The sequence below is a fragment of the Cornus florida genome, unplaced genomic scaffold (assembly GCF_030987335.1).
Source record: "Cornus florida cultivar Cherokee Brave unplaced genomic scaffold, ASM3098733v1 CherokeeBrave_3.0.0_Hap2_Chr08, whole genome shotgun sequence".
In the NCBI taxonomy this organism is placed as follows: domain Eukaryota; kingdom Viridiplantae; phylum Streptophyta; class Magnoliopsida; order Cornales; family Cornaceae; genus Cornus; species Cornus florida.
Window position 1 is genome coordinate 86602810 of NW_026775578.1, and position 72089 is coordinate 86674898.

General features: G+C 37.5%; 2 protein-coding genes and 1 long non-coding RNA gene across 5 annotated transcripts; 2 read left to right on the plus strand and 1 right to left on the minus strand.

Moving 5' to 3' along the window:
- Positions 1-33476: 33476 nt before the first annotated feature.
- Positions 33477-34034, plus strand: LOC132270566 (uncharacterized). The gene has a single exon (XM_059771746.1). The coding sequence runs from the start codon at positions 33477-33479 to the stop codon at positions 34032-34034; it is 558 nt and encodes a 185-aa protein (XP_059627729.1).
- A 13777-nt stretch (positions 34035-47811) lies between these two features.
- Positions 47812-50986, minus strand: LOC132268257 (uncharacterized). Of its 3 annotated transcripts, none has more exons than XM_059769081.1 (3): positions 50828-50986; positions 48685-48894; positions 47812-48598 (listed from the first exon to the last, which is right to left on the minus strand). In XM_059769081.1, exons 2-3 carry the CDS (start codon positions 48849-48851, stop codon positions 47986-47988), a joined length of 780 nt encoding a protein of 259 aa, XP_059625064.1. In that variant the 5' UTR covers positions 48852-48894; positions 50828-50986; the 3' UTR covers positions 47812-47985. The 3 variants fall into 3 exon arrangements, with proteins under 3 accessions (XP_059625064.1, XP_059625063.1, XP_059625062.1); XM_059769080.1 differs by having other exon boundaries at positions 48685-49956; XM_059769079.1 differs by having other exon boundaries at positions 48685-50251.
- A 17733-nt stretch (positions 50987-68719) lies between these two features.
- LOC132268709 (uncharacterized) lies at positions 68720-70702 on the plus strand. The gene is made up of 3 exons (XR_009469347.1): positions 68720-68791; positions 68880-68952; positions 70420-70702. It is a non-coding gene; the product is annotated as an uncharacterized LOC132268709 (long non-coding RNA).
- The last annotated feature ends 1387 nt before the right edge of the window (positions 70703-72089 follow it).

Genomic DNA, 72089 nt, shown 5'->3' on the forward strand with positions numbered 1-72089 from the left:
CTATTTTATCTAGCCTATTATAATTGTAGGAAAGACTTCTTTATACTGATTCACATCTGTAATGGTGTGTGTTGTGAGCTTTGAGAGCTTAATAGGTCAAGCATGGTTGCTTAGGACAGGGGGAGTGCTTGTATGCACTGTGGTGTACTAGTGTGTGTATTGGTTGTGAAAACTAGTGTCTATTCTTGTGCTTGGGTGTGTGCAGGGAGTGAGACAACTGAGTGTGTAACAAGATACATTCAACTAGTAGTGGATTTCATATTGGCATTGGCCAAGAACCATGGTTTTCCCTAATTAAGAGGGTTTCCTTGTAAATCTGGTTTTGATTGATCTTTGAATGCTTATTTATCTGTTTAAAGAAAGTTTAATTAAGCAAAGGTTTTAACCAATTCAGCCCCTTCTTGGTTGAACAGTACCCTCCCCCGCTCTGCAACCCTTTAAAAACCCCACCCCCATCCCCACCTAAAACCACAAAAACGGGGGGACTTTCCACCCTATCCCTGCCCCTGTTTAACCTCTTTACCCTAACGGGTACCCGCCCCACCCTGTTTAAGGCCAAAAATTCACATCCATTTAATTTTTTTGTTTGTCAACTAAAGTTATATAATTATTCAAAAGATTTATAAAAAAAAAATGGATAATAAATTGTTTAACATAAAATTCAACATGAAAAACATTCTAAATGGTCGCAGAATCTACTTGTTCCAGATTTTCAGATTTTGTTGCAAAACAAACTGTCTCAATTAATATATTAATGAAATAATATACTAATGAAATAAGGGTACTAATGCGAACTATATATAGTATTGAAATAAGGGTATTTAAGTAATTTAGCTATCTAAACGGAGTGGGGCAACCTCCCCCCGCCCTCGCACCGAACCCGCACCGGTTTTCCTTACATCAAATCATCCCCGTCCAAATAAGCTAAACGGTCACCTAAAACTGCCAAAAATGGGGCGGGTACTGTGATACCCCTCGGATCCGAGACATGGGTTGATCAGGCCCATGCCCAAACCCGAGGGAATTCAAACAATTAAAGTATTTTAAAACGAACACAGAATATAAAGATTTAAGAATTTAAATAACAAAACTGAAAAGAACTTTGAAATATAAATCCTCCAAATAATACTGAATAAAAATATTCCAATTCTCCAAAACCTCTAAGAGTACAACTTGGGAATCCATCTAGTGGACCCCTAAATAAAAATCCCAATTGAATTGAATAACAGAAAATAAAACTAAACTAGAACATCGAAAGATATCCTACGTAAGTAGATGAAAAAGAGATTGTCCTCGACAAGCACGATCAAGCTCTAAGGCTGGAACCGTCCTATACCTGAAAAGAATAAAAGAGTGGGTCAGGCTCACAAATAAGTTCTAATCTAACTACAATCCATACAGTGACCCGATACGCAGATACACCCTAGATACCTCATAGTAGTTATCTAGTCCATAGGTATATATATATCCTCACTAAGGGACATTCACTGGACCACAATAGGGGTCTCAACCTGGACAGAAGGCAATATGCAAAAACGCACCCAAAGGTGGGCATGAGTACCTAGACCTAATAGGGTACACCTCAACCTACCATAGCCAGCTACGCATCCACTGCATATACGCACCCTAACCAACGAGCCTGAGACTTAAGCTCATCTCATGGTACCATAACCATATATCTGAAGTCCTTCCCAAAACCAGAGTATGTCATTCAATTATTCATTGAGGTGACATACAAAATATAGTTCGGTTAGTCACTTAACTTATTCAGTTGATATGACTTAACTACAACCAACTAATCCAGGAAGTCATTCAACTTAGTCAGTTGATTTGACTTAAACACAAATAGGATTCCATTCCTTTCATCCAGTAGGTTAGGTCTTAGCGTTTTGATCTAAACCGTCCCTAGTATGCCACCGTCCCATACCGATGCATACAATCCTCCATATCCATGTAAATTACAACACATAAATAATAGTTTATGAATTTACAGTCCAAAATCATAATCCAAATAATTGTAGAAAAGTGTTTAGTATTTCAGCGACTATAATCCAAGCGTTAATCCATGCAATTGCAGAAAATGTTAAATATTTCAACAATTGACATCCGGAGCATGCATAGATCAAAACAAATAAATAAATGACCCTATCATGCATTTAAAATAAGTTTTATAAACATACTAAATCCCATTAAATTGCTAAAATTTAATTAAGCAATTTATTTCTCTTCCATCCGTTAACAGCATAGAAAGTTTATTAATTTTATACTGTTTGTTCCATTGACTTAGAGATCAACTTTAATCAAGTTAAGGTCTTAATAACACCCATAATCAATTTCTTAATCCCTCTGTGAAGACCCAGAACCATCAGAATAGTTTCCATGCTCAAACAGTACCAACAGTGCATAAAAAAATATATCTGAAAGTGTAAATTGGAGAGAGCCTGCTCCATGAACTTGGGAGCAGGCTCTTTTGCACATGGAGCCGGCTCCATGCATCTTGGAGCCGGCTCTAAGAGTGTGGGAGCCGACTCCCACTTCCACGGAGCCAGCTCTCACCTCCTCTAAGAGCTTTCAGTCCTGTTTCGCTCCGTTTCAGTCCATCTACTTCGTCTCCGGCCATTCCAACCTTACTATTCTTCCTCCAAATTGAATTTAAAGGTCTTAAATCTCATCTAGTATTAATTTAAACCTTGGTTTAAAGCAGTAAGGCTTAATACAAGATTAAAACAGTAGTGACTTTTTACACTAAAACAGAGACGATGAAACCATACATGATAGAATTATTTCAGATAAGTTACACAGATAACAGATAATCAAATTTAACATATAATAGTCATGCATGGTTCAATTAATGTCCAATTAATCTCCTAGAGATCATCTAGGTGCACAGAACACAAGCCAACGGGAAAGAGGAAGAAAAGAACTTGCCTTTGACTTCAATAACGAAATCTCGGCGTCGTCTCTAAGTTTCCAGCAATACTGAACACCGTTAAGCCTCCTACTGATAAGCGCTGAAAAGTGCGTATTTAAACCCCTTAAGCTTAGGCATTCTAGTACCTTTATCTATCTTACTTTACCGTTTTAGATTGATTTCGTATTATTTCCATTTTCAGGCACTTATCCCAAAAATAAGCTAACTCAGCCAAATAAGAGCTTAATTGAAGCAATTCTGGGATGAATCAAAGAAAGGAGCCAAGTGGAAGTAAAAGAAAAAAGAGGTGGAAATCAACATCTTCGATCGATCTCAGATCAAAGTTCGATCGATCCAACATGATCGATCTCAGCACTCAAGATGGATCAGAGCCATGATGACATTTTCGAGATCTCAAAAGTTCGATTGATCCAACATCATTCTTTGATCAATCGAATTGCCTTGTCCTCATCCAAATGATTGATCTTATCTAGTTGTACCACCCTACCAACCACTTTTGTCCTTTTCCCAAAAATATCTTCAAAATATCTCAGATTTGTCTTTATCCAAAAAGCGCCGCCATTGAGGATCGATCCAACTTCAGTTCGATAGATCTCAGCCATATTTGATCGATCCAAATCTAAGGTTCGATTGATCAAACTTCCTCTAGTGCGAAAAAGTTAAATCTCCAGCTCACCAAAAGTTGTCCTTTATCCAATCATTGGAGAATATTTTGTGCACGACCCTAGCTCATTTTGGGTGTCATTTGACCTACCTATATAAGGATAAGGTTTACTTTTTACACAAATACCATATCACATCATATCATCTCTTGGAGAGCAAGCTTAGAGGAAGAGGAGGCTAGAGACACCATTGGAGACTCTTCATCAACCAAGGAGCAAATCTCTACCATGGAGTTAGCCCTTGAGGGTTAGAGAAGCACTACCATGAGTGGCTAGACATCCTCTTGGGGCTAGAGTTAGCCCCAAGTATGCTTTCTACATCTTGATTTTGTGTATTATTGAGGGATTATTGTTGTAATACATGTTTTGGCACTCTTATATATATAGATTTTGTTTATTCAAAGATTTATGTGGTTTAATGCTTCCAATTGATCATTTCATTCTATCCATATGTCTATGTATGCTAGAATAGATGTTCATGTGTTTGTCTCTATTTCTTGTGTTATTGATGCATGTCTATGTGTATTGATGCTATAGATCTAGAGATTGTCAAAACATTGTGCTTAATGGAATGCTCTTATAATTTTCTAGATGGTTCATGCTCATTTCTTGATGGATTGTGCCTTTCCCTTAGCTTAATTAGTTTAATTTCATATCTTTAGCTTAATTATAGTGTAGTGGTCGCATAGTTGTTAGATGGGAGGACAATCCATACTTGTTGTTTGATGTTCCATACTTTTGAATGCAAGAAGCATATGTCTCTAACCTTGTGGTGTGTTTGGCTTATGAGCTTAATGAAAGGATCAATGACTTGCTAGATATATTGTGCTTTTCACATGCTATTTAGACAATATATACTTAATTGTTAGATATATTGTGCTTTTCACATGTTGATTAGACAATGTATACTTAATTGGTCACCCTTGCTAGTTGAATTAGCCAAACACACATACACAGACCAATATTGCAACACACATTTCCCTCATCAGTCACTTATTAAAGTGTAGAAAAATATTGTTTGGTGGTGACCTCTATACCCCAAGATCTCTCTCTCTTTTTCGTACTCTTTATTGCATTCAATTATTTAGTTTAATTTGTTCTCTAGTTTAATCAACCAACCAACCATTTGTTTGATCACTCGACCTACTAACCCTAATAGTGATTCCACAAGCTAGTACGACTCCAATCCCTTGGGACGATCCCTACTCACCCTAACTATATTTTTAGTGAAGGTAGTAGTGGCTTCTATGAATGTAAAACTTGGCCCTCGCCTTAATGCACACTCTTAAGCTTGTGGCGTGGCGACACACCAACACTTACTACTCTAGCTCTCCCTTCTCCCAGGTCCGACCCTTAAGCCACAGTCGAAACCCTCACCGAACGTGCTCTGTTTTCTCAAAACCTCTCTCTCTTTCTCTCTGTAACCTTTATACGTGAATAGGGGTTGTGTATTCTCAAAACCCTAAGTCGACATACTGTTCTATATATATAGACTTGACTAAAACCCTATTCCCTATATGATTAGAGATTGAACCCTAATTACATCCGAGTCAGCCCATAGAACACAACCCAAGTTGATCCATGTCGGCTAAACAAACTGACTTCTTAGAGAACCCTAGTTAAGTAACGTATTTTTAAAAACTCATTTAACTTATTTTACGTAATTAAACAATTACAATAACTCAATTAATACTTAATTAAACCAGTTACCAATAATTAAAAGAGAACAATAAAGGCTAGTAAAGAAACAATTAAATCAAATAATTAAACAAAACAACTACTGCAATTAAAAATAGAACAAATCTGGCAATTTAACATAAGTAATTAACCATAACGTAGCACAACCAAGCAAACAGCCAACAAAATACATAAGAATGCAAAAATTACCATAAAATCGTAAAATAAACTACCGAGACTATCTTTTTAAAATTAGGGGTATTACATTCTTCCCCCCTAACAAAAGGAATTTCGTCCTCGGAATTCGCTCTTACCTTCTTCCAATATTTCAGATATTGCGAGCGAATGACATCCTCCTGTTCCTGTGCTACCCCTCGGATCCGAGACACGGGTTGATTAGGCCCAAGCCCAAACCCGAGGGAATATTAGACAATTAATATATAATCGAACACAGAATATAAAACAAATAAGAAATGAATAATATTAAGCTGAAAGAATTCTAAATTAAAATCCTTAAATTAATAAAACTTAAATCTAGTGATCCAAAACTTTTGTTAAATAAACAACTCGGGAATCCAACTAGTGGACCCCTTAATAAAATGCCAAACTGAAACTGAAATTACTAAATTAAAGTCTAAAGCTACACATAGAAAGCAATCCTACGTAATCAGAGGAATGAGTGTCTGTATCTCCTCTGCACGTCCAAGCTCTAACCCTGGAACTGACAAACATCTAAAAAATAAGAGAGTGGGTCAGGCCCACATGCAAGTCCTATCCTACTACGATCCATATAGAAACCCGATACGCAAATACATCCTAGATATCTCAACAATATCTAGAGTAGTCCATATATAAGTATATCCATACTACTGGACTCTCACTAGACTATGAAGAGGGTCTCAACCTGAATAAAAGGCATCACGCAAAACGCACCTGAGTGGGCATGAGTACCTACGCCTAACTGGGTATACCTCAACCCTCACAGCCAACTACGCATCCTACTGCATATACGCACCCTAACCGACAATCATAAGATTCAAGATCATATCGTGGTACCATAATCATATATTTAAATTCCTATCACATCCATCCATAAGAAATCCACTTAGCCATTCAGCTTGTGCAACTTCTTTGACTTAACCTAGATAACAAATGCTCCAGTTGGTCATTCAGCTTTTGTAGCTTCTTTGACTAAAATATAAGTAGGATTTATTTTATAATCCATTCCCTTATTCCGTATAGGTGGGATTTAGTTTTTTTAACTAATCCGTCCCTAGTATGCCACCGTCTCATACTGATGCATGCAACACACAAGTCCATATAACTGACAAAGCCATATTAATAACTCATCAATCATATTCCAAAATATGCCTCAATATAAATTAAAACGTATCCAACAATATTAGGCATTCATTACTAAGCCTAACAATCAAGTTTGAACTATATAAATTGCTAAAGTATATCTAACCATTTACATTCTCCAAATTATCCAGAAATTAATACAGTTAATAGCAAACAAATATTAATTTATTCCAACCAAGCATAGTTAAATTCAGGTGATCCACTATACTTAAAACTTTGTCTAACTATGATTAACAGTATTAAATCATACATAAGTAACCTCCTAGTTCCAGTAAATAAATTCATTAATGAAACAGTGCACAATCCATGGCTTTTCCCTTTGGTTCATCTTACCCTATTCCTTAGTCCAATTATGAATTAATGTTTCCCCATTGTTTTACGGGTCTATGAACATCATATACATCACTTAAAATAGTTTAAACGAAGTACAAAATCTCTGTACAGTCCAAACACAGCCTAAAAACCAACAATATGTAAAACTGGGCGCTTAAAACCAAAAATCCAGGTCGCGGTCCAACTGAGCAGGCTAAGTTCCAACTTAGTCGACTCAGTTGCCAACTTAGTCGGCTGAGTTGTTGCTGAAGTCGTCTTCTTTGTCTGTTCAGCCTCTGTAAACCCTAAAACTTCAGTTTTAGATTTTGAAACTCTAATCCACCATCTCTTAGTTTTCCGTCAACGTCCTAGACTGCCGTTCCACTCCTCCGGTGCTCTTGGTTCAACCCAGAAGCAAACCCGTTCCTTTTTCCTTAAACCTCTCTGTTGATCTCTTAAGGTTCCCTCTCTGTTTCTCTCTAATTTACTCTCTCTTTATCTCTGCCTCAATACGTGAATAGGGTTTGTTTGTAACCCTTATACAGACGTATAATAACTTATTTATAGGCTTTACTTGAAAACCTAAATCAAAACCTAAACCAACTATAAGTCGGCTAAATCCCACAACGTGATAAAACATAAAAACCTAATAATTATTTTATATAGTTAAAACCATTAATAAACTAATTTAACCATATAATGCACATAAAGAAAATAAATAATACCATTGCACCATTAAGCAAATTAAAACAATTAATTTAATTAAAGAAAATAAAAATACAATTAAATAAAATAAATCAACAAGTAATTCAAATAAAAAGGCAAACAAGCGAATAATCAATTAAAATTCAAATAAACAAATATCAAATAATAAATGCAAATAAATCATTAAACCAAACAATTAAACAAATAAAAATGCAATAAAATAATTAATTAAAATACTAGGACTATCCTTTTGAAATTAGGGGTATTACATTCTTCCCCCCTAACAGAAGGAATTCTGTCCTTGGAATTCGCTCTTACCTTTTTCCAATATTTCAGGAAACTGTGAGCGAGTGACATCCTCCCATTCCCAAGTGGACTCAGCCTCATTGTGATGACTCCACTGAATACGTACCAAAGGGATAACCTTATTACGAAGGATTTGATCCCGACAGTCGACAATACGATACGGTTGCTCCAAATATGTTGCGTTCGGCTGCTCCAAATATGTTGCGTCTGGCTGCAACTCTATTTCCCCAACATCGATATGCTGATACTAATCCTCATCTCGCAGAAATTTTCGCAACATGGAAACATGGAACACATTGTATACGTGATCTAAATTATCCGACAATGCCAACCTATAAGCTACAGCTCTAACTCGATCCGTAATCATGAAAGGACCGACAAACCGTGGTGACGACTTCCTTTTCTTCCCAAAGTGCATTACTCCATTCATAGGAGACACTTTGAGTAGAACCTGATCCCCAACCCTAAACTGCAATGCAAGAGTGCGACGATCCGCATAACTCTTCTGCCTACTCTGGGCAGTGCGCATATGATCCCTAATAAGAACAATCTTCTCAGAAGTATCCTTAATAAACTCAGGACCCAAAAATCTACTCTCTCCAACCTCTATCCAACAAACAGGCGATCGACACGGTCGACCATACAATGCCTCAAATGATGCCATTCCAATAGTCTTTTGGAAACTATTGTTATATACAAACTCCACCAGTGACAAATAATCCTCCCAGTGGCCCTTGAAATCAAGAACACACGACCGAAGCATATCCTCCAGAATCTGATTAACCCTCTCGGTCTGACCATCTGTTTGAGGATGATAAGCAGTGCTAAGATGCAACTCTGTACCCAAAGCTTGCTCAAAGCTCTTCCAAAATACTGACACAAAGCTTGAATCCCTGCCCGATATGATAGATAACGGAATACCATGTAACTTTACAATCTCCGTAATGTAAAGTCTCGCCAACTGCTCCGATGTGAAGTCAGTGCGAATAGGCAACAAATGAGTTGATTTAGTCAATCGATCCACGATGACCCAAATGGAATTGTGATCTTTATAGGAATTTGGCAATCCCTCCACAAAATCCATAGAAATGATCTCCCATTTCCACTCTGGTATCGGTAGTGGCTGTAGTGCTCCTGCTGGCCTTTGGTGATCAATCTTGACCATCTAACAAGTACTACACTGAGAGACAAATAAAGTAATGTCCCTCTTTATACTTGCCCACCAAAACAGCCGATTCATATCCTGATACATTTTGTCCCCTCCTAGATGAACAGAAAACTCAGAGTGATGAGTCTCAGTCATCACATCCTTCCCTAAATTGTCAGCAAAAGGTACCACCAACCATCCCTTGTACCTCAAACCTCCATCAGCCCCAACATAGTATAATGGGACCTCTCTAAAAGTTATCTCTGCAACTTTGTCAATGCACTGCTGATCCGTGAGTTGTACCTGCAAAACCTTGTGAATGATAGAGGGTGTAACTACCATACAAGCCATGAAAGTATCCGACAACTCATCCACCGTCTTCAAAGCGTTCCACTCAGTGGTGAACAAAGTAGAAAGACTACCAACGGGTCGGCGACTGAGCGCATCTGCCACCACATTCGCTTTCCCTGGATGGTACTGTATAGAAAAGTGATAGTCCTTTACAAACTCCAACCATCTGTGCTATCTCATATTCAGCTCCCATGGAGTGAACAAATACTGCAGACTCTTGTAATCACTAAACAATCTGAAGGACTCACCCAACAGATAATGCCTCCAAATTCGTAAGGCAAAGACCACTACTGCCAATTCCAAATTATGTGTTGGATAATTAAGCTCGTGAGGCTTAACCTTACGAGATTCATACGAAATCGGTCGCTCCTCCTGCATCAAAACACATCCAAGACCCTACAAAGAAGCATCTGTATAGACAAAATACTCTATCCCATTCTGTGGGTAGACAAAACTTGTGCAGAAGTCAACTTAGTCTTTAGCTCATCAAAAGCTCACTGACAGTGTTCATCCCACACAAATCGTACACCCTTTTTAGTTAAATGAGTGAGTGGTCCTGCTATCTTCGAGAACCCCTGGATAAACCTACGATAATATCTCGCTAATCTGAGGAAACTCCGAATCTCGGTAGGTGAAGTAGGCTGCCCCCACTCAACTACCACTGAAACCTTGGCTGGATCCACCGCTATTCCCCTTTCTGACACCACGTGACCTAGAAACTTCACTTCCCGCTGCCAAAATTCACACTTCTTGAACTTGGCATATAACTGGTGATCACAAAGCGTCTGTAAGACTATCTGAAGATGTCTAGCATGATCATCTTCTGACCTAGAATAGATCAAGATATCATCAATGACAAACTGATCCAAATAAGCCCTGAAGACTCTGTTCATTAAATCCATGAAGACCGCCGGTGCATTAGTCAACCCGAACGGCATGACATGAAACTCATAAGACCTATATCTCGTGAGAAATGCTGTCCTCGGAACATCCTGCTCCCTAACCCAAAGTTAATGATATCTAGAACGTAGGTCAATCTTAGAGAAGTATGCAACTCCCTTTAATTGATCAAAAAGATCATCAATCCTAGGTAGAGGGTACTTGTTACGAACTGTAACCTTGTTCAACTCCCGGTAATCTATACACAGGTGAAGTGAACCATCATTCTTCTTCACAAACAGAACTGGTGCTCCCTAGGGGGAAGTACTCCTACGAATGAAATCCTGGCTGAGTTATTGCTGAATCTGATCCCGCAGCTCTCTCATCTCCACTGGTGCCATCCTGTACGGTGCCCTAGCAATAGGCATGGTGCCTGGAGCTAAGTCTATTACAAATTCGATCTCTTGACTAGGCGGCAACCCTGGAATCTCCTGAAATACATCTGAAAAATCCTGTACAATTGGTATGCGATCCAATGATATAGTAACCTTCTTCTCCGTTTCCTCCTCCATATGAAAAAAATAAGTGCTACTGCCCCCATTAGAACGTGGCATAGCGACGACGTACATATCCTGACCAGGTATGGTGAACAAAATAGAACTATTGAAACAATTAACTTGGGCACGGTAGTGAGATAACCAAACCATCCCAAGTATCACATCATAAGTGTGCATGTCCAGGACCAATAGTTAGGCTAGAAATCTGGGTCTGCTAATATCTAGTGTCACAGGCCCATCACTCTCATGTAAAATGGCTGTATCGCCCAACGGTGTAGAAATACCCTGAGGTCTATTGCATACCCTCGTCATCGTCCCAGATAAAGTAACAAAAGACCGAGATACAAACGAGTGTGTAGCACCCGTATCAAATAAAACACGACCAAGTAAACCATGAATAAGAAACTTACCCTCAACAGCCTGAGGTGCCTGAACATCCTGTGGCATGGGGTTGTACACCCTGCCATAATGCAACTGCTGTAGTGCCTGTCCCTGAGTCTACGACGGTGCTAGTAAAGCCGGATACGTCTGTCCCTGAATCTGTGGAATCTGTGGAGCGGGTAAAGGTACTACTGCCCTCTGCCCCTGCAGCACATGTTGTCCTTGTCCGTGTCCTGCTTTAAGACACTGCTTTGAGGTATGACCATACTCCCCACAAGTGTAGCAACTACCCTGAAAAAGTACCAAATAGCCTCCTCCATCAGTTAGCCTGTGGTTGACCCTGTCCTTGCTGTGGTCCCCCATTCTGCTGCCTATGAATAGGTGCCCCATTCTTGTGAGCATCTGAACCACCCTTGTGCTTCTTCCAAGGCTGTTGTCCCTGGAACTTGCCCTTGTCATTCTGTCGGTGTCCATCTCCATTCCCTTTTTCAACTGACTGATTAGCAGAGTTTCTGTCACCCCGCTTCTCACCCTGAGCTTGTCTAAAGTCCAAGGTCAACTGATACTGCTGCAAAGCTGCGTCCACCACTTGAGCATAGGTAGTGTAAGCTGGACTACCTGTAATAGCTCACTTAATAGACCACATGAGTCCCTTCACGAAACTATTGTGCTTCATCTCCTCTGTATCCACCTCCTCTGGAGCAAAAAGAGACAAGCGTGTGAACTGCTGCTCATACTTTGCCACTATCATGTTTTCCTGATCCAGATTAAGGAACTCTGTCTCCATAGCTGCCCTGACTGCATAAGGAAAGTACTTCTCATCAAAGCGAGTACTAAACTGATCATAAGTCAAGGTCATCCTTTCTTCTGCGGTGGTAACTGACTCCCACCACTGTAGTGCATCTCCAACTAGCTTGAAGGTGGCAAGCATCAACTTCTAAACCTCCGTGCACTGAACCAAACGAAGATATCGCTCGATATCCTGTTTCCACTAGTGAGTTGCTTTCGCATCGTTAGAGCCTGAGAACTCTGGTGGACTCCCCTTTGTGAAAGAACTCCTAGCCTTCTCCCCAGAATCCGTCTGAACAACCGGTGCTGGTATCGGTGTCTGCTGAACCTGTGGTTGATTCCGCAGTACAGTTGTTACCCCTGCTTCTATAGCCCGAGCAATGAGGTCATTGAGATGAGGAGGATACTCTAGATCTCTGATGTAATGACCCGGTCATTTTCATTCCTTTCCTTTTTCTCGGATTTTTACGGATATTTTTTTTTTCCGTTGATCTTTTCCTTTCTGAGTTCAGTTTCTCGTCACTTAGTGTCATCTTGAGTACTCGGGAATGGTTTTTGAGACTCTTTTCGGTGGATTGACGATTTCCTTTGAGGACCGAGTCATTTTCACATTTTCACTTTTGTGACACTATTCACTTTCGTCTTTTTCTCGGTTGTCACTTTGTTAGCATAACCTCACTTTTCGTGTTCGGATTTGATTCCGGTTTTGCATGCATCTATGATATTTAAATTCCATACTATGTGTATTTTCACTTTTGTAGAAAAGCATGCTAAGTGCTTACTTTTCTTGTAAAGGGTATAGATGCATGACCATTTTGTAATTTTCTAAACTTTAGGGGGTTTTGTGTAATTACTGTGAAGTAATTATTTTTCGTCTTAGGGACCATTTTGAATTTTAATTTGGAAGATATTTTCAAAAAGGATTTTTTTGCAATTTTCGGAAAGTATGACAAGTGTCACACTCTCATTGGTCCACTTGTTGTGATGTGTGTGGAAACACTTTGAGGCCTTGGATGAGGACATGTGGAGGGTGGAGATTTAACCACTTGTTGGCCTAGGATTGGTGCACTTGTTGGTTTGGATGGTTGACAAGTGTAGGCTTGAGATTTAGCCTAGGATGGAGCCTTGGATTTGTGACAAGTGTAGGCTCACAATTTGATCTTGCATTAGTGTGTGTGTGAGAGGTAGGGTAAGAGCACATAGTGAGTGGAGGATCTCTATCCCCTCCACTCACATTTCATCTTTATCATTTTTCATTTCCTCCCTCTCATGTAAAGAAAACCTAGCCTCCATGGATGGAGCCTAAAGCCTTAAGCTTTGACCTTGATTTTTGAGAGCCTTCCATTGATTTCCAAGCTTGAACTTGGGAATACATTTTGTTCCCCTCATCTTCCTCTTCATAACCCTAGAAGGGTTTGCCATTTTGGGTTGATTTTGCCTTGGATTCTAGAGAGACACTTCTCTAATGAGGTAGGGAATGTTATAGGGTTATATGTTTGTTGTCTTGCATATTTTTTATGCTTATACAACTTGTATGCATGTAGTTTATTAATTTGAGAAATTATGATTAATGGTAGTTTGCTTATAACTCATTTTAGACTTGGTAAATGGCATGGCCATGAGTTGATCTTTGATATATGTTAATTTGGGTTGATTTAGATGAGTTTTCAAATCTAGAGATTAAATTGATTTAATTTGGTTTAAATTCTAGTAAATTGTGTTTTGCTTGTAATCCATCTTAGACTAGATATATGGTATGACCATGACTTAGTGCTTGATATAAATTAATTTGAGATCATTTTTGACAACTTTTGAAATCTAGAGATTTAATTGATTTAAATTAATTAAATTCTATTTGATGATATCTTGCTTGTCTTGCACTTTTGATTTGATATATATAAAGACCATGATATGTTGCTTAACATATATTAATTTGAGGTTATTTGAAATCTAGAGAATTTAATCACCTTGTTTAATTAAATTCCATCTAATGGCTCCATGGATCTATTGGTATTTTAGAGGTTGTTTCTATATTCAAATCATGGATTTGAACTTGTTATGTATTCACTTGGTTGTGTTTTGAGCATTGGACAACTTTGTTGTTATAATTATATTCATGAGAACATGTTTTCTTTATAGAATATATTGATGCCATGTGTAGTGAATTGCACACTTTGTAATTGACATTATGTATGTCATTTTAGAATTGAAACTCTAAGGCATGGATTGTGTGGTTTTAACCTACTTGTGCATGGAAGGTGTTTTCATGCATTATATAAGTTATGTATAAGTTGTGAACTTATTTGGTTTAATTTTGGAATCTTGGAACATTGTTGAGTTGAGATGGCTAGGGTTTGGCTCTAGTACGGGGATGTGAGTCCTCTAAGTCATTGAGATAGTGTGCACTTAGGGTGGTCTTCCCTGCGGGTTAGTGCCTGGAATAACCATTGAGGTCTCGGTAGAATTCCGAGCGTAGATGTCCAAGTCTTCCATTATTTGTTTTCGCATTCAATTCCAAGTTAACAATCATGTTTATATTGTAACTTGTGGTTTTAGTTATTGGCGATTTTGATGTTGTTAAGTACATCCATGAATATGATTTTAATGAATCATTTTGATGTTGTTAAGTACATCTATACTAAATTGATATATTTAGTTGATTTCACACTTTTAGATTTCTAGTTGATAACCTAGAGAACCTATGTCTTGATGTGTGGTATTAGATACTCTAATTATGCTAAATTGTTATATTTAGTTGATATTGCATTTTAGACTTCAAGTTGATTACCTTGAGAATCTATATGTTGTTGCTTTGTGTAAGCATGCTCCTATGTTGTTGCTTTGTGTAAGCATGACCCTATGTTGCTAAAATTGCATGAATGAGGTGATTGATGCTTGAAATGATCCTAGGTAGCTAGGATGCTCCTTGGGTCTCACCTTTGACATAGACGTTAGGTGGAATGAACCACAATAATTAAATCATGCAAACTTGTAAAACGTAGGTCGATGCATGCTCATTTCCTACGAGTAGCTTTATGTTACTCACCCCTACGATACTGGGGCATATTTCAGGTACAAGAATCAAGGTTGCGATTCTCGTCATGCTTGGATGATTGGTGGACTTGAAGATTTCCATTTCTTGTAAAGGTTGGCTTGAAAAACCACTTGTAGCCTTATATGTCAAAATATGTATATTTCAATTTAAACATGTAGTGTGTACATGAGTGCACTCCTTACAATGTATTTGACATATATAAGATGAGGCCGGAGGCCAATGACATGTATTTGTATTCTATATAGTTTTGACTTCATGAAATATCATGAGAATATTGAAAAAAATGCTAAGTTTTGTCTCACTATGTTTGCATCGGGTGTGGGAGTTCCATTTTGATTCTTCCGTAGGATCTCATTAATCATGCATGAAGTTTGGCCAAGGGCCAAATGGTAATTTCCAACCATTTGCTAATTTTGGTTTTCAAAATTTCCATTTCAAATTCATTTTCCCCTTTTTGGCCGTCAGGGAGTCAGATTTTGCATCGGTTGTTTCCGGGAGCCGCGGATCATTCCCGTGTGCTCAAAATCACTTATTACGTTTGCGTGCATATTCGTTTCAGCCTAGAAGTGCATTTGGGGTCAAAAGTATGTTTGGTGCAAACTTACACTTTTTGCCGTTTTGAGCCTAAATTGAGCATAAAGGCATTTTGGGGTTTTCACATGAAAAACAAAATTTTCTTTTAGCATGGTTGGCTAGAAAACATGATTTTGAGGATAGTTTCTTCTTTGTGTTTTTCTCAAAAAAGCCCAAAAAGTCCCCAAAATTGCATTTCAAGTCAGCATTTTAGGCGCAGCCTACAGGAGTTCGAGCACTCTAAATAGGGAGTTTGAGCGCTCGAACTTTGGGCAGATTTCTTAGGGCAATTTTTGAGCGCTCGAAGTCCTTGTTTGAGCGCTCGAAGTACTGTTCACAGGTGTGTGTGTCTTGGTTCAGCACTGCACCTCCGACTTCAAATCATCATAACTTCTTCGTTTTAACTCCGAATTGGTCCGTTCTTGAGTCTAAATTGATCGCGTCAAAATAAGCTTTCCAATGGTACTAATTAGAGATTTAGATTCTTCTTGTACCTTAAGTTATTCAAGTTTTAGTAAGGTAGTGTCTGTTTTTGGTTCGAACTGGGATAGGGTATCCCTTCCTTCGACTTTAGAACTTAATATCTTTGCCGTCCGGACCCCGAATCAAGTGATTCTTGAGTCTATCTTTCTTAATTTTTCGTTGTCTTTCCAATGGTGTGCACAGTGGAACCCATTTCAGTGTAGAATGACCATTTTACCCCTAGGTTCATTCTTTTCCGTTTTTGAAACGTTGTTTCCACATTTTCTTCCTTCGGGTTTCGTGACCTCATCGAGGGTCACATTGGTGTCTTAGAGGAGTGTTGTATCTGTAAAGACCATTGTTCTATCTTTTGCTTCCGCATTTTGGATCCATTTTGGGTCATCACAGGACACACTGGGTTGAAAAATCCTGGGTCGTCACATTTGACTTGATCCTGAGCCTGCTGAACCCTTTCCTATTCTTCATGAATCTGACCTTCATTATCCTGACACCCTGGCACTTGCTGCTCTTCCTCCATTTGCTGACGCCGTAGGCGATCTTGTTGCCTTCGTGTCGCTCTCCTCTGTCGACTGTTCATGTTTTGTCCTCTTCCAGCGTTAACCATAGTGTTAACATAGAAAGACAGACATTAGTACAAGTTTAAACGAACTGTAAAAGAATACAACGAATCCTAAACTTAAGCTTTAATCAAGAGAAAACGCTACGCGGATGTCTTATACGATGGAATCCTAGGGACACTTGAACCTGGAGTGCTCTGATACCAACTGTGATACCCCTTGGATCCGAGACACGGGTTGATCAGGCCCAAGCCTAAAGCCGAGGGAATATCAAACAATTAATATATAATCGAACACAGAATACAAAACAAATAAGAAATGAATAATATTAAGCCGAAAGAATTCTAAATTAAAATCCTTAAATTAATAAAACTTAAATCCAGTGATCCAAAACTTTTGTTAAATAAACAACTCTGGAATCCAACTAGTGGACCCTTAATAAAATCCCAAACTGAAACTGAAATTACTGAATTAAAGTCTAAAGCTACACATAGAAAGCAATCCTACGTAATCAGAGGAATGAGTGTCTGTATCTGCTCTACATGTCCAAGCTCTAACCCTGGAACTGACGAACACCTGAAAAATAAGAGAGTGGGTCAGGCCCACATGTAAGTCCTATCCTACTACGATCCATACATAAACCCGATACGCAAATATATCCTAGATAGCTCAACAATGTCTAGAATAGTCCATATATAAGTATATCCACACTACTAGACTCTCACTAGACTATGAAAAGGGTCTCAACCTGAATAGAAGGCATCACGCAAAACGCACCTGAGTGGGCATGAGTACTTAAGCCTAACAGGGTATACCTCAACCCTCACAGCCAACTACGCATCCTACTGCATATACGCACCCTAACCGACGATCATAAGACTCAAGCTCCTATCGTGGTACTATAATCATATATTTAAAGTCCTATCACATCCATCCATAAGAAATACAGTTAGCCATTCAGCTTGTGCAACTTCTTTGACTTAACCTAGATCACAAATACTCCAGTTAGTCATTCAGCTTTTGCAGCTTCTTTGACTCAAATATAAGTAGGATTTATTTTATAATCCATTCCCTTATTTCGTATAGGTAGGATTTAGTGTTTTTAACTAATTCGTCCTTAGTATGCCACCATCCCATACCGGTGCATACAACACACAAGTCCGTAAAACTGATAAAGCCATATTAATAACTCATCAATCATATTCTAAAATATGCCTCATATAAATTAACACAAATTGAACAATATTAGGCATTCATTACTGAGCCTAACAATCAAGTTCCAACTATATAAATTGCTAAAGTATATTTAAGCATTTACATCCTCCAAATTATCCAGAAATTAATACAGTTAATAGCAAACAAATATTAATTTATTCCAACCAAGCATAGTTAAATTCATGTGATCCACTATACTTAAAACTTTGTCTAAATATGATTAACAGTATTAAATCATACGTAAGTAACCTCCAAGTTCCAGTAAATAAATTCATTAATGAAACAGTGCACAATCCATGGCTTTTCCCTTAGGTTCATCTTGCCCTATTCTTTAGTCCAAGTATGAATTAATGTTTCCTTATTGTTTTACAGGTCTATAAACATCATATACATCACTTAAAATTGTTTAAACAAAGTACAAAATCTCTATACAGTCCAAATATAGCCTAAAAACCAACAATACGCAAAACTGGGTGCTTAAAATCAAAAATCCAAGTCGCGGTCCAACTGAGCAGGCTCAGTTGCTAACTTAGTCGGCTCAGTTGCCAACTAAGCAGGCTAAGTTCCAACTTAGTCGGCTGAGTTGCCAACTTAGTCGGCTGAGTTGTTGCTGAAGTCGTCTTTTTTATCTGTTCAGCCTCTGTAAACCCTAAAACTTCATTGTTAAGGCCTCTAAGCTTCAACCTATGTCCTATACGTCCATACTAATTTTTTTTAAGTGTTTTAACATGCAGAGTTTACACTTAAATATCAATTATGCATCAACACTTCCATAATCATTCAAAACAAGAATATGAAATTAAAGTCACACACCCTCTGTTTTAGCCCAACTAAGCATGCATAATTATTCCGTTTTAGCATTAATTAAACCCCTGGAGTCTAGCTAGGCATGCACAGAACACAAATTTAAGGGAAAGGGTAGAACAAAGACTTGCCTTCAGTTTCAAATTTTGAAACTCTAATCCACCGTTTCTGAGTTTTCCGTCAACGTCCTAGACTGCCGTTCCACTCCTCCAGTGTTCTTGGTTCAACCCAGAAGCAAACCCGTTCCTTTTTCCTTAAACCTCTCTGTTAATCTCTTAAGGTTCACTCTCTGTTTCTCTCTAATTTGCTCTCTGTTTCTCTCTGCCTCAATACGTGAATAGGGTTTGTCTATAACCCTTATACAGACGTATAATAACATATTTATAGGCTTTACTTGAAAACCTAAATCAAAACCTAAACCAACTATAAGTCGGCTAAATCCCACAACGTGATAAAACATAAAAACCTAAGAATTATTTTATGTAGTTAAAACCATTAATAAAACTAATTTAACCAAACAATGCACATAAATAAAATAAATAATACCATTACACCATTAAGCAAATTAAAACAATTAATTTAATTAAAGAAAATAAAATTAAAATTAAATAAAATAAATCAACAAGTAATTCAAATAAAAAGGCAAACAAGCAAATAATCAATTAAATTTCAAATCAACAAATTTAATTGGTTAATTTAAACCAATTAAATTAACAATTAAACAAATAAAAATGCAATAAAATAATTAATTAAAATACCAGGACTATCCTTTTGAAATTAGGGGTATTACAGTTCCAAAGTAAACTCAGCCTCATTGTGATGACTCCACTGAACACGCACCAAAGGGATAACCTTATTTTGAAGGACTTGATCCCGACGGTCGACAATACAACACGGTGGCTCCAAATAAGTTACATCCGGCTGTAACTCAATCTCCCCAACATCGATATGCTGATACCGATCTTGATCTCGTAAAAATTTTTGCAACATGGAAACATGAAACATATTGTGTACACGATCCAAATTATCCGGAAGTGCCAACCAATAAGTGACAGCTCTAACGCGATCGATAATCATAAATGGACCGACAAATCGTGGAGACAACTTCCCTTTCTTCCCAAAGCACATGACTCCCTTCAGAGGAGACACTTTGAGGAGAACCTGATCCCCAACCTGAAACTCCAAAGCACGTGTGCGATGATCGGCATAACTCTTCTGCCGACTCTGCGCAGTGCGTATGCAATTCCTAATAAGAGCAATCTTCTCAGAAGTATCCTTAACGAACTCAGGACCCAAGAATCTACTCTCCCCAACCTCTATCCAACAAACAGGCGATCGACACGATCGGTAGTATAATGCCTCAAATGGTGCCATCCTAATAGTCTTCTGGAAACTGTTGTTATATGTAAACTCCACAAGCGGTAAATAATCCTCCCAGTGGCCCTTGAAATCAAGAATACACGACCGAAGCATATCCTCCATGATCTGATTAACCCTCTCAATCTGTCCATCAGTTTGAGGATGATAAGCAGTGCTAAGATGCAACTCTGTACCCAAAGCCTGCTGAAAACTCTTCCAGAATCCTGACACAAAGCTTGAATCCCTGTCCAATATAATAAACAATGGAATGCCATACTGCTTTACAATCTTTATAATGTAAAGTCTTACCAACTGCTCCGAAGTGAAGTCAGTGCGAATAGGCAAGAAATGAGCTGATTTCGTCAATCTGGTCATAATAACCCAAATGGAATTGTGATCTATGAAGGAATTAGGCAACCCTTCCACAAATCCATAGAAATGCTCTCCCATTTCCACTCCGGTATCGGCAGTGGCTGTAGAGCTCCTGGCGGCCGTTGATGATCAATCTTGACCATCTGACAAGTACAACATCGAGAGACAAAAATAGCAAAGTCTTTCTTCATACCTGCCCACCAAAACTGCCGCTTTATATCCCGATACATCTTGTTTCCTCCTGGATGAACAGAAAACTCAGAGTGGTGAGTCTCAGTCATCACATCCTTCCTCAAATCATCATCAGAAGGTACCACTAAACGTCCCTTGTACCTCAAACCTCCATCAGTCCCAACATAGTAAAATGGGACCTCACCGGAAGCTAACTCTGTAACTTTATCAATGCACTGCTGATTCGTGAGTTGTGCCTTCAAAACCTTGTGAATCATAGAAAGCGTAACTACCATGTAAGCCATAAATGCATCCGATAACTCATCCACCTTCTTCAAAGCATTCCACTCAGTGGTGAAAAAGCAGAAAGACTACCAACAGGTCGGCGACTGAGTGCATCTGCCACTACATTTGCTCTCCCTGGATGGTACTGTATAGAAAAATGATAGTCTTTCACAAACTCTAACCATCGGCACAGTCTCATATTCAGCTCCCGCTTAGTGAACAAATACTGCAGACTCTTGTGATCACTAAATAGTCTGAAGGACTCACCCAACGGATAATGCCTCCAAATGCGCAAGGTAAAGACCACAGCTGCCAACTCCAAATCATATGTTGGATAATTAAGCTTGTGAGGCTTAAGCTTACGAGATCCATATGAAATCGGTCGCTCTTCCTGTATCAAAACACATCCAAGACCTTGCAAAGAAGCATCTGTGTAGACAAGATACTCAACCCAGCTCTGTGGAGTAGACAGAACCGGTGCAGAAGTCAACTTAATCTTTAGCTCATCAAAAGCTCACTGACAGTTTTCATCCCACATAAATCGTACACCCTTTTTGGTCAAATGAGTGAGTGGTCCTACTGTCTTGGAGAACCCCTGAATGAACCTACAATAATATCCGACCAATCCAAGAAACCTCTGAATCTCGGTAGGTAAAGTAGGCTTTCCCCACTCAACCACTACTGAAACCTTGGCTTGATCTACCGCTATTCCCCTTTTTGACACCACGTGACCCAGAAACTTCACTTCTCGCTGCCAAAATTCACATTTCTCGAATTTGGCATATAACTGGTGTTCATGAAGCATCTGTAACATAATCTGAAGATCTCTAGCATGATCATCCTCAGACCTAGAATAGATCAAGATATCATCAATGAAAACAATGACAAACTGATCTAAATAAGCCCCGAAGATTCTGTTCATTAAATCCATAAAGACTGCTGGTGCATTAGTCAACCCGAACGGCATCACGGGAAACTCATAAGATCCATATCTAGTGAGAAACGCTGTCCTTGGAATATCCTGCTCCCTAACCTGAAGTTGATGATATCCAGAACATAGATCAATCTTAGAGAAGTATGTAGCTCCCTTCAACTGATCAAAAAGATCATCGATCCTGGGCAAAGGGTACTTATTACGAATAGTAACCTTGTTCGACTCCTTGCAATCTATACACAGGGGAAGCGAACCATCCTTCTTTTTCACAAATAGAACCGGTGTTCCCTAGGGTGAAGTACTCCTGCGAATAAAACCTTGGCTGAGTAATTGCTGAATCTGATCCCTCAGCTCTCGTATCTCCACTGGTGCCATCCTATACGGTGCCCTAGCAATAGGCGTAGTGTCTGGAGCTAAGTCATTCACAAAGTCGATCTCGCGACTAGGCGGCAACCCTGGAATCTTCTGAAAAATATCCGAAAAGTCCTGTACAATTGGTATGTGATCCAATGATAGAGTAACCTCCTCCTCCATTTCCTCCTCTACATGGAACAAATAAGTGCTAATGCCCCCATTAGAATGTGGCATAGCGACGACGTACATATCCTGACCAGGTATGGTGAACACAATAGACCTATCAAAACAATTAACTTAGGCATGGTAGTGAGATAACCAATCCATCCCAAGTATCACATTATAAGTGTGCATGTCCAGGACCAATAAATTGGCTGAAAATCTGAGTCTACCAATATCTAGTGTCACTGGCCCATCACTCTCATGTAAAATGGCTGTATCGCCTAACAGTGTAAAAATACCCTGAGGTCTACTGCATACCCGTGTCGTTATCCCAGATAAAGTAACAAAAGATCTAGCTACAAATGAGTGTATAGCACCCGTATCAAATAAAACACGTCCATATAAACCATGAATAGGAAACTTACCCTCAACAGCCTGAGGTGCCTACATATCCTATGGCATGGGGTTATACACCCTACCATGATATAGCTGTTGTGGTACCTATTCCTGAGGCTGTGGCAGTGCCAATAAAACTGGATATGTCTGCCCCTGAATCCGTGGAACCTGTGGAGCTGGTAGAGGCACTAGCGCCCTCTGCCCCTACTGCGTATGCTGTCTCTGTCCCTGTCTTTGTCTTGCTTTAGGACACTGTTTAGAGGTATGACCATACTCTCTACAAGTGTAGCAACTACCCTGGAAAGTACCAAATGGCCTCCTCTGTCGGTTAGTCTGTGGCTGACCCTGTCCTGTCTGTGGTCCCCCATTTTGCTGTCGCTGAATAGGTGCCCTATCCCTATGAGCATCCGAACCACCCTTATGCTTCTTCCAAGGCTGTTGTCCCTGGAATTTGCCTTTGTTATTCTATCGGTGTTCGTTGCCATTCCCTTTCTCAGCTGACTGATTACCAGAGTTTCTGTCACCCCGCTTCTCACCTTTGGCCTGTCTGAAGTCCACGGTCAACTAATACTGCTGTAGAGCGGCGTCTACCACCTGAGCGTAGGTAATATAGGCTAGACTACCTGTAATAGCTATCCTGATAGACCACATCAGTCCCTTAACGAAACTATTACGCTTCTTCTCCTCTCTATCCACCTCCTCCGGTGCAAAAAGAGATAAGCGCGTGAACTGCTGCTCATACTCTGCCACTGTTATGTTCCCTTGCTGTAGATTAAGAAACTCTGTCTTCATAGCTGCCCTGACTGCATAAGAAAAGTACTTCTCATCAAAGCGAGTACAGAACTGATCATAAGTCAATGTCATCCTTTCTTCTGTGGTGGTAACTGACTTCCACCACTGTAGTGCATCCCCAACCAGCTTGAAGGTAGCAAGCATCTGCTTCTGAACCTCCGTGCACTGAACCAGACGAAGATATCGCTCAATATCCTTCTTCCACTGATGAGCTGCTCTCACATCGGTGGAGCCTGTGAACTCAGGTGGGCTCCTCTTTATGAAAGAACTCCTAGCCTTCTCCCAAGTATCAGTCTGAACAACCGGTGCTGGTAACGGTGCTGGTTGTACCTGAGGCTGATTCCGAAGTGCAGCTGTTACCCCTGCTTCTGTAGCCCGAGTAATGAGGTCGTTGACGTGAGGAGGATACTCTGGATCTCCTCCCTGATCCTGAGTCTGCTGCCAGACATTTGCTGCTCTTCCTCCATTTGCGGATGCCGCAGGCGTTCTTGCTGCCTACGTGCCGCTCTCCTCTGTCAACTGTTCATGTTCTGTCTTCCCCTAGTGTTAACCATGCTGTTAACATAGAAAGACAGACATCAGTATGAGTTTAAACAAACCGTAAAGGAATACAATGAATCCTAAACTTAAGCTCTAATCAAGAGAAAAAGCTATACGGAAGTCTTAATACGAAACATCCTAGTGACACTTGAACCTAGAGTTTTCTGATACCAATTGTGATACCCCTCAGATCCGAGACACAGGTTGATCAGGCCCAGGCCCAAACCCGAGGGAATATCAAACAATTAAAGTATTTTAAAATGAACACAGAATATAAAAAATTTAGAATTTAAATAACAAAACTGAAAAGAACTTTAAAATATAAATCCTCCAAATAATACTAAATAAAAATATTCCAATTCTACAAAACCTCCAAGAGTAGAACTTGGGAATCCATCTAGTGGACCCCTTAAATAAAAATCCTAACTGAACTGAATAACCGAAAAGAAAACTAAACTAGAACATCGAGAGAAGTCCTACGTAAGCAGATGAAAAAGAGACTGTCCTCGACAAGCATGATCAAGTTCTAAGGCTGGAACTGTCCAGTACCTGAAAAGAATAAAAGAGTGGGTCAGGCCCACGAACAAGTTCTAATCTAACTGCAATCCATACAGTGACCCGACACGCAGATACACCCTAGATACCTCACAATAGCTATCTAGTCCACAGGTATATATATCCACACTAAGGGACATTCATTGGACCACAATAGGGATCTCAACCTAAATAGAAGGCAACATGCGAAAACGTACCCAAAGGTGGGCATGAGTACCTAGACCTAACATGGTACACCTCAACCTACCATAGCCAGCTACGCATCCACTGCATATACACACCCTAACCAATGAGCCTGAGACTCAAGCTCATCTCGTGGTACCATAACCATATATCTAAAGTCTATCCCAAAACCAGAGTATGTCATTCAATTATTTATTGAGGTGACATACAAAACATAGTCCGGTTAGTCACTCAACTTATTCTGTTGATATGACTTAACTACAACCAACTAATCTAGGAAGTCATTCAACTTAGTAAGTTGATCTGACTTAAACACAAATAGGAATTAATATTTTACAATCCATTCCTTTCATCTAGTAGGTTAGGTCTTAGCGTTTTGAGTTAAACCGTCCCTAGTATGCCACCAACCCATACCGGTGCATACAATCCTCCATATCCATGTAAATTACAACACATAAATAATAGTTTAGCAATTTACAGTCCAAAATCATAATCCAAATAATTACAGAAAAATGTTTAATATTTCAGCAACTATAATCCAAGCGTTAATCCATGCAATTGTAGAAAAGGTTAAATATTTCAACAATTGACATCCAGAGCATGCATAGATCAAAACAAATAAATAAATGACCCTATCATGCATTTAAAATAAGTTTTATAAACATACTAAATCCCATTAAATTGCTAAAATTTAATTAAGCAATTTATTTCTTTTCCATCCGTCAACAGCATAGAAAGTTCATTAATTTTATACTGTTTGTCCCATTGACTAAGAGATCAACTTTAATCAACTTAAGGTCTTAATAACACCCAAAATCAATTTCTTAATCCCTCTGTGAAGACCCAAAATCATCTGAAAAGTTCCCATGCTCAAACAGTACCAATAGTGCGTAAAAAAAGAATATCAGAAAGTGTAAATTGGAGAGAGCCTGGTCCATGAACTTGGGAGCAGGCTCTTTTGCACATTGAGCCGGCTCCATGCAACTTAGAGCCGGCTCTAAGAGTGTGGGAGCCGGCTCTAAGAGTGTGGGAGCTGGCTCCCACTTCCATAGGGTCGGCTCTCACCTCCTCTGAGAGCTTTCAGTCCTGTTTCGCTCCGTTTCAGTCCATCTGCTCCATCTTCAGCCATTCCAACCTTATTGTTCTTCCTCAAAATTGAACTTAAAGATCTTAAATCTCATCTAGTATTAATTCAAACCTTGGTTTATAGTAGTAAGGCTCAATACAAGATTAAAACGGTAGTGACTTTTTATGCTCTAATAGAGCCAAGGAAACCATACATGATAGAATTATTTCAAATAAATTACACAGATAACAGATAATCAAATTTAACAAATAATAGTCATGCATGGTTCAATTAATATCCAATTAATCTCCTAGAGATCATCTAGGTGCACAGGATACAAACCAACGGGAAAGAGGAAGAAAAGAACTTGCTTTTGATTTCAGTAACGAAATCTCTGCGTCGTCTCTAAGTTTCTGGCAATACTGAATACCGTCAAGCCTCCTACTACTCTGGCTCTCCCTTTTCCTAGGTCTGACCCTTAAGCCACAGTCGAAACCTTCACCAAACGTGCTCTGTTTTCTCAAAACCTCGATCTCTTTCTCTCTGCAACCTTGGTACGTGAATAGGGGTTGTGTATTCTCAAAACCCTAAGTCGACATATTGTTCTATATATATAGACTTGACTAAAACCCTATTCCCTGTATGATTAGAGATGGAACCCTAATTACATCCGAGTCGGACCATAGAACACAACCTAAGTTGATCCATGTCGGCTACACAAACTGACTTCTTAGAGAACCCTAGTTAAGTAACGTATTTTTAAAAAATCATTTAACTTATTTTACATAATTAAACAATTACAATAACTCAATTAATACTTAATTAAACTAGTTACCAATAATTAAAAGAGAACAACAAAGGCTAGTAAAGAAACAATTAATTCAAATAATTAAACAAAACTACTACTGCAATTTAAAATAGAACAAATATAGCAATTTAACATAAGTAATTAACTATAACGTAACACAACCAAGCAAACAACCAGCAAAACACATAAGAATGCAAAAATTACCATAAAACTGTAAAATAAACTATCGAGACTATCCTTTTAAAATTAGGGGTATTATATTCTTCCCCCCTAACAAAAAGAATTCCCTCCTCGGAATTCTCTCTTACCTTCTTCCAATATTTCAGAAAACTATGAGCGAATGATATCCTCCTGTTCCCAAGTAGACTCACCCTCATTGTGATGACTCAACTAAAAACACGCACCAAAGGGATAACCTTATTTTGAAGGACTTGATCCCGACGGTCGACAATGCAACACGGTGGCTCCAAATAAGTTACATCCGGCTGCAACTCAATCTCCCCAACATCGATATGCTGATACCGATCCTCATCTCGTAAAAATTTTTGCAACATGGAAACATGAAACACGTTGTGTACGCGATCCAAATTATTCGGAAGTGTCAACCGATAAGCGACAGCTCCAACACGATCCGTAATCATGAATGGACCAAAAAATCATGGAGACAACTTCCCTTTCTTCCCAAAGTGCATGACTCCCTTCAGATGAGACACTTTAAGGAGAACCTGATCCCCAACCTGAAACTCCCAAGCACGTGTGCAATGATCGGCATAACTCTTCTGCCGACTCTTCGCAGTGCACATGCGATCCCTTATAAGAGCAATCTTCTCAGAAGTATCCTTAATGAACTCTGGACCCAAGAATCTACTCTCCCCAACCTCCATCCAACAAACAGGCGATCGACACGGTCGGCTGTATAATGCCTCAAATGGTGCCATCCTAATAGTCTTCTGGAAACTGTTGTTATATGCAAACTCCATAAGCGGTAAATAATCCTCCCAGTGGCCCTTAAAATCAAGAACACATGACCGAAGCATATCCTCCATGATCCGATTAACCCTCTCAGTCTGTCCATCAGTTTGAGGATGATAAGCAGTGCTAAGATGCAACTCTGTACCTAAAGCCTGCTGAAAACTCTTCCAGAATCCTGACACAAAGCTCGAATCCCTGTCCGATATAATTAATAGTGGAATGCCATGCTACTTTACAATCTCTGTAATTAAAAGTCTTACCAACTGCTCCGAAGTGAAGTCAGTGCGAATAGGCAAGAAATGAGCTGATTTCGTCAATCTGGTCATAATAACCCAAATGGAATTGTGATCCTTGAAGGAATTAGGCAACCCTTCCACAAAATCCATAGAAATACTCTCCCATTTCCACTCTGGTATCAGCAGTGGCTGTAGAGCTCCTAGCAGCCGTTGATGATCAATCTTGACCATCTGACAAGTACTACATCGAGAGACAAAAATAGCAATGTATTTCTTCATACCTGCCCACCAAAACTTCCGCTTCATATCCTGATCCTTCTTGTCTCCTCCTGGATGAACAGAAAACTCAGAGTGGTGAGTCTCAGTCATCACATCCTTCCTCAAATCATCATCAGAAGGTACCACCAAACGTCCTTTGTACCTCAAACCTCCATCAATCCTAATATAGTAAAATGAGAGCTCACCGGAAACTAACTCTGCAACTTTGTCAATACACTGTTGATTCGTGAGTTGTGCCTTCAAAACCTTGTGAATCATATAAAGCGTAATTACCATGCAAGCCACGAAAGCATCCAACAACTCATCCACCTTCTTCGAAGCATTCCACTCAGTGCTGAATAAAGCAGAAAGACTACCAACAAGTCAGTGATTGAGTGTATCTGCCACTACATTCGCTTTCCTAGGATGGTACTGTATAGAAAAATGATAGTCTTTCACAAACTCTAACCATCAGCGCTGTCTCATATTCAGCTCCCGTTGAGTGAACAAATACTGCAGACTCTTGTGATCGTTAAATAATTTGAAGGACTCACCCAACAGATAATACCTCCAAATGCGCAAGGCAAAGACCACAATTGCCAACTCCAAATCATGTGTTGGATAATTAAGCTCGTGAGGCTTAAGCTTACGAGATCCATATGAAATCGGTCACTCCTCCTGCATCAAAACACACCTAAGACCTTGCAAAGAAGCATTTATGTAGACAAGATATTCAACCCCGCTCTGTGGAGAAGACAGAACCCGTGCAGAAGTCAACTTAATCTTTAGGTCATCAAAAGCTCGCTGATAGTGTTCATCCCATACAGACCGTACACCCTTTTTGGTCAGATGAGTGAGTGGTCCCGCTACCTTGGAGAACCCCTGGATGAACCTACGATAATATCCGGCCAATCGGAGTTTTCTCGAATTAACAGGGTACACCTCAACCTACCATAGCCAGCTACGCATCCACTGCATATACGCACCCTAATCAATGAGCTTGAGACTCAAGCTCATCTCGTGGTACCATAACCATATATCTAAAGTCCATCCCAAAACCAGAGTATGTCATTCAATTATTCATTGAGGTGACATACAAAACACAGTCCGGTTAGTCACTCAACTTATTCAGTTAATATGACTTAACTACAACCAACTAATCCAGGAAATCATTCAACTTAGTCAGTTGATTTGACTTAAACACAAATAGGATTCAATATTTCACAATCCATTCCTTTCATCCAGTAGGTTAGGTCTTAGCGTTTTGAGCTAAACCGTCCCTAGTATGCCACCGTCCCCTATCGGTGCATACAATCCTCCATATCTATGTAAATTACAACACATAAATAATAGTTTAGCAATTTACAGTCCAAAATCATAATCCAAATAATTGCAGAAAAGTGTTTAATATTTTAGCAACTACAATCCAAGCGTTAATCCATGCAATTGTAGAAAAGGTTAAATATTTCAACAATTGACATCCAGAGCATGCATGGATCAAAACAAATAAATAAATGACCCTATCATGCATTTAAAATAATTTTTATAAACATACTAAATCCTATTAAATTGCTGAAATTTAATTAAGCAATTTGTTTCTCTTCTATCTGTTAACAGCATAGAAAGTTTATTAATTTTATACTGTTTGTCCCATTGACTTAGAGATCAAATTTAATCAACTTAAGGTCTTAATAACACCCAAAATCAATTTCTTAATCCCTCTGTGAAGACCCAGAACCATTAGAATAGTTCCCATGCTCAAACTGTACCAACAGTGCGTAAAAAAAATATATATCAGAAAGTGTAAATTGGAGAGAGCCTGCTCCACGAACTTGGGAGCAGGCTCTTTTGCACATGGAGCCAGCTCCATGCATCCTGGAGCTGGCTCTCAGAGTGTGGGAGCCGGCTCCCACTTCCATGGAGCCGGCTCTCACCTCATCTGAGAGCTTTCAGTCCCGTTTGGCTCCGTTTCAGTCAATCTGCTCCGTCTCTGACCATTCCAACCTTACTATTCTTCCTCTAAATTGAACTTAAGGGTCTTAAATCTCATCTAGTATTAATTCAAACCTTGGTTTATAGCAGTAAGGCTCAATACAAGATTAAAACAGTAGCGACTTTTTACGCTAAAACAGGGATGATGAAACCATACATAATAGAATTATTTCAGATAAATTACACAGATAACAGATAATCAAATTTAACATATAATAGTCATGCATGGTTCAATTAATGTCCAAATAATCTCCTAGAGATCATTTAGGTGCACAGAACACAAGCCAACAGGAAAGAGGAAGAAAAGAACTTGCCTTTGATTTCAGTAACGAAATCTCGGCGTCGTCTCTAAGTTTTTGGCAATACTGAACACCGTCAAGCCTCCTACTACTCCGGCTCTCCCTTCTCCTAGGTCTGACCCTTAAGCCGCAGTCGAAACCCTCACCAAACGTGCTCTATTTTCTCAAAACCTCTCTCTCTTTCTCTCTGCAACCTTGGTACGTGAATAGGGGTTGTGTATTCTCAAAACCCTAAGTCGACATACTGTTCTATATATATAGACTTGACTAAAACCCTATTCCCTGTATGATTAGAGATGGAACCCTAATTACATCCGAGTCGGACCGTAGAACACAACTTAAGTTGATCCATGTTGGCTACACAAACTGACTTCTTAGAGAACCCTAGTTAAGTAATGTATTTTTAAAAACTCGTTTAACTAATTTACATAATTAAACAATTACAATAACTCAATTAATACTTAATTAAACCAGTTAGCAATAATTAAAAGAGAACAATAAAGGCTAGTAAAGAAACGATTAAATCAAATAATTAAACAAAACAACTGCTGCAATTTAAAATAGAACAAATACGGCAATTTAACATAATTAATTAACCATAATGTAACACAACCAAGCAAACAACCAAAAAAACACATAAGAATGCAAAAATTACCATAAAACCGTAAAATAAACTACCGAGACTATCCTTTTAAAATTAGGGCTATTATAGGTACCCGCGGGGGCAGGGCAAATTGGCATCCCTAGTAAAGATGGCAATAAGGGCGAGTTTGGGTGGGTGTACCCTCCCTGGCTCCGCAACCATTTAAAAACCTCACACCCGTCCCCGCCCAAAATCGCAAAACTGGGGGACTTTCCACCCCATCCCTGCCTCTGTTTAACATCTTTACCCCAGCGGGTACCCGCCCTGCCCCGTTTAAGACCAGAAATTCTTCTCAATTTAATTTTTTTTTTTTTATCAACTACAATTATATAATTATTGAAAAGATTTATAAAAAAAAATGGACAATAAATAGTTTAATATAAAATTCAACATTAAAAACATTCTAAATGGTCACACAAGCTACTTATTCCAGATTTTCAGATTTTGTTACAAAACAAACTGTCTCAATATATATATGTGGAGGGAAAAAATCCCCTCCAATGAAATTACTCCACGTCATCTCAGATGCAAATCTGTCTTCCAAAGGCCCATCACACTCAAGCCCAAATTGAGTGTATTCTCAGCCTAGGGTCTCAGTTATCAGCCCTTTAGACCTTTATCCAGGCCGGATCAAGAGGATATCAACCCATTCGCTAATATCTAGCATACGGCCCATTATTCAAAGCCCAGCTAGTTATGAAGAAATCCTGCCAATAGGAGGATTTACCATGGAAGGAAATTTTACACAGGGCAAGTTCTGTACATAGAAAATTCTTCAATGGAAAGAACTCTAATTGTAAAGAAAGTCATACATGGAAAGGATTGGAGGACAAGCAATGCTAGTCTTACTATAATTCTATTATCTTTTGTGTATAAATAGAGGCCAAGACCTCCAATAAAAGGATCCCAAAATCATCCAAGCAATTCAATTCTTCAATAGGCATTGTTCTTGTTTATTCTTATTGTTTGTTGAGTGTGTTGTATTATTTTCTCTCGATCGTAATTGGTTGAGCGAAATTTTGCACTTACACTTTGGCGCCGTCTGTGGGAAACGTTTCCAAAGATATTCCCACTCTTGTTTCACAGGTGAGTCCTGCAACTACCATCCAGAATGTCGAACGGAGGATCTTCAACAGATCAACAGACGGAGTTGATGCAAAAGATGCGTGAAGAGTTTCTACACCAGTTTGACGTACTTCGTCAGGAAAATGAAGCAAGTGTGGCTCAGATCGCCTTGCTTCAATAGCAGAATAACACTCTGCAAACGGTGATGGCTCAGTTGGCACCACTGCCACCGGTGGGTGACACAGCAACACCCTCTAATCAGAATATTCCTCCGATTACCAGGCTTCCCCCTAATGGGGCTCCACCTAATGGGGCACGACCTAATGAGGCTCAGCCGAATGAGGTTCAGCAACAACGGAGGGCAAGATCCGAGGTTGCGGCTTCAGACAACATCCCTCATCGCATGCAGGATGAGCAAGTCGAATCCAGCCATAACCTCACGGTGTGGTCTAATGGAATCCCAGATGGTGCAGGTGTTCAGGATGCCTTTGATGAGTAAAGACTCCTAAAAATTTAGACACCTGCTGAGATGGCTAGAGAATACAAAATTCCTTGGTTTAAACTCCTTTCACTGACGATGTGTATCTGGTTGAGAGGCCCAAGAAATTTACCATGCCTTCTTTCACCTAATTTGATGGAACGGGGGATCCTTCTCGGCACCTAGATCATTACGCTCAAAAGATGGCTTTGGACGATCGTAATGACCCTTGGATGTGCAGAGTTTTTCCTACTAGCTTGATAGGAGCAGCACTAGAGTGGTTCAGGAATAGACTGCATAAGTCCATCCCGGATTACGTAACTCTGTGCACCATGTTCCTGGCATAGTATTGCGGAAATAAGAAGCAAAAGAAGAGCATTGCCAGCCTTTTCACCGTAAGGCAAAAGAAGGGGGAAACATTGGAGGATTTCTTATCAAGATTCAACATGGAAGCCTCAGAAATAGCAGATTGTCATCCCGCAACTGCTATAGAGACATTTAAACTTACGATGATTCAGGGGATAAAGTTCCACACTTCCTTGGTCAAATATTCTCCTCCCGACATGCAGACTCTCAATGCCAGGGCCCAGATCTACATTCGGCTCGAGGAAAATATAGCCCACCGAGCGCAGCACGCCACCCTCATGACGGTGGAGAACAAGCCTCGAGAAAGAATTCCAACTTCAAAGATTCAGAAAAGCTAACGTTCTTCAACGCCGATCACCCAGGCACCTGAGAAGAGGCAAAGGGTAGAGGAAGGATTTACACCTCTTCGAACTACCTTGGCTCGGCTCTTCCAAGAGAATAAGATGAAGTTCACAACTCCGCAGCCAATAAAGCAACCCCTGGAGCAAAGGGACAAAAGCAAGCATTGCGCTTATCATCGAGATTATGGGTATTCAACCAATGATTGCAGATCCCTTAGGCTACAGGTGGAGAATATGATCGCCAGAGGTGAGTTGGCGGATTACCTCATGAAAAAGGAGTATGCAAAGCCCCGCGAGGTCTATCCCTACAAGGTGGAAGGTACGCAAGTAAAATTCATTCATACAATACATGGCAGGTCTGAAGATGATCAAGAGTCCGAGGGGGTATACAGATTCAGATTGAGGGCAGCCCACAAGCTCAGGAAGATATCCTCAGTCAATGCTATCGCTTCGGGTAGCATCAATATTGGATTCGGATATGGCAACCTATCCAGAGTTCAACTCCCCCACGAGGATCCATTGGTCATTAGTCTTTTAGTGGCCAATTGTATGATCAAGAGGGTTTTGATAGATCTAGGAAGTAGCGCCAACATTATCACAAAGATGGTCTTTGAGCAGCTAGAGATCCCGTCATCATCAATTCGACCTACCTCTCGTTGATGGGATTCGATGGCATAAGAGTAGATCCCTTGGGAGTAATAGACTTATCCGTAACTGCGGCGAAAAGGACTCTGAAGGAGAACTTTGTTTTAACAGAGATTCATTCTTCTTATAATCTTATTATGGGAAGAGGCTGGATACACCGGATGAGATGAGTTCCGTCCACCCTTCACCAGGTGATGCGGTGCTTATCTCCGGATGGAAAAGAAGTGATTAATCTATGGGGTGATCAAGTCACTGCGAAGGAATGCTATATGTTGACACAGGCTGAAGCAAAAAAGGTGTCTACTCAGCAACAACCAGGTGTGGCTTCCAAAAATATACCCAAATAGCAATTACAGAGCCCTCTGCCCAGGTATCTCAAGGTAGAGGAGGAAGAGGAAATTGCGAAGCCCACCGAGGAAACCCTTGAAGCCGTGGAAGTTATCCTCAGCAACCCTCAGAAGGTCACTTATTTAGGCTCTTCCTCCACGTCTGAAGAAAAGGAGGCGTTAATTAATGTTATTCGGAGCAATGCAGATGCTTTTGTATGGGGTCACTCGGACATGGTAAGGATTGATCCTTTAGTTTCCTGCCATAGTCTGAAGGTGAATCCGGAGTTTAAACTGGTTAAACAGAAGCACTGAAGGTTTGCCCCCGAACGCAATCGCATTATAGCTGAAGAAGTAAACAAGTTGTTACAAGTAGGTTTCATTCGAGAAGTGCAATATCCACAGTGGCTGTCAAACGTGGTGGTCGTACAGAAGAAGAATGGAAAGTGGAGGGTTTGTGTAGAGTATACCAACCTTAACAAAGCCTGCCCTAAAGATAGCTTCCCTCTACCCAAGATAAATCAGATGGTTAATGCTACCACCAGCTACGAGAGGCTGACATTCCTTGATGCATTCTCGGGATACAATCAAATTCCTGTGAACCCTGAAGATGAAGAAAAAATGGCTTTCATTACAGAAAAGGGGACTTGTTGTTACAGGGTCATGCCCTTTGGACTGAAGAACGCTGGAGCTACTTATCAACGTCTTGTCAATAAGATCTTTGATAATCTGTTGGGAAAGATAGTTGAAGCATATATAGCTGACATGGTGGTCAAAAGTGTGAAGAAGGAGGACCATCCGAAGCATCTCCAGGAAGTTTTTAATACCTTGAAGAAGTACAACATGAAGTTAAATCCATCCAAGTGCTCTTTTGCGGTATCATCGGGTCAATTCCTCGGCCACATAGTAAATAGAAGAGGGATAGAGGTAAGTCCAGCTCAGGCTAAGGCCCTCATCCAGAATCAGGAACCAAAAAATCGCAGGGAGGTACAAGTTCTTACCGGTCGGACCGCAGCCCTCAGCCGGTTTATATCCCGATTGTCAGATAAGTGCAAACCATTCTTCGATGCTATAAGATCTAAGAATAAAGATATATGGGGACCTCAGCAGCAAGAGGCCCTCAATCAGTTGAAAGGTTACATGGCCGAACCACCAATTCTATCCGCTCCAAAACCCAGGGAGGTTCTTATTATGTATTTGACGATTTCTAGTATAGCGACAAGTGTAGCATTGATTAGAAATGAAGGAAAGAGGCAACATCCAGTCTTCTACACAAGTAAGAAAATGACAGATGCGGAGACGCGATATAGCAAAGCAGAGAAAATCATCTTAGCTTTGGTCTATGCCAAGAGGAAGCTTCGGCATTATTTTGAATCTCACAGCATTGTGGTACTCACCAACTATCCTATACGGGGTATACTCTCTAAGCCCGATCTATCTGGGAGAATTACCAAATGGGCAATCGAGCTCAGTTCCTTCGACATAACTTATGAGCCGAAGGTGTCGCACAAGGGACAAGCCGTAGCAGACTTTCTTCTCGAATATAAAGACACTCCCGAAGAGCCGGAACCCCCTGAACCACAGTGGGAGCTTCGGGTCGATGGTTCCTTGAGTCAAACAAGTGTAGGGGTAGGGGTTGTTATGTCAACACCCAAAGGCACCAAGTTACAACAGTCTATTTGCTTAAAATTCCCTGCTACGAACAATAAGGCCAAGTACGAGGCGTTACTTGCTGGTCTTCGATTGCCCAACAGCCTCAATGTATGTTGTTTAAAGGTTTTTAGTGACTCACAGCTTGTTATAAATCAAGTGACAGGTCAGTACCATCCCAAAGAGCAAAGAATGAAAGTATATAAAGAAGCTATAGAGAATGTTACACGGGGATTCGATCAAATCGAATTCTGTCAGGTACCTCGTGTTGAGAATGCCGAAGCAGATCAATTAGCCACAATAGCGTCATCCTCAAATGAAGATCCGACTCGGATTATGCCGATTGACGTCTTGGACGAGCCCAGCATTAACCCTCAGCAAGAAGTAATGGTGATTCCAATTATTCCTCGAGAACTATGCTGGATTGATCCACTAGAAGCCTACCTCAAGCATGGAATTCTTCCAAACCAGAAGCCCGAAGCACGGAAGCTCCGACTCACCGCAGCTAAATATGCCATCATTAACAACCAGTTATACCGGAAGTCATTTTAAGGTCCTTACCTGAAATGTTTAAGCCCTACTGAGGCTCTTGTGGTGTTGAAACAAATCCATGATGGAGATTGCGGTAACCATTCTGGGGGTAGATCCCTTGTACATAAAGTTCTAACTTAAGGCTACTTCTGGCCAAACTTGGCCCGGAATGCAGAAGAGTATACTCGGAGATGTGACAAATGTCAACGCCATGGTCCCATGAAGCATTAACCTGCTGAGGATTTGCATCCAATGGCAAATCCATGGCCATTAGCACAATGGAGGATTGATATGGTGGGCCCTTTACCCAAGACCGTGGAACAAAAGGAGTACGTGCTATTGGCTACAGATTATTTTACTAAATGGGTAAAAGTCGAGGCCTACTCAAGTGTGACCCATGAGCAGGTAAAAAGTTTCCTTTGGAACAACAGCATTTGCCGATTTGGGGTCCCAAAAGTTATTATGATGGATAATGGTAAGAACCTCGACAATAAAAGTACAAGAAAATTCTTCGCTGAGCATGGAATTGTACAAAAGCTAGCTGCAGTCAGTCATCCACAAGGGAATGGACAGGTTGAAATAACTAATCGAACCATTTTCAGTTGTTTAAAGAAGAAGCTGGAGAAACTCAAAACAAAATGGTATGAGAATCTCCCTCAGGTGCTTTGGGCGTACCGAACCACACCACGGCGGCCCACGGGAGAGAATCCCCTTGTTATGGCTTATGGATCCGAAGCTGTGATCCCAACCGAAGCGGCAATTCCAACCCTTTGGACATCCTTGTTGCTTAAAAGAAACAATAGTCAGCAGCTCGAACATAGTCTCAATCTCCTGGATGAAAAAAGGGATGCTGCAGTAATTAGGCTTGCTTCATATCAGCAGCAGCTGCGCAACAATTATAAAAAACGTGTCAGATTCAGGAGCTTTGCGGTAGGCGATTGGGTTCTGAAGCAAGAGACAGCTCATGTAAAGAAACTGGAACCTAATTGGACCAGACCTTACAGGGTTACCGAAGTAGTGAGGAAGGGAGCATATCGTTTGGCCGAAGTTGATGGACGTCCCATTGCGCGTCCTTGGAATGCAATACACCTTAAAAGGTATTTCCATTAGATAAGTTGGTCAATTTTATTAAGAATTCTTCACAAATAAGGCTGCGTATACCCACAGTCAGCCAAGTTTTTCTTTATTTTGCTTCTATTCCATTTGTTTCTTTCCATAAAAATGGGGGCCATACCACCATTCTATGATTATGCAATTTTGCATTGCGTTATGCATTAGCAACATTCTATGATTATGCAATTTTGCGTCGCGTTATGCATTAGCAATTTTTATGCAAACAAATTTTCGTACTACACTGTGATTATGCAATTTTATGCTTTTATGCAAAGCAATGTTGGAAGCAAGTTATTAAAAAGCATGTGTTTTGACCTATGGTTAAAACTCTCTATCCCACATCGACAAAAAAGTGTGAGTTACATTCTGTTATATATGGGAATATTTAAATATTTGATTGCGGTGTAAGGAGGGCCTACTGGTATTAAAAGCTGTCAAGCTCAATACTAGAGGCATTCCTTACACTGACCTTTTTGACAAAATTTAGTTTATGTCCCACGTCGGATAAAAATAGAAAAGAAATGTGGTTAATATATGCGCAGTCCATTACATTTGGTTACTAAGAAGGGAGTATTAATGGAGGAAAGTCTCCAAAGTAAACAAATAGGAAACTTCATAGCCATTGTTACTCGCTTTCTTGGCCTCCTATCATTTTTGAGTCCTCGGCGTCATGATAAGTTGTTTGAAAAAGAGAAAAAGAGAAGAATATATATATATATATATATATATATATATATATATATATATATGCAAACTTCTCCTCAGGCCCAACGCCGAGGAGAAACCAACCTGCCTCGGACCCAAAGTGTCCAGCTCAGCAAACCTCCCCTCAGGCTCAGCGCCGGGGAGTAATTCATTCGCCTCGGACCCTAAGTGTCCAGCTCAACAAACCTCCCCTCAGGCTCAGCGCCGGGGAGTAATTTATTCACCTCGGACTCAAAGGATCCGGCTCAGAAAACCTCCCCTCAAGCTCAGCGCCGGAGAGTAATTCATTCGCCTCGGACCCTAAGTGTCCGGCTCAGCAAACCTCCCTTCAGTCTTAGCGCTGGGGAGTAATTTATTGGCCTCGGACCCTAAGTGTCCGGCTCAGCAAACCTCTCCTCAAGCTCAGCGCCGGGGAGTAATTTATTCACCTCGGACTCTAAGTGTCCCGCTCAGCAAACCTCCCCTCAGGCTCAGCGCCGGGGAGTAATTTATTCGCCTCGGACTCTAAGTGTCCGGCTCAGCAAACCTCCCCTCAGGCTCAGCGCCGGGGAGTAATTTCTTCGCCTCAGACTCTAAGTGTCCGGCTTAGCAAACCTCCCCTCAGGCTCAGCGCCGGGGAGTAATTTATTCGCCTCAGACTCTAAGGATCTAGCTCAGAAAACCTCCCTTCAGGCTCAGCGCCGGGGAGTAATTCATTCGCCTCGGACCCAAAGTGTCCGGCTCAACAAACCTTACTCTCACGCTTATATTTACTGATTCTAAGTTCGGTAATATAAGCCACGAGATTGTCCCACATCGAAAAACTACAAGGAGAAACAAGTATAAATATACTTGCTTCACATAAATTCATTTCAAGAAGGGTTCCCTTGACGGTTAAATCACTAGAGGAAAAAACAATCCTCTATTATCAGATAAACCGTTAGAGGAGATCTCCTCTTCATATCTTATTTATTTTGCTTCAGACAAAAACAGATAAGGAACCCTCAGGCAGGGTACTTTTCTTAAAAAAAAAAAAAAAAAAAAAAAAAAAAATCTCATCCAATAGAGTTTATGCAATATCAAAAGCATATAAGCATACTCAATCGAAGCAGAATAAAAGTGACACAGCTTAAGAAATAAGGTTATATCATTCATGTTTATCATTCGCCTCAGTTGTTTCAATACAAAAAAAAAAAAAAAAAAAAAGTAAAAGTTACTCGATCCTACTTCCTCTTCGGATCAAACTTGGCAGATTCGAAGGCATTTACCACAGCTGGACTTGCAGGTGGAGGATTTGATGGGCCAGTTGCAGGAGTGGAGACACTTGGAGCTGAAGGGACCTCAAGGTGAGCTTTCACCATCTCAGCAAAAAGAACTTTAGCTTCTTGAGCCTTCGGACCCTCATCATAAGGGAAAGACACTTCCATATGAGCATCAAAAGCCTCGGGATCTGTTGTTTTTTCCCCTGAACCTTGATTGAAGCCGGACCTGAAGGCCTTGGTGCTAGATAAGCGCACCAAACTGGAGTAACGACCTTGCATCTGCCTCCCGGCAATGATGCAGGTGCTAAGGGCATCATTCAAACGCTGGACTTCAGCCTCTAGCGATTCCACTTTTGTATCAGAAGCAGCCAGACGCTTCTTATAAACATCCCGAGCCTCATATGCAATTTGTGCATTGGCAATGGCATGGGATGCCTTCTTCTCAGAATTGCTGAGATCTTTCTCCAGCTTCTTAATAGAAAGAGACTGAGCCTCAGCAGTGGCACAAAGGGCCATAGTGTGATACAAGCCTTGCATCATCAGATAATAAAAATAGTAAGATAAACAAAATAGAGAAGAAAGTTAAAAGAGCATAAGGGAGAGCAAACCTCTATGGCTCAAACGGGGGTAGATGGAAGCAACTGTTCCAATCCCATTCTGCCAATAATTTCTTCATCTTTGGGAAGCCACATCCCCTGAGTAACTGTCAGTGCAGCGGATGGGTCGGTAATCATGGAATCACCAGAGTGAAGCACCGATTTATCAGCTCTTGAGAAAGAGGGCGTCCAAGGTGCCCCGATCTCAGCTAAAACATATGCTCTGACCTCTTCCTCAGGGTTAGTTTCTTCAGCCTTTTTGCCTTTGCTCTTAGAAGGAATCTTATTCTTACCAGAGGAAGGTGGGTTGGACTTAGTCTTCTTTAAAGGAGGCTCGTCAACCTCAGTCTCGTGCTCATTTGATCTAATAATTATCAGAGGCCGATCCTTAGCAGCTTTCTTCTTTAGGGCTTCAGCCCTCTGTTTTTCTTCCTCAGTCATTGGGAAGGTATCAAAAGAAGGAAGTGAAAGGTCCATGAGGTCTGCAGCTACAGCTCTGGAAGCAATTTCCTTAAGGCTTGCCGAGGTAAGCAGATCCTCAACAGAGGGGGGATCGCACCAAACTTGCTTTTCAAGGAAGGTGAGTCTTTTCTTGGCAGCAGAAGAAGGAAATGTCACTGAAATAAGACCAAGAAATTCATAAATACACCGAAAGAGTAAGACTCAACATGGGAAACAACCAGAACAATTTTTATGAAGAGAGGGGGCATATTCTATACCTAATTTCCCAAACTTGCGTGGGATTAGGAGCTTGCTCGATTGAGATACAACCCATTTCCCTTTAACGATTATCATCCTCTCTTTCCACTTCTTTTTAGAGGAAGGGAGGTTTGTACATATCCTCTGGTGCAAAGGAGAAGTAAAATAAAAGCGGCCAGGTTCGGTTTCGTGCTTAGAAATAGCATAAGTAATCAGCAAATCAGCAAGAGTCAAATCAAGACTCTCCAGCCTTCGGCAAACTAGGAGTGCCGAGATTATTCGGAAGAAGTTAGGGTTTACTTGTAGGGGTGAAATCCCTAATTTATTAAAAACTAGATGATAAAAAGGGTGAAGGGGGAACCGAAGGGCGTTGAGATACCCAACAGAAAGGAGCAACTCGTCATCGTCGACGCCTTCGCCGGCACAAAAATCGGAGCCCTTGGGGTATTCTACAATTTCTACATCCTCGGGAATCTCAAAATCCTCCATTGTGGATTCAATGGAAAACTTAATATGACGAACAGATAAGATTGCATTTTTCTCTTCCTTAGTAAAAATGCTATCCGACCTTGAGGTGGACGACTCAGCCGGAAGTGAGGAAACATCCGGCTGATTGGCCGAGTCATTTGCAGATCTAGGGAAGCCAGAAACCCTAGGAGGAGGAACCCTAATGAGGTTGGGGGAAGACGATGGTGTGGATTCTGAATCCACGATTTCTACATATTCAGGAGAAGTCGAAGTATTCATAATGTAAGATTGAAGGAAGAAGTTCAAGGACTAACCTGGAGATATGAGAATGTGAAGAACGCAATGAACGAAACAAACGCAGAAGCAAGTCTTGAAGAAGTCCTTGAGTCGGAATAACGATAGACACAAATGGAAACACCTCATGCGAAAGTGTCAACTATACAACTTCAATTCCCTTTTAATTAGGAGCCGTAGTCTAATTAAAGAGGAATTAGGGGCAAAGTATGGAGGGAAAAAACCCCTCCAATGAAATTACTCCACGTCATCTCAGATGCAAATCTGTCTTCCAAAGGCCCGTCACACTCAAGCCCAAATTGAGTGTATTCTCAGCCCAGGGTCTCAGTTATCAGCCCTTTAGACCTTTATCCAGGCCGGATCAAGAGGATATCAACCCATTCGCTAATATCAAGCATACGGCCCATTATTCAAAGCCCAACTAGTTATGAAGAAATCCTGCCAATAGGAGGATTTACCATGGAAGGAAATTTTACACAAGGCAAGTTCTGTGCATAGAAAATTCTTCAATGGAAAGTACTCTAAATGTAAAGAAAGTCATACATAGAAAGGATTGGAGGACAAGTAATGCGAGTCCTACCATAATTTTACTATCTTTTGTGTATAAATAGAGGCCAAGACCTCTAATAAAAGGATCCCAAAATCATCCATGCAATTCAATTCTTCAATAGGCATTGTTCTTGTTTATTCTTATTATTTGTTGAGTGTGTTGTATTATTTTTTCTTGATCGTAATTGGTTGAGCGAAATTTTGCACTTACAATATATTAGTGATAATTTCACTGACACCCCCTCAGATTTGGCCAAATATCACTCTCAAACATTTTTCGAAAAAAACTATCACTCACATTATAAACGTTTGCTCCGTTTTTCACTCACACTCCAAAAATTAGTTAACAGGCGTGTTAGACCACTTTTTACATGTAAAAAGTTATTCTTATCCTTTAACTCATGTAAAAAGTTATTCTTATCCTTTAACTTTGGTTTGACATACTAAATTGTTTCTTTAATGATTCAAATGACATGTTTATCCTCATTTGACTTTAATTTAACTAACTAAATTATTTCTTTAAGTACTCAAATGACATGTTTGCCCTTACTTGTCCATTGAAGCACTCTGAATCTCTTAGACACAGAGGATTCTTTTGTTTTGTTTTGGTTTTTTTTTTTTTTTTTTCCAAAATCCATCATTGTGTAAACCTGCGCTCAATGCTGTTCCTTTGTATGTACCCTCGCCTTATACAGGAGTAGCAAGTAAATGTATGTTTTCTAGATTTTCTTTGGAAGAAAATTCAGTTAGATTTGTCATCAAGAAACCTAAATTCTCAATGCACTTCCATAGTTATCTTCTTTCAAGCAGATTGGGTTTATATATGTTACATATTCACTAAAAAAAAAAAAGGCTAAATTTATCATTAAAATAGTATGTTCACCTCTTTCTAAATAATACTCCGGTATAAATTTAAAATATTATAATGATGGATTTTTTTCAAAATCTAACATTAACTTCAAAACAATGGGTGTACGCCTGGACTAGAATAAGACAGTGGGTGTAGCCCCTAAGGCTGAGCTGACCATATGTTTGTATTTGCAAGGACTTGCCAATTGGTTTTCTTCATCACATCCATGTCATATAACTATTCATCCTTCAAGACTAAACCATTCCTTCAGGCTTTTTGGCTGCCTTAGAAGAGTCATCCAAAGTCGTATTTCTAAGAGGGCAACCTCTTATATGGTTCCAACGCTTCATCTAGTGATGCTTTGTCTCACATGGGAAGGCTTTCTCCTCGGTTTCCTTCAATTTCGGATGGGTTTAGTCTTCTTTGGTTAACGCCCCTACTCCTTCTTAGCAAACGTAGCCTTTGCGGCGTATGTCATTAGTCATCCCCGCCCCTCTTCTTATCTGGACGTATTTCCAAAACTATAGATCGAAGTCGAATAAGTTCATGAAATTGGCTCGGTAAAGCCTACCCTCTTGTAGAAGAGTTTATTGCAAGAATTTCAATGAAATAGTGTGTGTAGTGAAACAGTGTGTGTATTGACTTCAAAACAGAAGTGTCCAAATAGTGTGTATTAGCAGGAGTGTGGTGGGTTGGTAAGAGTTTAATTGGGGGTATAATAGTCATTTAGGTTATATGATATTTTGAAATAAATGTGATTAGAAAATTAGGGGTAAAGTTATCTTTTACCATGTTTTTAATAGATACAGTAACGAAAAAGCGAAAATGGACTTAAGTGATAGTTATTTTTAAAAGATATTTGAGGTTGATATTTGGCCAAACCTAAAGGGGTGTTAGTGAAATTAACCATATATATTAATGAAATATATATACTAATGAAATAAGGGTACTAATGCGAACTATATATACTAATGAAATAATGGTATTTAAGTAATTTAGCTATCTAAACATGGCGGGGCGACCTCTCCTTGCCTCCGCACGGGTTTTTATTACATCAAATCATTCCCGCCCAAATAAGCTAAATAATTGTCCAAAACCGTAAAAAAACGGGGCGGGGTAGGGCAGGTACCTGCGAGGGGCGGACCAAATTGCCATTCCTAAGCATAGGTTAAAAATAAAAAAAATATTTTGATTCTTTAACTAACTCATAACAAATAAAAATTTATTCATAAAATAGAAAAATAAAAAGAAAAGAAAAGAAAAAAATCAGCAAAGAAACATTAAACACTCATAGAGGACAAAATAGTCCTTTCACCTTATTTACTCTTGCTTACCCCTTCCGTATGTGAACTCCAAAAAAATTGTAAAAGTCCGCGCCTGCAAGCACTCTCAGTACTCGGATAACCTCTTACATTGCCTTCGAAAAACCCTAAATTTTCATTCTTTGTTTTTCTTCTCTTCAATTCTCGTTCTCACGCATGTTCTCAAATTCAAAAGATCAAATATTTGAGTATGGATTGATACAGAGCCTTGAAGTCATTTTTTGTTTGGTTGAGGTAAAATTTATATATTTTAATTTCATATTTTTATTGTGTTTTTTTTTTTTTAATTATATAAGTTACGGGTTTCATTGATTTTCAAATTTCTTTCCCTTTCGCCTTGATTTGTTTGATCAAATAAATGAGGAGAATGGAGATACTCCCTTCAGTGATTTTTGAAAATCAAATGCAATATTTTTTTTCTGAATTTATATTTATTTTCATGTGCAACATTATTGTGATTGGGTTATTTGAATTTATTTATTTTTTCTATGTTAAAGCTGTGATTGATAGACAATATTTTTTTTTTTTTGTGCGTGTGTGTGAGAGAGAGAGATTGGTTGGAATGGTTCTTCGACAATCACTGAAGGGAGTGTTCAGCAACTGTTGCTAGCGCTCTGAATATAAGTTATATGGGTTATTAGGTTTGCACATGACTTTTTATTTTTTATTTCCCAAATAAGGAGTTCTTGCATTCTGTTCTTTTTTCAAAATTGCTTTACTTATGTTGATTGATAGAAAAAGACAAAGAATAATTGAAATTTTATTTTATTCTATTTTTATGTTAGGTTCAAAATAAAAAATATTTTGATTCTTTAACTAACTCATAATAAATTAAAATTTATTGACAAAATAAAAAAATAAAAAGAAAAGAAAAGAAAAAAATTAACAAAGAAACATTAAACACTCATAAAGGACAAAATAGTCCTTTCATCTTATTTAATCTGCTTCTTCTGTATGTGAACTTCAGAAAATTATATTTTCCGAAAAAAAAAACTTCAGAAAATTATAAAAGTCGGCGCCTGCGAGCACTCTCAGTACTCGGATGACCTCTTACATTGCCTCCAAAAAACCCTAATTTTTCATTCTTTGTTTTTCCTCTCTTCAATTCTCGTTCTCACTCATCTTCTCAAATTCAAAAGATCAAATATTTGAGTATGGATTGATACGGAGCCTTGAAGTCATTTTTTATTTGATTGAGGTAAAATTTATATATTTTAATTCCATGTTTTTTATTTTATATATATTTTTATTATATAAGTTACGGGTTTCATTGATTTCAAATTTCTTTCTCTTTCGCCTTGATTTGTTTGATCAGATAAATGAGGAGAACGGAGATACTCCCTTCAGTGATTGTTGAAAATCAAGTGCAATATTTTTTTTCTGAATTTATATTTATTATGTGCTACAGTATTGTGATTGGGCTTTTTGAATTTATTTATTTTTTCTGTGTTAAAGTTGTGATTGATAGACATTTCTTATTTTTTTTTTCGTTTATTTTTTATTTTTTTAATATTCATTATTATTATTTTTTGTGTGTGTGTGATTGGTTGGAATGGTTCTCCGACAATCACTGAGGGGAGTGTCCAGCAACTGTTGCTAGCACTCTGAATATAAGTTATTGGGTTTGCATGTGATTTTTTATTTTTATTCAGGAGTTCTTGCATACTGTTCTTTTTTCAAAATTGCTTTACTTATGTTGGTTGATAGAAAAAGAAAAAGAAAAAGAAGAATTGTTTCAGTTAAGTAAAGACTTTTTATTTTTTTTTGAAATCATCAGTGTAAAAAACTTTGGCTGATTTTGTGTTCTATGCAGTCATTTATGTATTTAATCTTGCATTATTAATGCTTGGTTGTGGTGCTAATATATTACAAATTTCTTTTTGCAGTGATTCCTTAATTTTGTTACTATTCATTGTTGGAGAGACACTGTTTTGATCATTGCAATCAACACTGGGATTCAATTTGGAAATTTGAATTGTGCTCATCTTCAGTCCTTGCAGTTCCCCACTACGGTTGCTACTGAAAATATAGCAATGAAGAAACTGAATAACAAAATTCCCCCTGAAACGAATTGAGAGTAACTCAAGGCTGTCAGCCGGTGTCCAAGAATGATGGATGTGAGGGCAGGAATAAATCTAAGAAGTTTGGAATTAGTTCTGATGATAACATAAATTTGGATTATGCTCATAACTCAAAGGTGAAATCTTCAGCACCGGCCTCTTGCAAGCGTAGACTGCAGACAGTCAAGAGTTGAAGAGGCGGAAGATGGATCAGAGTGTGACGAAACAGTGTTTTGGCATTCTAGAAGATCGATGAATCATTAGAATGGGTGGGTTTTAATCAGCCAGTGGATCCTTAGAAATTGAAGATTCCCGATTATTTTTCTATAATTTCTGAACCCATGGATCTTGGAATAATAAAAAACCAAATTAGACAAGAATGTTTACTTTAGCATTGATGAGTTTGTGTTTGATGTGAGGCTGACCTTTCCCAATGTCAGGCTGTATAATCCTCCTAAAAATGCAGTCCATCTCATGGCTAAAGAACTAAATGACATTTTTAACACAAAATGGAAATATTTGTAGGCAAAATGGATTTGTGCCACCATACATATTGAGCCTAAGAGGTTGATGTCATCCGAAGAAAAGAAAATGTCATCCGAGGAAAAGAAAAATCTTAGAAGAAAGTTTGTGGAAGTATCAACGGGAAAGATGCCTCGGCGGTTGCAGTGTTTTCTTCAAAAGTTTGGTTTCAGCTACCAGAAAGTAGAGAATATCAAAGTGGATATTAATGCATTATATGATGAATCTTTGTGCAAGCTAGAGAGATTGATGTGAAGCAACAGGATGATAGCAACAGGATTTGGATTAGGTGGTGTAAAGCTCATCTCATTAAGTCAAAGAGTTTTTGGACTCTAAAGATTCCCCAGCCATGCTCATGGAGCTAGAGGAAGATCCTTCAACTGAGAGTTCCTGCAAAGCAAATTATGAAGCATAAAATTGGCAATGGTAGAGGCACATTATTCTGGTGGGACAATTGGACTCCTGGAGGCCCTTTAAGCACTAGATTCCCAAGCCACATTCTCACAGATGGAGGGTTCAGCATTGATATCAAAGTGGATAACTTTATTTTCAACTCAACTTGGTCATTCCCACACTGCATTGTATCAGCAATCCCAGAACTCCTCTCTCTGCCATCACCAAATTCAGTAAGGAACTATGAAGCACGGACACGGACACGGACACAGGACACGGGTACGACACTACACGACACGGATACGGTGACACGGCAAATTTCAAAAAAACAGGACACGGACACGGACACGGCCGGGATACGGCTATAAAATATATATATATATATATATATATAATTATATATTCAAAATCCACAATTCATCATCTAAGCATTTAAGAACCAAGCAAATAATTTATCACCTAAAAGTCATAAGTTCAATAACTAAAAATCTATAATATATGCATCTTTCATCATTGGCCACTGATCACATAAGATTCGTACAAATAATAACTAAACAGTTTAGTTATCAAAAAAACAAAAAAAAACTGAACAGTGATTAATTGATAACAGTGAGCCCAAAAAAGAAAAAGGAACTCTATAATCCTCTTCATTGAGTTGGATCTTCTAGAAACTCATCGTCATTTCCATCTCCCTCATCGGTAAATATCATGGCCTCCAAGTCCGGTTCATCAAGTGAAAGATTTGCAATCTCAAGTTTTCCACTGCCTTCTAAGGAATCAAATGCATCTCCCCCAACATCCCACATCTTAGTTTCACCCACGTTATATTGTGGAGTTCTCCTTGATAGAAGAAAAAGATTGGAATGTACAAATACCAAATCTTCGGCTCTTTGTGGTGCTATCTTGTTCCTCTTCAAAGATTGGATAAAAGAATATGTACTCCAATTCCTCTCACAACATGAGGAGGAACAAGGATGTCCAAGTACCTTCAAAGCCAAAGATTGGATGAGGGGTGTTGAAGCTCCATAAGAAACCCACCAAATTGCTGGCTCCATAAGTCCTCTATCATTCAAGGAATCAACCGATCCAAACTCTCTAAAACCCGCCGAAAAACAAGCATACTCTTCTTTAACCTTCCTTCTCTCCACATCATTAGTAAAGTACCTTTGGAAGCATTTTTCTCTTAAACTTGAAATCTCTTGATCTCTATGTGGAGGAACACGATTGGGAGCCTCTTGAAGCCATTGTGTGCTATAAAACCTAGAAGTGACAAAATGATAGCTAAAAGTTAATTTGACAAAAATTCAAATTAGAACCTAAAAAATGTATAAAATATTAAAAATTACCTTGGATTCAAGGAATGTGCTAAGCAATGAAGGGGTGTGTTGCTCTTACTCCATCTAGCACTTAATATTTCGCGCACCACCAAAAAGAATGGAGACTCCTCATGCTCTTGCTTTCTTTCATGATGATAAATAGCGGCCTTCACTTTAGCTATCATGGAGTCCCACATCTCATACACCAAGTGAAGACAAGGAACATCTGTATCGGCCCTCCTAAGCATATCATAGATTGGCTCAGTAAAGTTAAATATGTAATCAATATCTCGCCACCAATCATCACTTACTATTTTTGTCTTGACAGTTAAGGCCCTTTGAACATTATCTTCCCTATAAGATGTCCAAAAATCACTCATCACCATGTCTTGGAGACCACGTTTTATTTGCTTAAATCTTCTTAGCATCACAATCATTGAAGCAAAACGTGTATCCGCAATAGAAAGCATGGTTAATTTCACATTTTCAAGAAACATTGGCAATCTCATGGAATGATTCATTATAAAAATTTTAATAAACATACAATCATCGACAATAGTTGTAATCCAATGGCATTCTAGAAAAACAACTTCATTGGCATCGGTATTTTTGGCCGCACAAATATTTTTCAAAGTAAGGTTGAGGGTATGAACCACACGAGGAGTCCAAAATACTTTTGGAAATTGGACTTCAACAAGCAATCCTGCACTCCTACAAATAGGAGCATTATCGGGACCACATTATCGGGTCCAACCTCTTGAATGGTCTCCTTGATCAACTCCGAGATGAAAAATTTATCTTTGAATTCACCTTCACAATTTACCGCTTTCAAGAACATAGGACTATTTACACTCAGAGCCATAAAATTGATGATTGGCCTCCTTTGTGGATCCGTCCATCTATCACAAACAATAGTAACGCCATTTTCCTTCCAAGAATCTTAATTGGAATCATCAACCTCTCTATGTTTGCTTTCTCAGTTTGAAGAAGAGTAGTCCTCAACAAGTTGTAACCGGGAGGAATATAGCCATTAATACCATTATTAGAGGCACAAGTGTAGGAAGCAACATAGTGTGGGTTCCTTGCAAGGTGAAAAGGCAAATCGGCCGAGTAAAACATTCTTGCAATTTCACTATACAATTCATCACGAGCTCCAAGATTAAATGCTTTTTCAATCACCGAACTAGTTTTCCTCTTTCTTGGTTCAAAAACATCAAGCATAAATGGCTCACCTCCCGTGCTTACATTTGCACTTGATGAAGATCCAACTTTGCTTGACTTTGTGGAAGGTGGCAAAGGAACCTGTTTTGGCATCTTTCTCTTAATTCTTATTTCAGCTTCATTAACTAACCTTTGCATTTCAGCTATATGATCATTAGTCACTTTTTTACATGCTTGACTGCCATGTCCCGAGATTTTTAGCAAATGCGTTTTCACCCTATAGTATGATCCCTTAAAATTCCCTTGACAATAATTGCATTGAAATTTTATATTTCCCCCTCCTCCCCCAACCTTATCAAACTTTTTAACATATTTCCAGAGAGGGGTGTTATCATCAGGTTCAACCCCATTGCTAGAACCTTGCACATTCATTTTCCTAAAAACAAACAGTTATATATAAATACAAAATTGCAAATAAAATTACAACAAATAACAAGACTAATTTTAATAATTTTTTTTCATCATTCTTATAAAAATTTCAAAATAATTTGTTTTCCCCAGTGCTAACAGTGGCAAATTCCTTCCAATTCTCTAAGACTAATTCAACTGTTAGTAATGGCTTAAAGAGGCAAACTACACTAGGTAAAACGTTATAAATATAATTAAAGTGTCATCTTACCAAATACGGGCAAGTAACATTTGAATCATGTTGTGCCAGGAGATGGATAACAAGATAATTTTATGGCTTTCATTATGATTTCTCAGGGCTCCAAAAGGCAGAGAAAGTGAGGAAAAAAAGTCAATTCCAAATAATACTGTATCGTTAAATAATAAGCTATATATATATTTTTTTTCCGGTAAATTGCTTATCTAGTTCTCTTTCAGTTTCACGAAGTCTTGTACTGTTGTACAACTTGTACATGTAACTTAAAAAAAAAAAAATCTTTTTCATGTACATTACAGAGGTCTAATTGAAGAAGATGAGAGAGGAAGTGAGAGAAAAGAAACTTACTTGGTGGAGTCGTCGTAGTAGACACCGGAGATACGAAAAATCTGGTGAAGAGTTGCTATCCTTGAGCTCGTAGTCGCATCTGAGGAGAGGAATCGCCTTGTGAAGGAACGGAGGATTTGGGGATTTTGGGTCTAGGGCACAGAAGGCAGAACCGACGACATTTAGAAATTTACTGTGTAAGTGTGTAGTCTTTAGTATATATTATATAATTGTTTTATATTTTTTCAAAATTTTACTTTTAACTTCTAAAATTAGTAAATTACATTAGGTACCCATTTATCTTTAAAACAATTACAAAATAAACCCCGCCGTGTCCCCCGCGTGTCCGTGCCGTGTCCACCGCGTGTCCGAGCCGTGTCCAATAAAAAATTATTTATGGACACTCCACAGAAGTGTCGGACACGTGTCCGACCCTCGGACACAAGTGTCGGTGTCCGAAAAGTGTCTAACACTGGTACGTGACTCCTGAGAGGAATGTCCGTGCTTCATAGGCAAGGAATGATAAAATGGTATGGACAGCTTCATCTTCAGGGACTTACTCCCTCAAGTCCACTTTAACTTTTTGATTGGGGCAACAACCAAGAGTCCCTAGGCACAATCTAGTTTGGGAAAGTCCGTGATCCCTCGGATGAAGTTCAACCTTTGGCTTGTAGTTTAGTCCAAGCTTCCCACATTGGATAGCAAATCCATGGCTCAGCACGAGAACATCTGTGTTCTTTGTCGTACTCAACCAGAAACACATGACCATTTGTTCTTCAACTGCTGTTTTGTCTCACCACTATGGAGATTCATTAAGCAAAGAGCTCACTTCTACTCTTCAATTACAAATTAGGATGCCCTAATCCATTATACTAGCAATCAATGGAAGAAGAACACTGCATCTAATTTGATTCGCAAGATTTGTTTCTTCTCAATTGTCTACCATACATGGAAGGAACACAATGAGGAATTTTCAGAGGGAAGAAAACTTCACAAAGATTAGTGCTCACCCGCATCTGCAACACCATCACTTCCATCCTAAAATTGGGTTGCCAGCAGAAACTTCATGCATCGAATAGGATCCTATGTGAATGGGATCTTTTGCCTTCCTCAAGTCGCCCCCCACCGAGACCTCCAGATTGATTCTCGCCGGCAATGACGCCGGTCAGATACTTTCCTCACACCGAATTGGATTGGGGTCGCTATTAACTGCTAATAGTTTGTTAATTGCAGTTACCAGTGCTAAATTGGGTTCTGTCTTTTAAGTTTAGGCTGCCTTTGAGCTTGTCTTACTGCCACTTTGGGCTTGTTTTTGGCCTAAGGCCCTCTATGTATCCTTAATTTCAATTTATACAGTTGCTTTATCTTCCCAAAAAAAAAAAAAAAAAAAAAAAAAAAGATTGATGTGAAGCTATTTGGATGAAAGAACTATGAAACTAAGTAATTTCCATGGTACTGCTAGCAAACTTTTTATGGCTGTGTTTGGCTCTCTTTTTTTTAGGGGTGTGCCAGAGTTTTTTGACCCAAGGGGTTAAATAGCCAAATTATCCTTGGTGCTCATCAAATTCGCAATCGGCCTTTCTGTGAATCAGGTGCTTGTTGGAAGGCAAAGATGACCCCTTTCTTCAGGTTCTTTAACGCCTCAATAAAGAGGACTTTCAACACTATAAGTGAAATGGATGAAGAGAGTAAAACAAATTACATATGAAAAATTGTCATACAGATTACAAGAAGTGATTTATTCTAAATCTAACACTGTGCTACTTCTGTGAACAAAAATAAAATACAAGTAAAAGACTAAGTAAGAAATTGCAAAAGTATGAAACTCGTTGAATGATCGTGGATCCTTTGCGCAAGGCTTCCATGGTGCTATTTATAAATGTCTGGAGCAGCAATTAGTTTCAGCAGTTTCTTTTTCAAATTCAAATATTATATTTGAAATAAAAACTCCTTTTTGTCTTAAGCTTATCCAAATGAACGTGATGAACGTGTTTTTGGAATAAGACTGACATAACTTTAAATGAGGCAATTATTGACTTTAGACTCCAATTTGAATGAGAGTCCTATTAGTAACATGGTATATATCATTATTTAATAGGCTCAAGTGTTTGCATCAACTTGAAATAATCATCTATTATTGTAGCCCATTATAAAAAATTATCCATCAATTAATTAATTTTAATTAATTGGAGTAAGAACTTTTGTCAAATTATTAAGGTGTAAAAGACTGTGTGTTGCTTAGTTTAACACAAATGAAAAACATTCTCAAAATTACATTCTTTTTAAATTTCTAATTCTTTTAAACTAATCTCTATGTAATACAAAGTTCCTAAGTTCTGGTTCTCTTCCATCATTGTGTCTTTTTTCAACTCTTCATAATTAAAGTCTCTCTGCAAATTTTCATTCCCATCCTCTATTTCAATTCAAATTAGGTGATTCCATCATTGTGGGTTTATTTATTTATTTATTTATTTATTTTTTCCTTTCTAATAAATAAAAAAGACTCTAATCAAGTATGTACATCAAATTTTCACATCACATAAATTTTGGAGTGCAAAAATATGATGCTATCATCTAGTGATTAAGAATTCGTATAATATTCAAGTGTGAGGTGTTGCTCATTAATCAAGTATTTACATCAATTTATTTGTTTTTTTTTACTTTAACAAGAAATTCACAGTAATCTCTATCGGCTACCACAAGATTCATTTGTCAAGCTTTTGTCTTTGTTTTTGTTTTTGTTTTTGTTTTTGTTTTTTTTGTTTTTGGGAAAGTTAAGCTATAAGGGAAAACGTACAAGATGGGGCCAAGGCCCAAACATTGTTGTTAGGCCCAAATCAAGAGGCCAAGATCCAACCCAGTCCAAACATTAGATATCCGTATCCAGCTAGTCCACCAGTCTTGTAAAGTGTCAACGGCTCAGATATACTATTAAAAATTGGGATTATTACATATAAATGGGGTTAGGGCACCATATTTACTTAAAGGCTAAGTCAAAGTCCCAAAGTTTCTCTAAAATGTGTTTGACCCAAAAGCTGGGGTGGCACATGGAAAAATACTGTTTCATATTTCTGTTGCCTAATATACCCTTCTTCCTATTTTATGTGTTGCCTAAAATACCCTTTTGTACACTTACCTATTTTCAAGCCCTAATTGCTCATCACATTCCATTCATGCCGGCCTATCTCTCCCCCCTTCTCTGTAAACAGCAACGATCAACAAACCCCTCTCTCTCTCTGCCCTAACCCTCACTGAATTCTCTCTCTCATTCGTGCAAGAGCCGTTTCTCTCTCATCGTTGCTCTCTCTCTTTCTCAACAACTCTTTCTAAGCCAGTCCCTCCACCCTCTCTCCTCTCTAGCTTCATCGCTCTAGGAATTGAGAAACCCAACTCTTCTTTTCAGTGCAGCAACACTTGGCTTAGAAGAGGGATCAAGGGTTCTTGGTGAGCTTCAAAACCCTACATTTGTTAGTGCATTTTCATTGTTTCAATTGAATTTTTCTTTTTTTCTTTTTTCGGCTGTAATTTTGTATTGAGTTATGATGATTCGATGTTTCTTAAGCTTTTTTGTTGTAATGGTTCTTGAATTTGTGTTTTTGTACACTTGCCTATTTTCAAGCCCTAATTCCTCGTCACATTCCATTCATGCCGGCCTATCTCTCCCCCCTTCTCTGTAAACAACAGCGATCAACAAACCCCTCTATCTATTTTTAAGCCCTAACGCCTCTTTTTACATTCCATTCGTGCCGGCCTCGTGAAGCTCAAGTGTTCTCTCTCTCTGCCCTAACCCTCACTTCATGAAGCTCAATTGCTCTCTCTCTCTCTCTCCCCCTTTCTGTAACAGGTCAAGGCAAGCCATACATCTCGGCACACAACATCAGCGAACATGAAGGTCTTCTCCACTTTGTTTCTCTTTGATGACCGATTCTATTTGGTGTGAAATGAAGCCAAACCTAGGTTATATCTCTCTCTCCTTCACAATTTAATTCAAGGACGAATCTAGGGTTTGAGGTAATTTCTCTCTCTCTCTCTCTCACACACACACACACACATACACACCCGTTTTGGGTGGATCTCCCCCCGATAATTTGTGTAATTGAATCTGGTCACTGTTAATGTTTTATGTATGCTATTTAAGTTCGTATTTAACATTATTGAGTTATGTTTTGGTTCTTTTGTGGTTGTGTTTTTTATTTATTTTTATTGTTAATCTCAATTAAAATTTGAAATATTGATGCAAGATTAAATTTATATGGTAATCTCAAATTTTTTTTTTTTTTTTCATGATATTTGGTTAGAAAAATAACTATTCTATGTTTTGTGGTATTTTGTAAGTTAATTATTTTATTTTTTTGGGATCAATTTTGTTACTAGTTTAACATATTTATTTTTGTAGACCAGATATATATTATAGTTGACATGAACACAAGGTGCTAAACACATAGCACCATACACATAGAAGGTGAATCTTGTTATATTTGAATATCCTATCCTTGTTGTAGAGACATAAGTAGTGAAAAAAGTATAAAATAATAATAATAAAAAGTGTCACTCACTTCTTATTTTGCATTATATAGTATGGGTGAAATCTAGTATAGATTCAGCAAGTGTTTGACACAGTAATTCTCAGTTGGAGAAAGAGAGAGAGAGAGAGAGAGGAGAGAACCAACTAAAAGTGGGAGGAGAAAAAAATTGATTTCAAATTGTGGGCTACTTTTGGTACTCTGACTTGCATTTTGAAAATTTCCACTCAAAGGGTATTAACTGAATTTGGTGGCTCTCTGTTACAACCCTCCTGGCTTTTAGCTCATCAGCCAAACTGACATTTACTGTGTGCAATGTTTCATGCTCCCAGAGAAACCCTCTTTAAAACAGACCTTTAGAGAGAGAGAAACAGCAGCAGATTAGGAGCACGGTAGAGAGAGAAACAGGACAGTATTCTAGAGAGAGAGGAAAGGAAATCGGCATTTGAAGGAAGTGAAAAAAGGAAGAGTAATTAACTTCCAAAAAATAAATAAAAATATAGAGTAATGACAAAGGTACTGCATTTATACCCATGCCTGCGTCAAAACTAGAGCGCTTGATGATTAACCACCGCCTCTGCTACTGTAAAATATAGAGTACTTACTTGTATATACTTGTGTGTATATGTATAATTATATATATCTACACGAATATATACTTTACACAAGCTCTTTTTTTACTTTTTGATTGTGTTTAGTTTATGTTTATTTACTTCTTATTTTAACCTTTGTTTGTTAACTAATATTTCAATCTAGGTGGTACTTTACTAATAATTTAACACCTTGAGCTAGCAACTGACATTGCTAACTCTCATTAGATATATTATAGTATTAATTATCATATTTTTTATTAAATTATCAAACATTGGGAGGAGAGCTTCGAACTATGATTAGAGTTGTTGGTCAAGTGATTCTTTACAGCTTATTTCACTTTTTATTTTAGGTGGTGTTTTTCAGTCATGGATGTAGGACACACAATAAAAATCTTTTTTTTCAATTATACAAGGGTATACCGTACCCGGACTCACAATTATAGAAATTTTGTGCACTTCTTTCTTTAGAAAATAGGGCAGGGAAAGCAAATAAGAACAAGCTAGATCAAACCCAGAAGTATAAAGCAATAATGAATCTGGATGCCATTACAGTTCTTAAATCCACATAATGATAGGATGATGGCCTGCATAATGTCTGGAAGTGACTAGCAATTTTTTTTTTGGGGGGAAAAAATTAGATTTCTGTGACCAAACTTGAACAAAATTGGTCTAAATTACGTACACAAATATTTTTAAACTACTACTTTGATAGCATCGAGACAGCATCCAAGTGACCTTACAATTAGAGGCTGGAGTCTCCAGATATACATTCACAAAACAAGTATAATCAAGCATCTGTTTATAATATATAGACACAGGCACTTGCAAGAGTGGCAGCAAAGGGTATCTCAGGGACCTCACCTTTAGGAGATTGGAAAAATTAAAACTTAATAAGTGTAATATTTATAACATTACACAAAATTTGTAAAAGATATATCGGGAATTTAAAAATCAATATAGAAGTAGACTCAAGTTATATTTGAGGTTAGATGGTTGCTCTTAAATATTTAAACTTGAGCAAGAATGCAATTGATATCTAGTTTCTTAGACCCATCTGAAGATTTGTAATCGGAATACCCCAAGTTCTTACACCATAGATTATTTTGTAGATTTCTATTTGGGCTTGGCAATGATTTGATCTTTTCTCAAAATTTATAGAGCTTTTGTCATGGTAGGCATTATCACCCACATGTTTGTTTGGAGTGTATCACACAACAATTACTAGGGGAATTTCAAGTCTAACCACCAATCTATAACTTGTTGAGCATTTTAATACATTGTCTCTTATAAGGAAGGTCAGGCACAGATTCCATAACTGGTCACCCTAAGGTATGACTTGAGTCCTGGCCTCTTCCTTCAAGGGCTATCACTCCCATAACCATTGATCACTTTTTTTGCTTTTCGTCCAACTTATTTAGAATCCTTTCGATTACAGTGCACTCCTCCACATTAATATTTCACATTCTCTCCCTAAATTTCATCCATCAACAATACTTTACACATAAGCACATGTCAATTAACATATGGTATACAATATTTTTCTTGAACATGTAGGATATTGGCACAAAGCTTAATCAGAAACACTTTTGCTGAACAATCACATGTTATGGTACTTTCCAATAATTTAATGATCTTCCAAAATGCCACAACCGAATATGAACTGTCATATCTTTAAGTATATATAAAACGTGCAAAGATTTCCCCCCTCCCATTAAATTTAAAGATAGTTTCAAGTAAAAAAAGAAAAAGAAAAAAAAAAACGAGTAAGCATTGCTATTATAGTTCCAAGCCATCCTTCTCAAATTCCTGTTTCTTAAGATTTACTCCATCATTCTCTCATATATTTTCTTCAAAATTCATAAGTGTAATCCAACTTTAATTGGTAGCGAATTTCTGAACAATATACTAATTATAAATGACTTAAGTACTTGAAGTGGCAACCCAATTAAATATGAGAAAAGTGTGATGCAAGCTTTCTAATATAAGAGATAAAAGGGTCGAGGTCATAAGCTAAATCTAACCCAAAATTTAAAAATTCCTACAAAATATATATTTTCTAATAATCAACGTTACGATAGTTAAAAACCTTCTTTCAACATGTTCAAATAGTATTAGGTTTTATTATATGAAAGGAAACCTAAATAGCCATTTTGAAACAACGTATTTTCTATGAAGCTCATCAAAACTCATCAAGTTCACAGAAAGTATTGGAAGACATGAACTTCTTAAAATTCATAAAAGACACCACTAACATCCTTTTGATAGACTTCAAATGTTGCCAAGAGAATCTCTCTCCTAATTGATCTGATTGTTTGAGAAATTCATAGAATATAATTCAATACTTAACATTTAAACATCACAAAATTGTTATAAATTTTTGTTTGTTAAAAATACAAATTTTTATCCATATAATCCACCACAGAACCAAGTTGGTTTATCCCCACTGATTTCACTACATTGAAAGAAAGAATTTACAATCAATTAGTCACATTATGACATAACTTCTTAAGTATTCAATCCAAAATCCATTACACTAAGATTCAGAAAATTGCCAAGGCAGATTAGAAAATTACACATAAAATAGAGATATGGCATACCTGGCAAACCGCTTTGTGCCTATAGCATCAATTTCATCTATAAAAATAATACAAGGAGATTTCTCCTTCGCAAGCTGAAAAGCATTACGAACAAGTTTTGCTCCATTCCCAATGAACATCTATGAGCAGTACGAGTATGATTTACTACTTCAATTGTAAAACATAAATCGTAATAAACACTTGAATAAATCAACCAAGAGATATTCTTTGTTATGGATGTCAAAAAAGTATAGAAAATTTATTTTTATAATTCTGAATAATGTTCTTGTCAATTTTACTAACTGGAAAAGTGAGTTCCATATAACTACTAAAGTCATTTACATAAATGTCATCTCCTTAGTTTAAGACCAGATACACTTTAGCAGATTTTTTTTTGTTTACGAGTCCAAACGTCTCTTAAGAACCAAACCAAAAGAGTAAATTTCCATTATAGAAGCAACAAACAGAAACAAGAAACAATATATATCCATTTCCTGATATACCAAAAAAGATAAAAAGGGAAAGATCAAGTACAAGAATACTTGATGCAAATTCATCAAAAGCAATCAAAATCCTAAACTAAAAAAAAAAACATATGTTTCGAAAACTAAATTGACAGGCTTTTTAGGAAGGGAAAACAAAAGTCTTTCTAATCTCCAAAGTAAAATATGATATGGATGATTACATATAAATGGGGTTAGGGCACCATATTTACTAAGAGGCTGAGTCAAAGTCCCATAGTTTGCCTAAAATGAGTTTGACCCAAAAGCTGAGGTGGCACATGGATTTCAGCAAACTCAACAAGAATATTGAGGCTCTTCCACCCTCTTCCAGTAGCAAAGGCTAATTGACCCAATCATTCCAACATCGACTCTTACTCTTCAGGTACAACAATTTTTTTATTTTTTCAAAATTTTAGGGATTATGCCTCTTTCTTCGATTTTCAGAGAACCCCCATCTTCGATTTGACATTCATATAACTCACTTCGGTTTAATGATCCTCACCCTAGTTTTTTTTTATGCAAATATATGTTGTAGGGTTTTGAAATTGCAAAAAAGAAGGGGCAAATTACAAATCTAGAGTCGGCTTGTGGTCAGGGGATGATGACTTTGTAATTCCACCTCCCCGTTATTGCTCAAAAAAATTTAAAAAAACTCAGTAGTTGAGTTTCATTTTATGCAATATTTTTATGAAATGTATGAACCTTTACTAATTTTATGCAGTAATTTTATGTAATATTTTAGTGGCCCATATTTACAGATCCATTGAGTCAAAGCACCATAGCTTCAAAAAAATGTGTTTGACTAAATTGCTGAGGTGGCACATGAATTTTTACTGTTTAAAGTTTCTGTTGATTAAAATGCCCTTCTCCCTATTTTCTGTATTCCCTAAAATACCCTTTCTCCATATTTTAATACTTTGACCTAATTAGAGCCCTAATGCTCTTTCATATTTCTATTTGTGCAGACCCTTCTCTCTCCCATTCTCAAATGAGACCTAGCCCTTACTCTATTGAATCCATCAATGAAACCCTACTCCTTTCTAAGCACTGACATAACTTTGCCTCAATCACAAAGGATGATTGTTTGAAGCTTTGTCTTTCGCAAGTTTCACCTTCAGAGGAAAATCGCCCAGGTACCGGCCTTGTTCTCCTTTCTTCCTTTTCTAAACTTTCATTGATCTTTATTATTCTGCTTTCTTCCTTCTCTAAACTCTCATCAATTTTCTAATTTTTTCTTCAATCGCAGAAGTTATTTCTTCAAGCATAGGGATAAGCCCTAACCCTCTCTAACCCGGGTACTATTTTCCAATTTCCTCTTTCATCTCTGCCTTCCCCTAGAAAGTTGTAGAGTCTCTCTGTAAATGATACTATGTGGTGAAAATTTCAATCAATTAAGTTGTTGTTACTTTCTGGTGACATGATTTCAATTCATGTGTTGTTTACATATTCACTAGATTTGAGGATTCATATGTTGTAAGCTGTGTTTTTCTGTCTTATGAAGTTGCTGGTTTTTTTTTTATTTTCTTTTATTTATTTATTTTTTTTTATAGAAGAATGATTCAGTTTTATCCTTTTTGGTTTTGGTTGTGCTACTGCTCCAATTGGGTGCATACTAATTTGCAATAAAAAGTGGAACTAAACTTTCTTGTTTCTCCAAAGATAAGATTAGAGGATTTTTTTTACTTTTAAAAAAAAAGAAAAAAAAAATATTAGAGGATTTTTCAAAATAACTGCATACCAGTAATACTGGTAATTTCTTTGTAGTCTCATTGTAAATATGACTATGATTACTATTGATAACTCCTCTGTTCATGGTAGGTATGATGGCAATACAATTATTGGTTATATATTATGCAAGGAAGTAAATAAGTCAAATCCAAAAGTTAAGGGAAAAAGAACTGTGATGTTAATGAGTTCTCATTGGGAAACACTTGCAACTAATCATGCAGAATTTCATAAAGTTGTGGTAAATCTCAAATTTATGTTGTTTCGAGACAGGAAACCTTCACTGACTTCAATTTTTTGTAGATAATGACAGGATAAGTTCTCAGCTAGTGAAGATAAAGTGGAAGTTGTTATTAAGATTTTTTAAACTGATGTCATTCCTGTTCTTGTGAACTTTAGAAGGTTAGTTTCTATAATCCTCTTAAGAATATAATCGAAATCACTATAAATTGTATTAACCCAAAAAGACAATCAAAGCTACTTCATCAAAAACCCATAAGCCTGAACTTTCTCCAAGGACTTCACAACTGTGACTAGTACAATGTGATAAGAGGTTATATACAAATTTATAAACTCAATCTACCATAGAGCACAAATCCATGTATAATGGGTAAGGTAGTCAAGTAGTTCCAAATATACTAGTAGTTATGTAAGGAAGAAGCTCTTCAATATTGGTTTGTATAGAAGAGACTACGTACCTATGCTATGTCTGACTGTGTAGTTAAAAGTGTTATTTTATAGCCAGAAGTTAGACACATATGCGATAACTAAATGGTTGCCATAGGGAATATCGGAAAGAAGTAGTACATTAATCTGCTACAAAATAAGGAACTACGGCTACAAAATAAGGACTACAAGATATGGAGTATATATGTATTGGCTACTAACTACCTCCTGGGACATAGTATGCACTACCTCCAATAATGATACTGACATTAAATTTCTTCAATTATTTGGTACAATTTCAAGAATCTTGTTTAGTCACTTTTGTTTTTTAGATAATTACTCAAAAAATATTATTTTTAAGTTTTCTAGTTAAGTTGAATGGTGGTTAATAGCATGCTTTTTACATACGTGCTTTAATTTTGGTGAGAATGTGAAGATAATGATTTTGGAAGTATCAACTAGGTATAATCTCTTATATAGGAATAAGTTGTTGATATATTCTACCAACAATTGCAGTTATCTTATACAATAAATGTGTTAATTATTTCATCTTTGTCTTAGTTTTGCATCTTTGATCTTATGACTTTACTTCTCAATTATTAGGGATTAGATTCCCTATTATGCCTATTTGATTATTCAGATGTCACAATTTTCTCCCCTTACCAGAAACATATGCATACTAAAGATTTCTTTCTAGTAAAATGTTGAATTCCAAGCGAATAATGTACTTCTTTTGTAGATTTTATACCTCAAGTTGCTAAAATTTTGTTCCAGACATTCCATCAAGCTAAAGTACAATTATTTCTAATAACGTAACAGTAGAAGTGCATGTTATTCCCAGCCATGAAAATGGTATTTTCTCTCTATTTTTTTTTTCCTTGGCAAACTAGAAGGAGAAAGGACTCGAACATAGGAAGCTGGCCACTCTATCAATTAGGCCACTGGGTGATACTCTTTTCTCTATAGAATGAACAAGTTGACTGAAAAAATAATTTAGGATTAGTAGATTATTATTCATTAATTAATCTCATTTTGTTGGATTTGTCTTACTAATAATGGTGTATATGCAAAATTTCATTTTGTAGTATATGTGGATGATGTTTCTTTGTGTATGTTGAGAATTAACAATGTAGGACAAAAGGCTAGCTATGTCATTAAATTTGTTTGCTAGAAGGCATGGACTTTGGTATTGATCATCCCAATCTTTTATAAAAGTTTAAGTCATTGCTTGGACTTTTTAAGTTAAGATGCAGCTTAAATTAGGCTAGAACACAACAATTTTGACCTGTCCATTATTTGGTAGCAGAGAAAATAAGGAAAGAAGAAAAACTTTAAGGTTTTTATTTCTATAAAGGAGTAGAATTGTTACAAGATTCCATGTTTCCTAATTTCTTCTTGTTTTCCCAATTTCTTGGCAACCAAACATAGGATAAAGTATAAGGACTTAGGAAAAGATTGGTTGAATGGACTTGTATCCAAATTTTCAGATTTTCCAACAGCTATTAGGAAGCCTTTTTATGCATAATGTACAGTTTATTGCAAATTTCAATCACTTGTGAAAGTAGTACAGCAATTATTGAACCTTTTTTACTATTTCGTTGTTATTATTGTATATATGTTTGAATATTGTTGATGTAGCAAGTCTCATGATTGTTTTTTCCTTTATACCTTATGTGGATACATAATTTGAAACTTTGAACTAGCATTTAGAGACATCGTAGAGCATTCCTCGGCAGATTATCCTGTTAATTTAAGTTTTTCATGCGTTTCACCTATCTTTTAGATTTGATATTCATTTGTTTACAGAAAAAGAAGTCAATGGTCCAAATTTAATCAACAATTAAAACTAAGAATCTACAGTCACACAGACACACTTTCTCAATCTTTTGCTCCAACAGTGAGAAGTTGCAAAGCATGACACGTGTATTTTATTTTGACCAACAATTATGATAACAAGGCTCGAAATTTCCCATCCTCCAGAACTTCTTAAGAACTCAATTGATTTATGCGAACCGAGCTGAGTAATTGGTTTATTTGAGTGAGTCAAGTCTGATCAGAACTGTTCAAAAATTAACCAAGCTCAAACTAAGCTCAGACACTGCTTCTAACCAGCCAAGCTGAGCATAAGCTCTATAAAGTTGGCTTGACTCAGCTTGTTTACAGCCTATGAAATGGCTGATCTCATACTTAAATATGTCTCCTTATAGTGGCCAGTTTAAGCTTTCACCATGTCACCTGACCCTTTTTTTTCATCAAATTATATATATATAAAGTAGCATTTTGAATACTAAAGAGTTGAACTATCACAAAAATATACCAGGCCATATAGAAATTCCCACGTCTTGAAGAACCGGCTGGCTGGTGATTGTCCCTTCCACTTCCAAAACCTTTTCCCCTTTTGCTGATCGAAATGCAGAAAGGAGAGATGACCCTAATTGGGTCTTCAATTTTCTTATTGCCCTTTAAGAAAGACAAAAAAATTAATATTTAGAAGTTGGATTTGATGTAACCTTATTTATAAATTCATGATAGGATAAATTATTTAAGCTTGAAACTTGAACGGAGACTCAAGAAAACGTCATCAGAATATCTCCCATCAGTTAACTAGACTCATGTACACTTATTTTTGTGAAAGTAACATGTATGTGTGAGATTTGTCAAACCACCAAATTACAAATTCTGAGTTTCAACAAGAGTATATCCAAAGAAAACAAGGGTTGAAGTAGTTTTTAGTTTAGCATACAGTTGCCAGTTTGAAGAGAGCCTTGCATTCATAAGCATGCTAACTCTATTTTCTTTCATTAATTCTTTCTTTATTTCTTTGTTTCTGATGCACACTTTCTTATTTCTTTACACTTAGAATAGCCTTCCTTAATTTATAATTATAGTAACATAAAAGCTAAAGCATGTAGTTCCTATTTTGTAGCATAACTACTGCATAAGACTCAGCTTAAATGAAGACTGGACTTATAAATTTGAATATCTGTGTCATGTTCGATTTTCTATTAATAGTTAATAAGTTGGTGTATATGTCTTAAGATGACTGTTCGTGTTCATTCTAGCTTCTCGTGTTTATGGTTATCTTGTTCTGAGATTTGTAACTGTAATTCTTGTTTTGCAAACTAAATCCTATTTGGTGAAAATTTTTATGATCTTTTTTATATACTTTTTTTTTTTTTTTTAATGAATTTTAGTTATAAATATTTGTGAAGATAATGACTGAAACAGGATCTCCCTTTGCAGGATTTGAAAGACTAATTGGTAAATTTGGGTTGCACTTTAGTCTTGAACAAGCTGAAGGCCCTTATTGTGGATTATAATTTTTACAATTACAGCACCTTACGGTCTTACCATATTTTAGAGTGCTTTCATCACTTCATACTGGTAAGTCATATCTTCAATTATTTAAATATATATATATTTTTTATTCCAGTTTTTTTCATGCTAATAATAAATTGGATGTTAACCGCATGAAGCATAAATCTGTCAATTAAGACAGGCACCCAATTGTATATGAAACAAAGTACAATATAAAGTAACAAAATTTATTAATATATAAACAACAAAATTTTTATTTTCTTATTTTCTTTTGTGTGTGTGTTTTTGTGTTTGAAGGTTGAAAGATTTGTGTAGTTATTTAGTTGTAGAAGCAACAAAAACACTTCCAGTGCTTCCCAAAAATAAAAATCATCATTATCATGGTGTTGTTATAAAACTTTATTTGAAAAAGGATAATTCTTAACTTATTTATTTGACTCGAGAAACTGATGTTATTAATATTTGTGGGCCAATTTGGGCGCTTAATTGGTAATTGATTGTGTGTTTGAATTTTGAATGTCCTAGATTCAAAGGTGGAAGCCACATAAACTTGCACTGAGAATGGCATAGACTTTATAAGTTGTAACCTTCCAGCACAAAATGAGTAGTTGGTAGTCCAAAACTCCTCAATTAAAGGATCACAGTGCTGCTTATTCAGTCTATTAGACAATAATGAAACTCCCAAATATCTAATTGGGAGGGTCCTAATAGAGAAATTAAGCTTTCTGAGAATTAGGTTTTGAGTAGCAGTCTTTATACCAGATCAGAATATGACACCTCTTTGCATTATTTGGAATCAAACTAGAAATAAAAGTTAAAACTAAATTGAGCTATTAATTCTGTCAATATTTTAACAGATTCAACATCCCAGCTGTGATTAACATAAGATCATCAACAAAAAGGTCCATAACTTATCCTCTGAGCTGAGCATTTCCAATGGTAATCGAAACCCCCTAGAGTTATTCTCTAATTCAAAATACGAGGTAGAACCTTCATTCCTATAACAAATGGTATGAGGACATCGGATCCTTCCTCCTTCCCTTATTAGGTAAACCATACGACCATTAACATCCAAGGAAAAGAACTTTAGAACAATTTCAATAAAAGAAATAAAAATAAAAACTGTAAGTGTTTTTTTTTTTTTTCCTTTTATCTGTTCGATTGGGTTAAGTGATGCTTTATATATGCTTCTTTTAGTGTGTTTTACCTATCATGAACGTGCTTAGTTGGATTAATTCCGAAGAATGTGTATTGAATTAATGAATTAGGAATATATGAGTACTCCCAAGTGCCTTTGTAAGCTAGCAGATTTGAGATTGAATCTTTTCAACATGTAATGTGTAGAAGTGCAAATTGGTAAATTTAAGTTGGACTGTTATGTGATGGATTAACTTAATTGATTTTAAAGACTCTCTGTTTGACTCCTTTTTTGTTAATGTTGAATTCACCAGAAGGAGTCACCCAACGCTCGTGATATTTGAGCTTGTTTCATCACTAGCAATATAAAAGGCAATGTAACCTTGTTCTATTTACTTGAATTATGTCCATATATGTGCTCTATCCTTCCTTTTTGTATCTAATGTGCCTGTGTTGGTAATTTATTTGTAGATGTTGAATACCCGGTGTTCTCTAAATAAATTCAAGGAAAGACAAAAAGGTTGCCGTACAAGAGATTGGGTTTGGGTCCCTTTTAGACATCGAGTGTACCATTTTGAAGCGCAACCTGTGCTTATGGTTGGTAGAACACTTTGACCCTAGAACATCTTATCTCACCCTTGAATCTGGCGCTCGGATCCATGTTACGCCAAGTGACGTTGAAGAGGTACTTGGCCTACCCTCAGGAAGAGGAGAAGATGTGCCAAATTATATTGTACAAAATGTGCATTGGTTAGAAAATGGCATTTTTTTAAAAGGACGGTGCAATAGAAGTGCCAAACTTAGTGCATCAATTAGATGTTCTTCCTGTTGGGGATGACTTCAAGAGGGCTTTTGTCCTTTTCGCTTGCGGATCACTTCTAGCAACCATATCGAAAAATGAGACAAGCAAAAGGTTATTGGCAGCGGTTGACAATGTGGATGCTATTAAATCGTACAATTGGGGGAACTTTGTTTTAGATTGGTTGAAAAAAGGAATTGCGCCCTATAAAGGAAAGGAAGGAAGAGAAGGTTATACATACATACATGGATGCTTGTTCTTTCTCATGGTATGTTCTAAGATATAATATTTGTAATGTGTCTATCATTTTATTTTAAATAGCTATAATGTCATTATCATAATGGCTTATATGTTGTAGCTTTTCTACCTACACCGTGTGGATGTCAATGGACCAAAACTAAAGCTTGAGATGTCATGCCTACGTGGATGGACCAACAAATTAATAGGCGAGAGGTTGAATTTGGAGAAGCGTAAATATAATGGTTTCGGCTTCGGTGAGGTAAAGTTTACAATTGATACATCTGAAGATGCCGATAAGGTAATCACGTCAATTATGGCTTTTTATAATTGGTACTAAATATACAGTTATATTTGCATATTCATAATTACTTGGAACTCTATGGTTACATTTATATATTAATTGATATATATATTTACTAAACTTATTTAAAATTGTTAGGAGTTGGCATATGAAATTATTATAGTTGTTAAGAAATGGAAGCAACGGCACAATGTAGGCCAAGGCAGGGGGTCGAGATCCTCAGAACCCAGTTCATCCACACGATAACCTAACCCATCTTCGCAATTGTTTGCACAACACCATCCGATGGAGGAGGAAGATGAATCCCATATACCAGTGGAGGAGGAATTCGAAACCTCCATAAGACAAGCAAACTCACCCTGGCAATCTTTTACAAAACACGATCCCATGGAAGAGGAAAGAGAAATCCCCGCACCAATGGAGGAGGAAGTGGGAACCTCCACAGCAATGGAAGAGGAGGGTGATGTGCAGGAAGCAGTGATCCCCTTATTATGTGTTATAAAGCCTGGGCACCATAAGGGATCACCTTGGGTTGAAATAAAGGTCAACCGATTGCGTGTCCTTCGTCCAGAAGCAAAGGCAGTCATCTCATATGCCATGGATGAGAGCAGAAATGATGAGTGAGAAATTATATAAATAATTTTTTATTTGCTCTATATTTACTTACTTTCTATGCTCAAGCACTTAATATGTTATTGTTTAATTATAGTGAAATGCTGGTGAACATAAATGATATTTTCCTCATAAGAAAAGAGATGAGAACAATCTCTTACAATCATTGGATATCAAATATGGTATGTTCACTTAAAGTTCATTGATTTTTCAAACCAATCACACGCATGCATTAATGGTTTAAATGTGATCATTGTAGGTGGTTGAAGTCTATTGCCAAATGCTCCAGCTGAAACAAAAGCGTAGAGGAACCAAATTTTTCTTTCCGCCTTCGATTGGGGTAACAAATTCTTCTATCTATAATGAGTGTTTGTTTGACACATATTAGGTTATCAATTGTGTGCATTTTCAGATTGAACTTTCCAAGATACCTTCAAAAGTGGTTGATAGAAAGGGTAAAATACAAGCAGTTTGGAACTAGTATAAAAGGATAAGGAATGTCGATGATAACAAAGTTTGCCAATTCAATATGGTAATATTTATCGCTTGGAAACATAAATAATTATTATCCTTTTATCAAAAAAATATGATTCTAAAAGTAATTAAAATTTTACATTGTTAAATATGCAGCTTTTCTTTCCAACACTTGTAATTGAGAAACATTGGTGCTTGTATGTCTTTAACATTTGCGATAGTCATATGGATGTGTTGGATTAAATGAAGCAATGTTCGCATGATAAGCGTACTCCAGACAAGATGTCAAAAGATTTGGTAAACGCTTATTACATATGAGCTCATTTTTTTGATTATGTATTCATTTACTGTTAAATTAGGACGGTAAAGTATACAAGTTGAAGAACGTGGTACTGAATTTTTTACTCTAATCATTTATATATTGTGCATTTGTAGGTAATGTTGGTTGAGATATTCACCGGAAGAGATCTACAAAACTTCATATACAATGTGCCCAACGTACCTCAACAGCCCGATAGGTAATTTTATCACTTAATGTTCCTAGTTTGGTGTACTGATTATGTTCACAATTATAATTGACAGATACCTAAACAATCTTTTATTCAGTGATAGTTGTGGTGCTTTCATGTTGGACTTCATGGAGAAATGGGATGGTTCACTCAGTCACCCAAAAGAGAAGGTGAAGCCCAATTCTATTTTTTACATGGGTCTTATTTATTTTTTTTCCAGAATGAAGAAAATACCGAATTACTAAATCACACAATCTCCTCGATACTCTTCGTTAATCATTTAATTCTCTGTTTTCTTCAAAACCATTGGTGCATTGTTAATCTGAGCAATCACTGGTGATTAGTCTTCAAAAGAAGAAATGGGTCTTGCCTTTAAAGGTTTCAAAAAATATATTTGTAAAACTGATCCACATTCCTACACACTTTTGTTCAAGGGTTGAAACTGGAGGGTCTTTAATTCTAATACATGCAAACATAATTTTAAAAATTAATGCAACCACAAAATGCATCCACTATAACGTTTTCCTTCCTCTTCACTGCACTCCCCATTCTGTTTTTACACGTTTCCCAGCTTATACCTTTCTTTTTTCTTTTTGCATCTTTTGAACCCATGTTTGTGTGCAAGTACTTCACTTTCCGATCTCTCCCCGCTAGGCTGCAATGTCATAGTCTTAATAACGGGAAGACCAGGGGACTACGGCACGTGTTGAAACAAAGAGAGCTGTAAGCACCCCCTTTAGCCAACAAAATCTTCAACCTTAGAACCCCCTAATGCAGTATACCCTTAATGTGTGCCATTTTTAGGAAAGAGAAAGCATCCAGCTCTAGTGAGTACGGATCTAACATGAAGTAAGCAATAAAATGAACCATGTAACGAATGATATAGAAAATGTTTGACATCCACTGTATAATGGGTCCGATCGAGTAGAAACCAGCTTTGCTAGATGAGGTTTAAATGAATAGCATACTCTTAAATATTTTTAGACAGTTTTTCATTGTCAAAGAATTTGATTGAGATCAGTAGCTTAAATCATCAGTCAACCTTGTTTTTCCTACATCACCTAACCAATTAGATAGGCAAATACTGGACTCCTGTCATTTTAAATGAACATATTGTAGGTTATATGGTCACTTCACTGTACTTAGTGGTTCTCATTAAAAATGAACCGAACACAAAAGATACTGAAACTACGACATATTGAAATGAATGATTAAAAAATTTCAAAATAAATAGTGACTTTAAGATTACTTTTGGAATGTCAGAAAAAAGGTGCGTGCCATTGAGTGTTTGGAATCAGTAAAAAGGGACAACTATTTTGGGACAAGGAGATCTTTCGTATTATTAGATTTGTTGTGGTTTTGTTTATGTTCTGTCTCTGTGCTGATCTGACCAAATTGCTAACATATTTCCCAAGGATGAAGCTACCTGTTTATGTAATATTTCACATATAAAAGTTTAGTATTACCAAGATTTTGTGCATATGCCAAATTCAACAGTGTTGAAAAAGTTTTCTTTATCAAATATATAGTTTCTGCAACACTAGATTCCTATCTATTTACACTTATATGTATTCACGCATGAAGTCCATTTCCCTATCCTATATTCATGATTTGTCTTTACCTGGTTTAATGTGCAGGTGGATGTTGATAGATTACGTGCAATTATTGCTTCAAATTTGCTTTCAGATGACAATAACAAAATGAAGAATTTTGTAAAGAACAAAGCACTTTATCCATTTGGTCAAGCATGTTGATTTCAAGTAAGCTTCCATCAGCTTACTTGTGGTTAGTAATTTTTTTTTTTTTTTTTTATTTTTATGATTCTAACATCACCTCCATTAGCCAACAAGGTACCATTTACCTCAAGGAACCTTACTATCTCCATCTTAATCCATCAAGGCGTATAAGATGTAATTTCCTCGACTTTTAATATAATTTTTTGCTATACAACAATTTATTAGTATAAATTAGTTGTTAGTACTATAGCTCAATGTTCATTTGCACTTTTCCATGTGATATATTTGTCAAGAGCTCCAATGGAAATATTCAACCTCTTAAGTAAACTCAAAATTATTATGTAATTGTTCAAACATGTTTTAAATAGCAGTACTGCTAAGTTGGTTGGATAATGAGGTCACTTGTAGGGTTTTGGGCAAATTATAAATTCTTTTTTAATTTTGATGATTCTTTTTAAAATTATTATTATTATTCAAAGTTTCGAATTGTCTGTTTTTATATTGCTTTTGTTCCTTATTAATATTATACAATGCCTTAATAATTTAATTTTTATTGCATGTAACAGTCACAGAGACAAAGTGGTTATTTTGTTCCAACTACACAGAGACAGAAAAAATGCATGTCTATCAAATACACAAACAAGAGGACTCTGATTAGTCTTCAAAGGATAAGGGCAACAAATTGGATTACCACATAACAAGGAAATACATACCAGTATTTGCCCAATTGGAAGCTAGAGGAAGTGGGATAGGAGGATTGCTGAATTTTCTAAAAAGTGGTACCTGAAATGATGTGGGATATGGGACATTTGTAATGTTGAATAGTGTCATTTTTTTTTGCATGTATTTTGCACTCTGTTGGTGTTAGCTATTTTTAAAGTTTTAAAGAATAGTAGCTTTGCAACTTTTGATTATGGATTAGGTTGGTATATTTTTGCAACTATTGTATGGCTTATTATACTGGCATCTACCTTACATGAAATCAAATGAAGTTGCTCTTTTGGGTTTTCAGGAATTAGTATTATATGGCTTATTATATTAGGGTCTCAATGAATTTTATTTCACTATTATATTAATGTACTAATTTCAAATTTGATGGAGTTTAAAACTGAAGCAGTTTAATGAATGAAAAATTGGTTTGGATCTTCCTTGGTTCCATGGTGTCGATAAATGGATAGTTTAATGAATGAAAAATTGGTTTGGATCTTCCTTAGAAAACGTGGTACCTTGACGCCAAAAAGAAGTACCTTTAGTTCAAAAACGTGGTCCTATTGGGAAAAAAGTGGTACCTTTACAAAAGGTACCTATTTTTGCAATTGAAAATGGTATTACACCCCACATCGCTAATTAAGTTGCAAATTACATCCATAAACAGCTCCATTGGCGCCATGAATAAGTGTTTAGAGAAAATGTGGTACCTTGACGCCAAAAACTAGTACCTTCAGCTCAAAAACGTGGTACCTTTGGAAAAAAAGTGGTATCTTCGCAAAAGGAATTTATTTTTGCAATTGAAAATGGTATTATACCCCACACCGCTAATTAGGTTGCACATTACATACATAAATAAATCC

Bases quoted from the DNA above. Each gene is read 5' to 3' on its own strand.
- LOC132270566 (XM_059771746.1), top strand. From the start codon at position 33,477: ATGAAGTTCACAACTCCGCAGCCAATAAAGCAACCCCTGGAGCAAAGG.
- LOC132268257 (XM_059769080.1), bottom strand. From the start codon at position 49,196: ATGTTTATTAAAATTTTTATAATGAATCATTCCATGAGATTGCCAATG. The intron at 48,599-48,684 runs GTAATTTTTAAT...TGTCACTTCTAG, and splicing joins GCACATTCCTTGAATCCAAG to GTTTTATAGCACACAATGGC.